Source organism: Nelusetta ayraudi, unplaced genomic scaffold, assembly GCF_046127955.1.
Source record: "Nelusetta ayraudi isolate G7.1 ecotype Tasmania unplaced genomic scaffold, CSIRO-AGI_Nayr_v1 ptg000135l, whole genome shotgun sequence".
NCBI lineage: Eukaryota > Metazoa > Chordata > Actinopteri > Tetraodontiformes > Monacanthidae > Nelusetta > Nelusetta ayraudi.
Window position 1 is genome coordinate 12,480,732 of NW_027466185.1, and position 66,820 is coordinate 12,547,551.

At 46.1% G+C, this 66,820-nt stretch overlaps 3 protein-coding genes across 17 annotated transcripts in view; 2 read left to right on the forward strand and 1 right to left on the reverse strand.

Moving 5' to 3' along the window:
• The window catches only part of eomesa (eomesodermin homolog a), a 5,330-nt gene extending 4,808 nt beyond the window's left edge, over positions 1-522 (forward strand). For all 3 annotated transcript variants that reach the window (XM_076011821.1, XM_076011820.1, XM_076011822.1), the window contains one exon: positions 1-522. This exon is cut by the window's left edge. The gene's annotated coding sequence lies outside the window, so the exon portion shown is untranslated.
• Positions 523-6,055: 5,533 nt separating this feature from the next.
• Positions 6,056-42,560, forward strand: LOC142877321 (sodium bicarbonate cotransporter 3-like). Of its 12 annotated transcripts, none has more exons than XM_076011811.1 (26): positions 6,056-6,237; positions 19,484-19,565; positions 20,298-20,447; positions 20,535-20,673; positions 21,653-21,813; positions 21,890-22,078; positions 23,149-23,511; positions 26,850-26,965; positions 27,641-27,798; positions 27,891-27,978; positions 28,071-28,217; positions 28,418-28,524; positions 30,653-30,827; positions 32,575-32,708; positions 33,445-33,690; positions 33,870-33,975; positions 34,809-34,970; positions 35,378-35,491; positions 36,437-36,598; positions 36,702-36,953; positions 37,036-37,104; positions 37,279-37,452; positions 38,370-38,507; positions 38,597-38,694; positions 39,041-39,089; positions 40,288-42,560. In XM_076011811.1, exons 1-26 carry the CDS (start codon positions 6,196-6,198, stop codon positions 40,309-40,311), a joined length of 3,645 nt encoding a protein of 1,214 aa, XP_075867926.1. In that variant the 5' UTR covers positions 6,056-6,195; the 3' UTR covers positions 40,312-42,560. The 12 variants fall into 12 exon arrangements, with proteins under 12 accessions (XP_075867926.1, XP_075867924.1, XP_075867932.1 ...); XM_076011804.1 differs by lacking the exon at positions 39,041-39,089 and adding an exon at positions 39,595-39,711 and having other exon boundaries at positions 6,057-6,237; XM_076011806.1 differs by lacking the exon at positions 39,041-39,089 and adding an exon at positions 39,595-39,711 and having other exon boundaries at positions 6,057-6,237; positions 26,850-26,929.
• Positions 42,561-43,324: 764 nt separating this feature from the next.
• LOC142877328 (homocysteine-responsive endoplasmic reticulum-resident ubiquitin-like domain member 2 protein) lies at positions 43,325-48,230 on the reverse strand. Of its 2 annotated transcripts, none has more exons than XM_076011830.1 (9): positions 48,111-48,230; positions 46,486-46,812; positions 46,083-46,160; positions 45,883-45,996; positions 45,587-45,717; positions 44,982-45,098; positions 44,623-44,907; positions 44,359-44,473; positions 43,325-44,027 (listed from the first exon to the last, which is right to left on the reverse strand). In XM_076011830.1, exons 2-9 carry the CDS (start codon positions 46,630-46,632, stop codon positions 43,860-43,862), a joined length of 1,155 nt encoding a protein of 384 aa, XP_075867945.1. In that variant the 5' UTR covers positions 46,633-46,812; positions 48,111-48,230; the 3' UTR covers positions 43,325-43,859. The 2 variants fall into 2 exon arrangements, with proteins under 2 accessions (XP_075867945.1, XP_075867946.1); XM_076011831.1 differs by lacking the exon at positions 48,111-48,230 and adding an exon at positions 47,936-48,095.
• Between the last annotated feature and the right edge of the window lie 18,590 nt (positions 48,231-66,820).

The following is a 66,820-nucleotide window of genomic DNA, read 5'->3' on the forward strand; positions in this document are numbered from 1 at the left end:
TTATTATTATTTCGCCCCCTTCCCTGCATATTTAAGTCATCTTTCATTGTACAGTATTCGTGCACTTTAGAACGTGATGTATCTTGTACAAATTGTCTTCATGGAGGTGTTATTAAATGGATAATAAAACAGCTTTTCACAAAGCACCGTGCAAAGGTCTTTCTCAGGATGTTTTGTTCGCGGCGTTAAGAGAGGCCAGTGTCCGTAAACGCCGAATGCACCGAGCAGAATGTTAATATTATGTTTTTTTGTTTGTTTTTTATAAAATATCTAAAAATGAATTAAAATGTCTGCGTCTTAACAAGTGCTTTAAATGCAAATGTGCAGAATTTGCCCTGTGTTAATAACGTTTACTTAAAAAAAATGGCAAATCATTTAAAGTCTTGTACATATTGTGAGTTTTTTAATGTATTTTTAAATGTTATCAGTGATTGACTGTAAAATGCCTACTGCTGCACTCATTGTTATCCTTCCATCGTAATTAATTAAATATAAAATTGATGTCAGACACGAACAGATAAATCAAGTGCGTGTGGTGTGACGCTGAGGCCGCAGTCAGTGGAAAGGCTGAAAGATGAGCGTACCTAGACCAAACCATTTAAGGACATAAAGTCAAACCTTAACTCAGTAGTTTAACCACAGAAGGAAATACTGTGGTTGAACGTGTGTGTTTCATTTATTAAATTTGTCTTTCACGAGAATATTACAGCTTAAGGCTTCAAGATACAATACATCTAACATGTTTTTTACTAGTATCAAAACTTTGATGGCAGCCAATTTCTCAATTTCCAACGTCACGACTAGAAATGAGCAAAGTGAGACTTAGAATAGATTTATACCCCGTACGCAGCGTAAGTCAAAACAAAGACCCAATTAGGAGACGAGTGCGCAAAAGCACAAAGTCCTGCTAGTCTCGCTGTTGTTGCCATGGTGTTTTCACACATTTTAGCATTTACCTAAGCAATGCAGACGCGTGCGCTTTAGAAAATAAGCAAACGGGCAAAGCTGAAGGAGCAGAAAACGGCCCTTCAAGCCTCCAACCGAGGCCAATGCACAGCTCAACACCTCTATTTATACAACGCATCCACGGCCTCTCCAAAAGAGAGTTAAGAGGAGATGAATTCCATGAAAGAAGTCATGATGTTCTCGCGCACACACACAGACACACACACACTTGGCTTGAGCTCTCAGCACCTGTTTCCCTCTGTGAAAATACTTCAGATCCTCCCCCATCAATTTGAATTGATTTACATACGTGAATTCTAATTAATTCTCTTGTCAGACTCCTTGACGAAGTGAGGAGCCTGACTAAGTCCAATTAACACCTCCCAACTCCTAACAAGGTACAGAGCCTGATTGCTGTGGCCTCTCAGGAAAGCTGCAAGAAAAAAAAAAAAAAACAGCAGCCTCTTGTTGGGTCGCCGTCTGGAGAATAAGGAAATGTTTGCACTCGCGCGTGGCAGCAAATTGTATGTTTAGTGCTTTTGATGAGGTTTGCCTCTTTTTTTTCTAACGGCACATTGAACTCGGCTTAACAGTGACAAGGAGGTGAACAGCTGTGATAGCTCACGACTCGACAACTACAGCAAAAGCAGGAATTCTTGAAAGTAAATAGACGCATCGACAGCTGAAGAGACAAAAATGCTGCTTCAAATCATCCCAATTGCTGAGGGAATATTTTCAGAGGGCGTCTCGATGAAGCAACCAAAAGCACCCACGGCCTTCATAAGATCTCCTGCTTCTCCTCAGCGGGACGCGGGATCGCTTTGTGCAACAAAAAGTGTTTTGCATTTAAAGGTGCTGTATCATGCAAAATTCACTTTACTATTGTTTTGTGAAACAGTAATCTGTGTCTCCAGCCTATCTGGACTATTGTCAGCAATGTAAAAAGTCCATCCTCTAATCCTGTTGCTTTCTGCACCTTTCAGACAGATTGTGCTAAAACACTGTTCTGGGAATCAGCCCTTTGTGATGTCATAAAGGAACTGAAACCCCTCCTCTTTAGGGCCACCATCCACAGCCTTATTTTTTTCTGGGGTGAACGTGTTTTTCAGCTACTTTGCAAACAGAATATACAACAAAACAATAGGCAGTTTAATAGAAAACTAAAACCCAATATTTTGGGGTTTTCCAAAACTTTGTAGAAGCCCATAAACAGAGGGCTAACTGTTCTATTTTCTGAAGATTTATACATTTTCCTTCATCTGTCATCGATCATGTGAGTTTGCAGTCCAGACAGAAACCAAACATCTGAAAATGGGTATGAAAAACATGTGACCTTTAAACAACAAATAACAATATAGGCCAATTCGGTGAGGCTCCAGCTATCTCCGTCAGCCGGGACAGATTGTATCTCCCTCAGCCGTCCATGCATGAAGTACAGTAATCAATAGACACCTGTACAGCATGCTCCCACATATCCCGACCATATTGATGCGAAGGACTTAAGCGCGGTGGGATAAAGCCTGAACAATCAACTCGTTCCCTCTACTGCTGCAGTGTGATGCAGAAACGCGCCGCCTCCAGAGCTCAGACGAGAAATACAAGATGGATTCACAGGTTGTTTTTTGTTGTTTCTTTTCTTTAAGCTTATCCTAGAACTTTGGTTTTTCATGCTCCGCGTGCCCGTGTCCTTGCCTCAGGGCCGCTTCGTCGGTGTCTGTGTTGCGATTTGATGTAAGATCAGCCAAGAAGGCTACAGAGCCACTGTAGCCAAGGAGGGCTGACATCTAAACCCAGATGAAGACCCCGAGGCTGTTTCCTCACCTTCAGTCATACACCATTACTGCTCTCGCCAACTAAAAGCAGCCACAGGCAGGCCTGTGCGTGTGTGTCTGGGTCAAGATTTTCCTCCCTACAAGACGTCCCCTTTAAAAGTAACTTCCAGACAGGCCGAGCCCGAGACGGTGCTGATTACGTTTCCCTCTTCACACTGTGTTTCCCCCGTTAATGCTTGATAAATGTCAGCGCTGCTCAAAGACGATCAAGCCTGTTAGAATTACTGGCGAGCTGCTCCTCGGGGACGCCTCAAGTCTCCTGTGGTCAATCTGCTGTCGTGTGATCCTTTCACTTGCGATCTGGTTTATCTCTTGCGTTTCATTAAGGGGGTTCCAAGTGTTTATCCAGAGTTTAATGTCATCTGTCAGAATGAGTCCAATCCAGCATGTATGTATATGCGATAGATTGCCTTTGTTTGCGGATCCATCTGGCCTCACCTCTGTTGAGTTTGCCCTTATTTAAGATGGCACAAAGGTACAAATGATGCCAACAAAAAACAAGAGCACAGCAAAATAACTGATAAATATAATGGTATAATGGTGATGATTCACCTAGACCAACTCCACTGAACTGTTATAATGGGATATTCTGTTCCAGCATGCAGTCCTCCTTGTTTCAGTTAGTCAATGAAAAGGTAAATGTTTCTGTGATATTAGAGGTACAGAATACTACATTTAACATATGTTTTTGTTTTTTTAGAATTGGACTAAGTCAGTCATATATATGCATTTAGTCACACAAATTAACTAAAATCATGGATGAATAGATCATAACACCACATATCTACAATAGTCCAGAATGTGGATCAGCTCGGAGTTTAGTGACCAAGTGGGACGTTAACATTAGCTCCTTGCCATTAATCTCACATTACAAAATGGGCCTTTATGCGTCGGCCATGGCGGCCGACTACTGATACTGATCATCTTCCTTTTTTTTTTTTTTTTTAGCTCACCCCATGTGTTTTTGTGCACAACACAAGGCTGGCTTTAGTGTTACCTCCCCCTCCATTGAACCTGATTAGTCAGGAGTGTGGCCTGACTGCAGCGCTGGAGTTGCGCTCGAATGAGATCCCCTACACGACACGAGTCTGAAGCTACTGGAGACACACCGCTGTTTGGGGAACGGGCAAGCGGCGGTGGGTGTTGGCAGGGAAGCGCGGAGGTGAGAGGAGCTGCGGGCTTGGCAGGCCCCTGGTGTGTCGCCGTCCTCAGACGGGATGCGTGGCGCTCGGGCTGGGCCCCGGACTCACTGGTGCACGGATAATGTTGGGGAGAGTATCCCGCGGTTAAGCTGCACTTAACAGCACATTGATTTCAAACCTCAGCGCTCCCCCTGGAGGGCGGTGGGACGCACCTCAACAGGGCCGGAACCCCCACACCCACCTCCAGAACCCCCTCAGCCCCTCCTCTTCCTTCCTCCTCCCCTTCTGACCATTTACCATTCCCGCGAACAACCCCCTCCTCCGGTTCACCCGTCCCCGAGTCGATTTTGGTTACACCATGCTGGTCACTGGCCTCTGCACCCCACTCGTCTGAAGTGTCCCAGAGGAGGTGAACAGGATTCGGGGGGCACTAAGGCCCTCCTGCAAGACCCCCCCGGGTCCTGAGAGCAATGTCGAGCAGGCATGATGGGGCAGCCATGCGGAAAAGATCCATGGTCAAAATCAATGCATTGGCACTTTGATGGAGCGCTCCGACAGATTTGGGAATTTCTCAATGTCCGTCTTCATCCAAGGGCTTCGACGCCGGGGGGGGGGGGGGGGGGGAACAGCTTCCTCAAAACCTCTTGGGAGAGGGGCACTGAAGATTTTTCTGCAGCTTCTGAGACATAACATGACGCAATCAATATGCATTCATGTGGTGGCTTTTGTCTGACATGTTGCAATAATTAGCCGTCTCTCACGTCACAGCTTGCAGTTCAGATATGTACCTGTTCAGCATGTCAACAGATCTTCTAAACTGCCTAAAAAGTTGACACAACGAGAAAGAGCTTTTTTAAAGAGAGAACTTTCACTTGTCATCCTCACTACTACTACTGGTGGTTCTTCCACCTGCCTTAACTTCTGACTCATGTCCCAGCTGCATTCTGCAGATGCATGTTTCAGCAGAGGTACGCTTGGTTGGTGTGCTAATGGGCTCTCAGCATCTTTAAGACTCGGTGCACAATTAAGAGGTGATAGTTTGATCTCCCACCTCATACTTCTATTTCTGGGGTGCCGCGTGATTATGCGGGAAGATGATGGGCAGGTGAGGAACAGGCTCTATTAATAGGAACCCACCAATGAAGTCGACTGGAAGAACAGACTGGATGTTTGTGTTTGCAGTGTTAGTATAGGACATGATCACAAGACACTGATTTTAATGAAGCAAATTACTTTATGTTTTTCCCCACCTTCTCTTATCTCACATGTGCAAAATCTCAAATAGGTTTTAGAGTTGCCTATTAGACATCCTTTACTGGTCACGGCTTGAACACGGACCACGTTGTTTTCACAAAACTACGCAGGTCTGGGTGAGCAGAAAATCAAAATAAATGGAAGTGCGAGTATTGACTAACAAAACACGTTTACATCCGGCAGCCTTGCGCCCTGTCCCCGCCTGATCGTTGAGACTATATTGCCATCTGCTGTTCACACATGCTTATTACACAGTTCTGTCCGTATAATAGACTTGAACTACCGACGCAAGAAATTAGGTTAAATGAACAATGGAAAAATGGTGAATAAATTGTGGACATTTAAATGATGCGTTTTCTTGGGATGTTTCTCTTACTTCTTAAAGATTAGATACATTGGTGAGTCTGTCCTGACAGACAATTTGTTTTTAATCATGTTGTTTAACTGAAGGAGACATTTTTTCATAGACAAGACATAATTGTGTGTGTGTGTGTGTGTGTGTGTGTGTGTGTGTACAATGTACATTATTGTTGGATTTTCTTTAGAATCTACAGTATTGAAGTTCCTCAAGTGTCAATTCATCTCCATTTGGGCTTAAAATTCTATTTTAATTCGTGTGCTTTTTTTTTTTTTTTTTTTTTTTAATAAACTTACATTTCGCGGAAACAAAGTCTGTGTTTCAATATCCAAATGATTAATTGCCAGCAGGGTTCAAGAGGTTAAGACAACGTCAAAAAAAAGCCCGCTGCGGGACTTTAAGACGACAAAGACCAGGCGCCCGCCCTCATTATTACGTAATTAACTATGATTGGCTTAGAGTTCGTGGGGAAACAAGCGAATTGGTAATCAATCACTGTCAGTCATGTTAGGGGCGTGCCCACAAGCCCGTCGTTATGGGGAAGCGCTGCTAGTCCCTAAGCTGTTCACACAAGTGTCACCGAACCCGGCAAGTCCCACTCAGCAACTGAAGAAGAAAAACAGAACGCGGGCCGAAGCTGTGAAGTGGACCGGCGGCAGGTGAAATGGACGAACCGTCGGATCAAATGCGGCCCCTCTTGAGAACAGTAAGTACCCGCCCAGCGGTGCTGACACAGCCGGGCCCCACCATTACATTTGAGCGGCTCTTTGTCCGCGTCTGGCTCGCCGAGCAGCAGCAGCAGCAGCAGCAGCAGTGGTGGAAGTGATGCTCGGGAGTCACACTCGCCGGGGCTCCATCCGGCGCCGGCTATTGTTAGCCGGCTCCCACTTCTAACTGACACGTGGCAGGAGTGCGGCTTCTTGTTTAGGTGCTCCTCCGACACTTTGGCTCAATTGTCTCCGCGAATGCACGCTCAGCCCCAGAGTTAGTTGTTTCCCCGGCGCGGTTTTTTTTTCTCAGTGTTTGTTCCGTCCACATCTCTTTTCCGGACGGCGCTCCTCGTTGCTAACGCTGATGAATTAGCCGGACACGAACGCGACGTTATCTCTCTGAATAAGAGTGACGTCGCCGCCGCCGTCACTAAGTTTAATGAATTTGCGGACCGTTAGCTTGGGGGGGGGGGGGGAATCTGGACTATATACTTTGCGTTAGCCGCGAAAGTAAGCGCAAGTGTGCTAGAATAGGTAGCCGGGGTCGCCCGAGTTAGTCTGGCACTTCATGACCGCCCTATAGCTCCGTTTTTACAACGCTGTTAGTACTTCCCCCTCCATCACGCTCCCCATTTCAACCATCATTTACTCGGGTCGAGAAGTTTCGGCACTCGTCGTCGAAGTCAGAGACTGTGTGCTAGAATACATCTGCTTTGTGAGTGAGTAAGCGTGCGTGTATGAGAGAGACAGTCTCCAGCCAGGAAGCGCGACTTGCTGTAAGAAGCGTATGTAAACGAAACAAAGAGCAGACACGGGAAACGTGGAGGGAGCGGGGGGGGGTGGCACTCGTCGTTGGTTTACATGCACAGATGTATACATTTGTCAGCTGTCACGCATGTGAGTTTGACGCGTCTTTGACGTCTATTACACGAGCGCTGTGGCGTTTTCGTGTGCGTTTTATTTTAGGCAGAAGTTGTTGAGTGTGTGAAGTGGGATCCTGTCTGGACCGGAGGGTGTAACACAACCGTCAAGCGAGGAGACGACAAACATCACACACACTACACATAGCGGTGCTGGCAGGCACCTAAAATAAGTAACTGGCCGCCGGGCTAAGTTTAAAACACAAGACGACTGTCTGACTCGGTGCTGGTGTTGGGTTGTGTGTCCACTACTATGTTTGTGCATGGACGGTGTGTTCCAGGTATGGAAACTGGAACCCCGGGCAACCCGGTGCGAAGAAGTTGTGAGCTGAAACGCAAACGTGTTGCTTGGCAGCGGCAGCATCGCCTTTGGACAGCAATCAATGCGTTTGATGATTGATAGTTTTGCAAAATGAATAGTTAATGGCCTTCATGAATTAACTGTGGTAATTTCCCTTGAGGGCAAATTGACTTTTGCTCCAGTCTGGATCAACAAGAAAGTTTTATGGGGCTTGTTTATTGACTGCTGCCTTTGTCAGTGTCAAACTTCTTCTGCAGCATCAATATTTTTTCTGCAAAAAAATATTGATGCTTCACTGTCAAAAGTGTTTTAACGTTATGATGATGATGAAATAAATGATTTATAACATAGGATTAATCTCTTATCAACGCTTCAGAAATATTGGCTAGGAGCCATACAGCCCCTGAGCTGTAAACATTCCTGGTACTGCTGGTAAGTTAACATGGTTTTGTGAGCAGCTTCATGTTCCGTTTTAACCAACTTGATTTTTATTTATTTATTACATGATCGTACAGGATTATTATGAGTAATCAGATACCAAACACAAGGCATCTTTTCAGCGACGTCTTAAAACCGGATGTCCATAAACATCACCTGTCTCTGAAAAAATATACTTTTATATATCGTAAATACCAAATGATTAAATAGTAGATGTTCAGTTTGTAATTGTTTAGGGATTGAAATCATTCCCAATGACAGTAGGATCACATACAGCAAGTTCATCTCTTAATGGGTGAATCCAGTTGGCAGGTGAACACTAAGTCAGGTTTTTGTGTGAAATACACCTGTGACATTGACCAGCTTGCCAGAGGAGGGATTCACTCCTGTCCTGCTATTAAAAGAGGGTTTAGTCCATTCAGTGCAGCCTCTGTGTCTTCCAGCTTGTACAAGCTCAGCACCTAATCATGGCTCACAGAGTGTTCAATGTGTCAGTTTATGGCATTTCTTAAATGGGTAGTTGTTTAGAATGAGCTGCTTTGCTGGTCTGATAGTGCTCTGTTCTCTTATCATAATGCGGTAAAACCAATGAATTCCTAACATGACCTGCAGTAGGATAATTGGCTACACAGAGAGCCTGTTAGTTCAAATTGTATCTAATCTACTTTCTGCAATAATGAAATGTGCTTTCAGAGAGAAAGACGCTATAAAGTGATACAGTACACTTTCAGATTGTAAGAGCTTGATTAGGACGGGCTAAGCAATGAATTTGATTCAATTATGAGTAGTTGACGTAGTTTGTGTTTGGTAAAATGGTTTACCATAACTTTACGAGCTGTCTTGTATACCCATGGGAACATGTTGTTTCCAGGATTTCTATGCATGCGAGGAGTCTGTCATCCTCTTTATTGAGCTAATCACTTTTCTCTGTCTAGTTGACCTCTCCTGACTAGAGTTGACTGCTCTTTCACAGGCTTGTTTTCCTTGCCACAAATAGTTTCTCTGGGAGAATTTTAATTTTGTCTCTCTGTGACATTGACCTTTTAAAGCTTGCGTTAGGGTAAAAAGAATGCTCTTGGGTCACATTTTGAATATACAAGACTGAAAGTGGATGAAAGGGTCCTGACCGAAGTGGCATTGTACACAGCTTTATCTGGGAGGCTTTCAGCACGTGCAGTTGCAGATCCTGTGACAATACTGACAGAAGAGTAATCCTCGCAAAGCCCTGTTCTTCTGTGCTAACAGTTGTGCTAGCAGTTGTGCAAACAGTCGGAAGTGCACATGCGGGCTTTCCTGATGCTCATGCAATCTTGGTTTATCCTTAGGGGGCGGAGCTTCTTGCCGCAGTACATCCATTTCAATATTTCAATTTCAAACTAAATTAATCACTAGTTTTGTGGCGTTTGTCTTATTAAATCCATTTCAAAAAAGTATGTGCGGTTCTAAGAAAGCGTCCTTGATGATCTACAGTTCACCGAGACCTTTGTTGCCTATAAGCTTGTCAACTGTGTGATTCACTGTCATCACACAGCAACAAAGCTTGTGTGTGCCGCTGCCTATCAAAGGTGACATTTCAGAAAGTGTGTTACAACATGTGAAAAACCTACGTTGGCAAATTGCTGGGCTCAGAGCACACACACATACAGGAAGTGTGGTGTCTGATGTGTACCCTGCAGCCAGAATTTGCATGGTACACTGTGGCAGAAAGGCAGAGGAAAAAACTATTTGTGACCGTTGATAATCTATCTCTGGTGGGCTGCCGAAAATAAATGAATGGATGGGAAACACTGGACTCTTTCAAATCCATTGGCCAGATTCGTTTTTTGGGTTTTTGTTTAAATACTCGAAGGCCAGAATTGTCATCCACTTGAAACACCAAAATAGCGGCGTCTCTGTAAACATTTGCACAACGTTCCTCATCAGTAATTCAGTAAGACAAGCAAATTTTCAAGTTGGTATTTTGTTTAAATACTGTCTTTGTACTGACACTTTCCCGAAATTGCTTTGTTTCAAGATAAATAAGCTTGACGTGTGTTTATATCCAGCAGCTTGAAATCAGGCAATGGATTTTGATTAGCTTAATGCAAAATGAGGTCAACGTCTGATAGCCAACAAGTGTCTAATCTGTATTTCTCAGATTTCAGACCCAAACTGGAACATTAGTTTGCTTTGGTCCCGCCCATTCATAACCTGGGTCCGCACTCGCGACCATAAATCGTCTGGAACAAATTACAGGCAACAATTACCACTCTGTTAGCCAACAACAGAGGGCCAGTACACTCTCATAATGCACTGCCCTTATCTTAGTCCCCTGCTCCGCATCTCACATGGCTCTAACAGCTGGGACCTACAGGCTATGTGAGCATCAGTTTGTCACCGAACCTCTTGGTTTTCAGCTTGGCAGTGGCACCCATGTGAGCAGGTCACACTTCCATCAGCTCCTCATGGAAAAGGCTCTTTATTGTCCACGAGTACAGGGTAAAAAAGATTGAAGTGTGAATGAGTGTGTGAGGTCCAAGAGGTCAACCAGATAGTGGCTCAGTTGACTGAGTGGGCTGATTCTTGGCATTTTGACATAATTGATACTATGAACTGATGGCTGCATTTACAAGGTGGGTTTAAAAAAACAAACAAACATGCCCCCACACCTCAACCCCCAAACATGAATAGTGGGTTTTTTGTGTTTTTTTAAAAAATAAAATAAAATAAATGTCTCTATACTTTTATAGTCTGTAATCAAGTATCTGTAGTTGGTCTGTTGCCTGTTAGTCTCTTGTTAATTATTATCATTAATATTAAATATTTGCCTTTTAGTGATATCACTATTGTGTGCTCGCCATGACCTGACATGCTCTCTCCTAATATCATCAGCATTAGCCGTTGTTAAACAAGTATTGGTCAACCACTGGTGTGGAAAAGCAATGTGGTGTCAGTAATGTAGATTTACGAGCTGCTGATGCCTCATGTGGGTTCCTGGCCAAGTCATGAATAGTACCTGGGCCGCAGAACCAGTCCCTGTAACGTTTATCTCTTAAAATCCCCTTACATCTGCGTCAAGATTTGTTCCTTTCAGAACAACACAGGACCCCTGCTACCCCCCCCCCCCCCACCCCCCACACTCGCCTCCCTTTGACAAACGGTCAGCCCAGATGTTTTTAATAGCGAGACAGTTTCAAAGAATACACACATCTTGTCCTTTTGCATTTCGTCGCAACCTCTAAGGAATGCTAAGCCTACACATCGGCCTGTTTCTATTTATCTGTGTGTGGGGTGGGGTTTCGGTTGGGGGGGTTGCCTCATTTGTGACTCGCATACCTTAGCGGGTAAGCATTTGAATGTCCTCCAAGTGTGCGTGCGTGTGTGTTTGTATGTGTGTGTGCCCTCTGTGTGGCGGTGCGTATGTTTTTTTTTTAGGGTCTTGGCTGGGCAGATGAAATATTCATGGCGGCATGGAGGGACTGGCTGCCGAGCAAAGAGCAGGCTGACAGGCTTGAGCGGAGCACGGTGCCTTCCGAAGCATCTCTCCCTCCCTCTCTCTCTCTCTCACTCCCCCCCCCCCCCCCACTCTCCCTGTGTATAAAGAGATGTGCTTAGGAAACGGGAACAGACAAGTGCTCCAGAGTCTCTGTTAGCACATAGATCTCACACACACACACACACACACACACACACACACACACAAGAGATAACGGTGGAAAAAGAAGGAACTGGGCAAACGTCTCCGCTGCTTTAGCTTTCATGGTTTGTGCTCAATGGATGGACAGAGTGAAGAGGAGCCTGCGCTCACGGTATCTGTCTTCCTGTATACGTGCATGTGGTTTGATGCGTCGGCTGGTCGCGGTGCACCTAAACAGGATTAGCTGGCTGGCTTTTGTTTTTTTCTTTCCTTCGCTGCTTTGTTTGTGTGTGCGTGTGCACCGTCCTGCTGTGCTCCTCCAACTGCAGAGTGAAGTGGTGGTCTTTGCTAATAGCCAAGCAGGTGGTGCAGCCCGAGACATTCAACGTCTGAGGGTGAACTCAGGGCTAACGTGGTGCTTGCCCTGTCGAATACGACGAAGTGCAACAAGATTCCCCCTCAGCCTCACTGTGTCTTCTCCAAGAAGCGGAGCTCAGTCCCGGCAGTTATGGCTGCTTCAAGGAGTGAAGCGAGGACAACAGGAGAGAGGCAAGCAGTGTCAGAGAGGAGCTGCAGACAAATGGTCGGCCGGAGTCCCTGAATCCAAACAAAGTGCAAGCATGTAGACCGACTACGTGCTTGCAAATTGATTTTTTCTCCATTGCATTGACTGAAAGGTGTTGTACACAGTGTTTGCTTGTGTTCAGTCGAGCTAAAGGCACATGATGCCAGAGTTGCTGCACAGAGGAGGAGCAAAAGGTAATGAGTGACAGCCGGAGTGCACAGGAAAGCTGTAATAAACATAAGACAAAAAGTAAGGAAATTTGTGTTTGGTAGATTATTTCTTTGTTGTAACAATGCTTCTTGGAAATAAATCTTGTCTCGTTGGAAAGCCTGTTTATTCCCATTTGAAACGCTGCCACACTTGTAAGGAACATGCGTTTGTAGGGTGAGCAGCAGAGCTCAATGAAAAATGTGACAAATCTTCTCTGCCGAGTCAAACAGCTTATTCTACCGTTGACTCTTGTTTGGTGGATTGGATGATTGGAATTTGAAGAAACGAAACATATTGGCAATTTAACAATTTAATCATTTAACAAACGGGAGCCTCAGTAGCATGTGAAAGAACCATACGCAGCCACAACAGCCTGGCATCTGCTTCTCATGCTTTCCAACAAAATAAGACTTATTTCCAGGAAACATTGTGACAACAAAGAAATAATCTACCAAACACAAATTCCCTTACTTTTTGTGTGATGTTTATTTGTGAGGCTTAAAGGGGCAGTTTTTTTTTTTTTTTTTTTAGTTTTAGACAGTTTTGCTCTCTATCTACTGGAAATGTCAGGTTTTTTCCAGGCCAAAGGCTTCCTGTTCTCTGTACTTTTCCTACTACTGTAAGATTGAACTTTAGAAGCTTTGGTTGATGATAATGTTAAGTTGGACAGGCCACTCACACGTTGTTTTGATCTTTATTTCCCATTGGCGGCTGTGATAACAACCAACAGTTTCTGTTTTCACTGAACAAATGATTTGGTACTTCCACATACAATGTATTCAGTTCAGTTTTCATGGTCATCTGCCTACATTGTCCATGTCATCTTTCAGACACAAGTTTGTTGCACGATTTTACCAAAATAAAAGTACCCTCATCCATTTGATATAATTGGGAATTTGGTACATGTGACGGAGACAGATAGCGCAGATAGATTTAGTCATCTCAAGGGACATGTTACTCTCTGTGTAACCTAAATCTTACGTCAGCTTGTGTATTGGACCCGAGCCCAGGGAAGCAAGGCAGCACAGCTGAGATTAGAAGGCAATCCGGCTGTATTGGTTGCTTCATTTATCCATCTGGTTGCTTGAAAAGGTGTGTGTGTGTGTGTGTGTGTGTGTGTGTGTGTGTGTGTGTGTGTGTGTGTGTGTGTGTGTGTGTGTGTGTGTGTGTGTGTGTGTGTGTGTGTGTGTGTGTGTGTGTGTGTGTGTGTGTGTGTGGTTTAAACGTGCATCAAGCAAGTTAGGTTGACCTACATGCTTTCATCAACAGGGAAACAACAGCAGCAACCTGTCAAAATATGAAGATGGAAAACTCACTAAATTATTTGCAAACATTTTCTTTTCGTTTAGTGTTTGATCATTTGAAGTCCAGTGCGCTGCAGCTTCTGTCTCAGGTCAGGTCAAATCTCTCAGTTTCAGGCCTTAATGCTCTTGTTCCTGTGAACGCGCCATCACAGGAATGTCACTTTTTGCAGCCTGTGCGCTATTCGTCCGCTCGACGGAGACTTTTTTACTGGATTAGAGTTTTTAAACCAGGTTATCATCTCACTGCCGGGAGGTTCTCTCTATCGCCAGCGCTAAGACTCCAAAAGACTGTCTGCCCGTCTGTGTTATTTCATCTCGGGTTCACTGCGGTGAACAGTCCCTCATCCTGTCTGCCGCATTGTTAGCGGGGAAGGAAGAAAAAAAAAAGATCTCCTGCTTATTCTGTTTGAGAGCGGCTGTTTCATGTCGTGTGAAGTCAGCTGTGTGCTCCAGTTTCAGCCAGGCCAATACATACCTTCCACAGGAGAGGGGAGCCACCATATAGGCCATAATTAATTGGTCTTAATAAGGTGATCTTTGATCTCCCCTTGTAATGTCAAATACCATGTGAGAAGTCAAGGATATCCCTTTCACGTGACACCCAGCGGATCTGTTTGACTGCCCAGCGAGGCTGTTATAAACATTTACAATCCGTTCTACAGCGAGCTCACCGCCAGTGTTTTCCTCACCCTTGGATGAACACATGTTCGCATTGTGTTGACTCTTAAAGGTTCATGTGAACTGGAAATCCTCGACCTTTGCATTAAGCTGAACGCACAGCATTGTTTACTTCCAAGGCTGCTGTAAAGCCTTGGGGATGAAATCTGGGAAAATTGCTGCGCGGGTTCTTAAGAAAGAAATAGTTCCATTCGAGCCGAGCTCCAGGCCATGTATCGCAACGAGTCCATTTAGTTTTTGCCTCTGTCGCAATGATACGACGTCGCACATTGCACGCTACGCTGGACAACGCCTCCGCTCCGACGTCGTTGCTACAGCAACCTGTCAGATGGGTCAATAATGTGGCCCAGTCGGAAACTGCCAGATCCCATTTGGACACTTGCTAAAAACAGTGTGGACAGTCAGCCCTGAAGATCGGATTTGAGAAGGAATCTGATTTGAATCGGATTCGCTTGCAGTCGGAATGCAGCCTAACTGTCAATGGTGATTGTAACGTCAAGCTACTTAAGGGAAATATCTCAGAGGGTTTCTGACGCTCTACCTGAAAGCCCAACCATTTTTAAGACTGGATTCATGGGCGGCATACCCCACACCCCCACCCCTATCCTATTTTTGGAATAATTACATGTGCATGGCCATCGCAGGAAAGACCATCGCTAGCAGTGTCCAAGAGCTTTGGCACAACTCAGTGGCGAGGTTTCAAGGTCGCTGTACGCACAGCGGGTAGAGATTCACCCCAGTTAGCGGAAGACCCCGTTCGAGTGTAAGTTACAGTTGGTGATGACGTGATGTCATCAGCCACCCCACAGCAAGACGCTTCCCCACTGCAGGAGCTTCAGCGCGGTCTAAATTTAGTCCACGATGTCTTCTTGTCAGCCTTAAAAAATGTTTTCCCTTGCTCCAGGCATAATATTTTTCCATGGACCCAGGGAATGAGGATTGCCATTGGCTGATGTTTGCAAGCGTTTGATTCCACTCCACCAAGTCACATCAGTAGTATTCTAGCTGTTGTCAACACACAGACGGTATTGTAAGGAGACACATGGCGAATGTTTAACCTTAGACGCAGCCTCTACTCAGGATATTAAGCAGTAATATGGATCGGCAGAATCTACTGTCCACAATGATCATGTTGATGCAGTATGAGTGAGCTGAAATCTCTCTCCTATGTTTCGTGTTAGTTGTGTTATTGCAAAAAATACTATTTTGCGGTTGTCTTTGAATACTGTACAACCGATAAAAGAATTAAAAACCCTGACATATGGCTTATTTAAAGTATTACAAGTTATTGTAGCAATACTCAGTTTCTTCAGTCACTACAACATGTTGATTTAAAAACCAAATACTGGATCAGAGCTGTATGTGTATTTGAAACCCCCTCAGTCGCAGGCCAGTATCACCAGGCAGTCCTAACGGTGGAAACAAGGCTCTGGTTAAGTTTAGATGCAGCCAGGGAAGCCAGACAAGCCCTCTGTCATCAGCACCCCATTGGTTGACAGTATAGAAGTCTCTCTCACCCTGCACAGTATAGAAGTCTCTCTCACCCTGCTGACAATCCTGCACTCAGACCCCCTCGACTCACGCTGCTCCTGTGCTCCCACCACAGCCGGGCCTTTGTGCGGCACGGCGGCGGGGCTGGCCTTCTTTGCTCGGGCACTGTATGGGCAACATGCTGGGAGTTTATTTTGGAGCGAAGCTATGTGGTCGATTGCGTCGTGTGTTCTTAAAGTGCACCAAGCAGTCAGTGAGGTCGAGGTCACATCGGACTCCCGACATACTTTGTCGGAGGAAAAAAAGCAGGTATAATGGGGCACGGCGCGGGTGGCTGTTGTTTACATAGTCAAATGAACAGATTTGCAAAAGTGGTATTTTAAGAAGCTTACTAATAAGACGATACTCATAACACTATTCTTCCTGCTCGGTAGGAAACTGGAGCAGTGACCCTGCATTTATGAAAACTCCTTTCGAAAACTGCTTTAATCTTGTTTTGACCCGAATCAACATTTTGCAGATTAACTTTGTTAAGAATTAAGTTCAGATGGTTTTTGCCATCAGCTGAACATGTTTTCCAACCACACCCTCAGCGAATACACGCGGTGCAGTTTCGTTCGGCCTTGGTTTGTGTTAATTGTGCATGATTTGATCAAACCTCACTGGGGAGACATTTGTTTACTGGTCTTCTCCTTCTGTCTGCAGCTGAATTGTTTCCGCCCCCTCATCACAGCTCTGGATAGAACACCATGCCTTATTATCATGCACGTACCCTCAACAAGGAACACACAGACTCACCACAAGCGCACTGTCTGTTGGCTTCAAACAAGGGATGCAAATTATCCATTAATTCATTAATCGTTTGTTGATTGATCTCATCGATCGATTAACGATTAATTGATGAGCGGCGATTTTTCCTGAGAACCTAAATTTCTCAATGAAGAATGTGTGAGGAAAACATTATTTAACCCTTAAATAATGTTGAGGCTCCAGTGTGACCCATTTTTACACTAGAGAATAGAAAAAACACCCTCAACATTTATCCTCTGACTTTAAGTTGACTTCTAATGGGTCACATTTTGTTTAAAAGTAACTTGTTCTAGGTATATATATTATGACCATCACAGTATCTACAAGTGAATTGCTCTTTCCTGCCACTGCACTGTTGATATTAACTACCTGCGTAAAAAATGTTCTATTAATTGCGATTAATTTAATTTAATCAATTAAATTCTTAATCGACAATTAATCAATAATCAATTGCTAACATCCCTACTTCAAAGAGTAGAAAAGTTGTGCTAATGCTTGCGGGAATCAGAACGTTGCGCTCTTTTTCAACTGTAAAAGAAAAAAAAGAAGACATGGGCATAAGGGTGCGCTTTCCATTAGAGTGAGACATCAGGGTGGTTAGTGGGGACAATGTTCCAGCAGCAGCAACACACGACCTCCAGACCGTCAGGCCGATATCACCGCCTCCCGTCTGCATTCTCTTCTGCTTGGCACCAGTCACTCTCTGTGATTGGTTTAAAGAGACTAAGAGGATCATCCATTTCGGGATTGTGTTGCTTGCCTCAAAGTATTTTGTATCTCGATCGATTGCGTACAGTCGCAACAACCTGGCAACATGGCAGCGTAGAAAATATAAAATAGAAACTGTCATTTTTGTACGCGTCAGGTACAACTAAGCATCACTTTTGGCTGGAAGCTAAAACCCAGAATTTTTGGTGGAGGCTGTAAACAGAAGGTTTCTCTGGATAAATAATCCCTCGTCAAATACTCCTGGAGTCCGGAATGAAACAGCTGTAATTCAGGTCCTAAAAGTAAGCTAAAGGTAATTATTACTGCGCATAAGTTTTAAAGAGTGTGTGCGCTCTGAGGACGGTGGTTAACCTGGCAGTAATGCCGGTGTCTGGCTCCTATTTGCTACTTGTAAGATCTATTTTAGCCACACGCCCATTATGGCCGCTTCCCCCGCTGACACTCACAGACCGCTAATAGCGGGCCGGGTAATTAGAGCAATTGGCCTTTGGGCGCGCTGTGTGTGTTTTTGTGTAACCTGTGGTTGAGTTCTGAGGCTTTCTGCACATGTCTGATGGTTAAGATGAAGATTTAAAGCTCAGGCCTGGCTTTCCTAGTCCTGACCGTGTGTGTGTGTGGTAGGCTTTACACTGATCATATCGGCTATATCGGACCGGCCGATATTTGGGATTTTTTTTAAATGTTCGTGATCGGGCGTCATGTCATAAATCACCGAGCCGATCAATGACGTCATGGTCATGTTGAAACTTTTTCAATCTGTGTCATTTACTCCAAAGTAGTTTCACAGCATCGACATGTTTATTTGTTTGTATCCGAGAGCTAATGATTCATGATTCAAAAAACTTCATTTTCATCTTCGTGCCTCTTCCTGTTTTGAGTACTGTCGCTATGTGACGGACAATAAAGTTTCTTTGAATCTTCACGACAGCAACATCCATGGGCGACACAAACAAACATGTCGGAGGTGTGGAAGTTTTTCAAAGTGAGAGAAACAGACATAGCACACGCTATCTGCAACATATGCAACGCTACAGTACCTCGCGGGGGAACATCGGCAAAAAATTTCAACACGACAAATTCAATCAGGCACTTGGAAAAGATACACACGGAGGAGCATGTCGTTCAAGAAACGCAGCGCGGAGAAAGAAAAAGAAAATCAAACTCCGAAACGGATGCTATAGCAAAGAACTTTCGGGAAAGTGAGAAGGCAAGGGGTGTACATAAACAAGTCATTTAAATATTGCTCCTCACGTGATCGGATCGGTGATCGGTGATCGGTTTATTTAAACTCACTGATCGGTGATCGGCACAAAAATCGTGATGGTGTAAAGCCTAGTGTTTGGGTCCTGTGAAAGTGATTTTAAGGCACAATAACTTTGTAACTCTGAATATTAGCACTGCATCTCTCAGCTTCTAAAGACTCTGGATCTGGAACTCTCAGTCATTTTACACTTCCATAACCAGACATACAAATTCTAATCAGCTCATGTTCCCTTTTTAAAAGACCGTAACCAGCCTCATGATGCAGCTGTGAAACTGGCCTGTTTAATACTGATACTAGCCACAGTTTTGAGGATGTTCCGACTTATCAGCTGATGGAAAAATAAACCCTAGAAATGGATCCTTTTTTTTTTTTTTAAGTATAAGATTGCCAAAAAAAAAAACCAACATCCTCCACGATCCTTCTTCTTCTTCTTTGGCTCACTGGCCGGTTGCAACCATACCTTTTGAGGCACACACTGCCACCTACAAGCTTTTATGTTGTGCTTCCTGTGCCGTGTGTGTCTTTGAACTGCATTTCAAAGCACATTCAGTGTTATCCAGCACACTCTACCACAGCTGCATTTTGTCCAGAATACTATCAGTGCTTGTTTTGAAATGCAGCGTTTTAATGAAGTCCATTGAATTAAGATAGAGAGGAGATGGATCCCACATCTTCTGCTGCAGCGGATAAAAAGGTGAACACGTTTCCATCAAAGACTCACTTTGACACTTTCACAAACACAAAAAGCAAGTCTGTCGTCCCTGTTTTGATCTCCCTGCAGTAGTCTCTGTTCAAACTTGATGAAATGTATGTGAATGTGTGAACATGCTGCACGTGCTGACTATTACTTCTGTTGAAGTCCTGACAATTGTCATTGACTCACCCTGATTTGTGTTCATTCTTGTTTATTTCTCAGGGTCTGGACGAAGAGGCAATAGTTGACTATGGGAAGACCAGCTTCACAACTCAGACCAACTATGAGAAAGAAGATTTGGAAAGTAAGCTGAACGCTAACACCTCCCATTGGCCTGTTTGTTTTAATTCATTCAAGAGAGTAAAAGTCACATTAACAATCTGTACCAAACAGCCGCTAATTCAAGAAATGTCAAGAATCTGCTCGGTATGAACATTTAACATTGCCGTGTGTCATGTTACTTGAAAGCACAGTTGAATTAACCATCATTTATCTGGAAAAAGTCATTCATTTAATTTCTATATCACCGTCCTTATGTTGCCTGCACAAGTATTTTGTGCCTCTCTGCAACATTCAAATCTTTAATTGCCCCTTCAATAAAATGACATCTGTCGTATTTGAGACATCCTTGAGCTTCCATCCTTTCATCCAGCCAAGATTTTTTTCTCTCCTTTTATCTTTTGTGTCATTTTTCTTTTTATCAACCCTCTTTCTCCATTACATCTGTAGCTCTTTTGTGTCTAATGCCTGTCTCACTGGCTGCACTGCTTCTGGGTTCCCTTTCATCTCAGAGAGCAATGAATCACCTGTGGGGTGGGGGTGGGGTTGGCTTGAGGGTGCAGCGTGGAGGGCGACTCCTGGGTGCTCATATTTCAGAAAAGAGCCTGCGTGGCAGTAAGAGTAAGAAGGGAAAGAGGTTAAAGTGTCAGACGTTAGACGGTGGATGAAAGTGTTGGGACGCTGCCCCTTGGTTCACTTTTTCTCTGCCCAAGTCGCTCGGCTTCCGTCTCAGCCGTCACTACCGTTGCGTCCTCAGGCCACAGGGCCGTGTACGTAGGCGTCCACGTCCCGCTGGGCAGGGAGAGCAAGCGACGACACCGCCACCGAGGACACAGGCACCACCGCAAGAAGAAGGAGAGGGGCTCCGACGAGGCCAAGGATGATGGCAGGGAATCCCCCACTTACGGTTGGAAGCACACTCACTCTTTTTTTCGCTGACTCGTCGCCTTCTTCTTCTTCTCCTCCTAACTTTCTCTGACCACTCTGTGTGCAGACACACCATCCCAACGTGTCCAGTTCATCCTGGGCACAGAGGACGACGACCTTGAGCACGTCCCCCACGACCTCTTCACCGAGCTAGACGAGCTCTCCTTCCGGGATGGCAGCGCCACCGAGTGGAGGGAGACTGCCAGGTTTGGCTTTTTTGTCCATCAGATTGTCATCATGTTTTCTCAGCCTATTTCATATTAGTTCTACTTTACTGTCTTAGGTGAACATGTTAAAGCAACGTGAGGTTACGCTAGTTATGTGTCAGTGGGATAGAATGAAAATATTGCTTCACATTCAAGTTGAGCTTTTTAAAAGACACTGACTTCACAGTCCCACCCTCACTAGGCTCATCTGAGTGACTCACTGAGTGAAGTTTTTCCACTGATAAGATGTTTTTTCTACAGTAATGGGACAAAATGTGGAGTGTGAGTCCCAGAGATTGTAGTTTCCATGTGTAATCACAGTAATCTAGCAAGGCAGATTGTTTAAAGTGGTAATGGCAGTGGGAATTAGGCTTCTGCAGCGATCGGCACCATGGATATGTTATAAAAACTGGATACCGGACTGGCGACATGGCGTCACGCCTATTTTTCCAAGTGGCCACTCGAGGTACTGCAGCAAAAAAATCCCATTGACCTAAGAAGTTTTTTCCCGTCGGCCGCAATACAAAAGTGACAGGACGACTGTGACCTGAAACGCGATTCATAGCAAATCTTCCTATTGTAGATTTTTCACAAAACGATAAAGGCCAGAAAATCACCAGAAGAGTTTATTACCAGCTGGACATCACAACATTGTACGTGCTGCTGTGTCTCAGCTTGTTCTGATTGGCTGCGTCCTGACGTGTTTGTCAGTGACCTCCTCCAGGACCCTTCTGATTGGCCAAATAGATCATGCGAGTTACAGAGGCCTGATGGGAATTGACACTAATGTGGAAGTCAAAAACTTTTTCGTCATATGTGCTGTGGGAACAACTTCACTGAAATGAGTGGGCCACCATCTGGCACTCTGGGGGCCTGATGGGCACCCCTGCCTTTAGATCCACTTTTGTTAGCAACTTGATCTCGCTCTGAACTCTAGGAACCCCTCCTGGGGTGTGTGTGTGTCTGTGTGTCCGATCAGGTGGCTGAAGTTCGAAGAGGACGTGGAAGACGGCGGGGAGAGGTGGAGTAAACCCTACGTGGCCACCCTGTCTCTGCACAGCCTGTTCGAGCTCCGCAGCTGCATACTCAACGGCACGGTGCTGCTCGACATGAGGGCCAACAGCATCGAGGAAATCGCCGGTCAGTTCTGCGCGAAACTGACCTCATCTCCCGAGCTGCTGGAAGCTCTTAAACCAAATGTTTCCGTTTGGCTCAGACATGGTGATAGACAGCATGGTGGCCTCGGGCCAGCTGAGGGAGGAGCTGCGCTCCAAGGTGCGGGAGGCCATGCTGAAGAAGCACCACCACCAGAACGAGAGGAAGCTCAGCAATCGCATCCCGCTGGTCCGCTCCATCGCTGACATAGGCAAGAAACATTCCGACCCGCTCTTACTGGAAAGGAATGGTGAGATTCCACTTGCACTCCTATTTCTTTTTCCTCCGCGCTTATTTCAATTCTGGGGGAAACGAGACGTTTCCTTTGAAAATAAATCTACTATTCAAAGCCCTCCATGCCGGCGGCCCAGAGGGCGGACGGTACCAGTGAGTAGCACTGGAGAGGAAGTACCGCGTCAGGAAGCCGGTCAGTCCCATCCTGGAGAAAAAGAAATCTGGGTGCTAACGACTGCGCTAACCTGTATGGCTGGCCTGGCTTGTCTGAGGGTGGACGTTTCCTTTTACCCGCAACCTGTGTTTTTCTTTCTGTTTGACTTTTTTTTTTTTTTTCCGTTTTACTGGAATTGGGCATGTCCACATTGGCACCGGTGTGCAGTGTCGCATTGTGTGTGCCCGCAAAGTCTTGTCTGATCTTTTAGACGTCGAATGTGAAAGGTCAAAGGTCGCGGCTGGTTACCCCAGTCGCGTGAAATGTCTTTGTCGTGTGCTCACTGGATTTACGAGTGGTATGCGGTGGCCCAGCACGCCTGCTCGTGCCGTGCGCTCCAGCGTTCACTCGTCCTGCCGCTGCATGCCGGCCTCCTGGAGGCTCTGGCTTCTCCTCGCTGCCATTGGTTGGTTGGTTGTGTTTGGTTGGGTGTGGGATCAGCTGAGTGGCGTTGACACACGTGCAGACCCTCCCACACTGCCGCACTGCTTCCTTTTGAGTGTTTTTCTTTTTTTGTGTGTGTGCGTCTGTGCGTGTGCGCGTGTGTGTGTGTGTGTGCGTACGCGACTCTGTTTCCTGTTGTTTCCAGCAGCTCTAACGACACCTCTGCCACCACCACCACCACGCTGCTCCTGAACGCCCCACCCTGTCCTGTCCCGTCCTGGCTGCACCCCCCCCTGCCCCCCCACCCCTCCTCTGTAGAAACCATCCCTGTGACATTCTCCTACTTTACATGTTGTTTCCTCTTTGCTCCATCCCTTATTCCTTTTCTTCCTCCGTCTCCTTCTCCTCTTTCCTTTTTTCTCCCCCCCCCCCCACCCCCCCCTATTTTTTTTTTTCCTTTTGGTTTTGCCTTGTGTCTCCTCTACTAGGAGAGGGCCTGTCCTCTTCGCGTCTCTCGCTCCACAAGCCGGGGCCGTCCTCCTCCTCTCCCTCCAGCCTCCCCCAGAGACGGGAGTCCAGAGTCTCGGTTCTGCTCAGCCACCTCCTGCCCTCCTCCAACACCGGCCACGCCCCGGGCTCCTCCGGTCACGCCACGCCCCAAAATAGCCCCGCCCCCAGCCGCCACTCCTCCCAGAACGCCGGCCTTGGCCCCCACGGCATCCCCGAGGTGGTGGTCTCGCCGCCCGAGGACGAAGAGCCGCCCAACTCCACGGAGGACGAGGCAGCGACACCGCAGCTCAGCCGGCGAGCGTCCTCGGCGTCCCAGGGCCTCGAGATGCAGGCCTTAGAAGGCAAATATCTGTGTAGCCTGCCAGTGTGAGTCACGGCTTGAACAGAGAACACCAGCACCAGCATGAAAGCTCTGCTCTCTGTTAACGTCCAGACTTCCAACCCCTATGGCCATCTCATTAATAACCCACAGCAAGGCTGGCTGGCTGGCTGGCTGGCTGCCTGGCTAAGATGCTTCACCCACTTTCACCCGTTTTCTATCAACAAAGTTTCTTACTCTCTCCCTCTCTCTCTCTGCCTCCTCACGATTCTCACTCCTCCTTTTTTCTCACTTTCTGCCTATTCCCATGACTTATTATTATTTTATTAACTAATTCTGCCTTTTGTTTGCCCCCGTGGAGTCAAACCTCCATGTCTGCGTCTGCTTGGCCTCGTCACTTCCTAACACCATTGTTTTCCCTGCATGGCTCACCACCGAGAAAACCGTTTCGACCGGACTTTCTTCCTTTCCGCATCCCGTGTGAGTTTTGTGATGTTTTTGTCACCCCCTCCCCCTTGAAATCGCTCCCACTGAGGTGAGCCTTCCACCAAAGACGACACCTCAGTCGTGTCTGGTTTTACTTCTTTTTATATCTGGCCAAACAGCCACTGTACACAGAATCCAAGTGACACAATCTGGGCCTAGTGCATTCCAGTATTGGTCAGGTTTTCAAAAGGCGCTGACTTTCTCTGTTACTTTCTTGGTGTGCGTGCTCCATTACATCAGCGATTGCGGGCCACGTGCACCTGCTGCATGTCTAAATATGAGCGCGAGGCCTGGCAGGGTGGGTTCGTACTGTATGTACTGCCGTGTTGGCACTTAGCATGACTTTTTGTTCCTCCCCAACCAGCCCTATCAGTTTATTCTTAGACCACACGTGGACGTGTGTGTGTGTGTGTGCGTGTGTGCGTGCGTGCGTGTGTATGAGTGAGTGTGTGTGTGGTTGTGTTTGTGTTGTCTCTTTCTGGGAATCGTTCCATTTCAAAGTATTGGTCATAAAAACAAGAGATCACGAGTCTTGGTGGGAAGCCACGTCTTATTGGTTCCGGCGGTCTTTTTTTAGTTGCCAAGCGTTTGCAATTGTATACCTCCCCTCTCCCACTGGGAGAATTCAATCATTCTCTCAGAAGAAGGCCAGAAGGTTATTATTCGTAAGGGGGGGTTCAACACTGCTGTTTATTAATACTGCAGGTTCTTAAAACTGCACTTTGGCACCTCAGCGACTTAAAGCAGCTCAACTCACTGTGTGTGTCAAACAAGGTTCAGGCTTCATTAAGTTCACTTTCTGTACAGGTGCAGTAACTGACATGTTTCAGTTTTAGTCAAGACTTTTCCCCATGCACTTCACATTTCATCTGCATTTCAATAAAACAAGAGCTGTTAAACATGATCGACTATTACATTACCACAATTATATAATTATTTTATTACAGCGTTATATTACCGATTTTACATATCATACCTAGGCACTGCGGGTATTATGCACATACACTATATTAGGACTATATATAGACACTATAAATAATATACAACAGTTACCATATTCCAGATACTCTATATTAGCATTAAGTATTATACACACTAATACTTTGTATTACAATATATTGGAGTACAATATTGCAGTATCCATATTAACACCAAAAATATACACCATTTGACCATTACCACGTTATTTCAAGTGTAATAAACTATGTATAAACTGAACCGAAGGGGGCCTGTCAATTCAGTGGGAAAGTTGTCGCACCATCACATTCGTGTGCAGTTGATGTTATTTTAGATCATTAATTTTTAGGGATTTTTTTTCTTGTGTGTTCAGTGTGTTGTCATTTTGCATCAATTTTAGAAAACTCGTTGGGAACAGAAGCGGTTGCCTTCAAAGTCAGAGCCGTCCTCGCCACACACAGAGGAACCAGGAGATCAGTGCTGCTGCGTTTTTATACATGTTTCTTTTCCTTTTTTTTTTTGCATATGAATGCGGCGGAGCTGTGATGCCGCTGCTTTAGAAAGGCTGCCATAGCAAAGCATTCCGGGGCTTAGTCGTCGTCAATGAAGCGCGTTGGCGGATGCAAACCTAAGCTAATCCTTCTCTTATTACAAGAGGCTTTTGTCGGGTATGTCAGCAATCATGCTGCCGTTCAGCAATCGCAGCTCCCCCCCCCCCCCCCCCCCCCCCCCCCCCGGGGTGGTTCCAGGCTACAGTTCAAGGTTATTGGACTGCAGCCCGAAAGCCACAGGCTGGTCCAAAAAGAACTCTTTCAAAATTCAAGTGGGTGGGGGCTGTGGGGTCAACCACGATATAAACCTTGATGAACACTGGCCACTGGCTGGAAACCACAGAAATGTGTTAACGTGAATGAGTCGGAAGGGGAAATAAAGGAAACAGGATGAAGGAAGTCTGTTTTTTCCATAACTTCACAGCATAGTATGAGTAATGCTGCCCTCCGATTCAGACGCGCCACTCGCCACCTTGTTTCATCTCCTCTGCTGTCACCTCAAGAGCCGGCGCTTCCTGCGCCTGCTACGGCTCAGGTCACATGAGCGATGCCGAAGTGCGGAGCCAATTATGCCCCGAAATACTGGAGCCTGAATGCTCAAGAGGTGCTGAAAGTCTGAGCAAAGCGAACTGACAGGCATGTTGACATTAATTTAATCCCAGGCAGTGCTGACTAAAGTGCCCGAGTAATGAGCTGAGCCGGCGTGGGAGGGGTCAAAGAGGTGGGGGTTCAGGGTGGGGGGGTGCCGCAACCAGTGTGGGCGCTTGGTAAATTGTGTTGGGATTAGAGATGTTTATCGATTAATTGTCGATTAAGAATTTAATCGATTAAATTAAATTAGTTGCAATTAATTGAACATTTTTCACACGGGTAGTTAATATCATTGTAACAGTGTAGTGGCAGGAAAAAGCAATTCACCTGTAGATACTGTGATGGTCACAATATACCAACAAGTTACTTTAAACAACTTTTAAAAAAAGAAAGTCAACTTGAAGTCAGGATAAATGTTGAAGGTGTTTTCACTGTTCTCTAATGTAAAAATGGGTGACATTGGACCCTCAACATTATTTAAGGGTTAAATAATGTGTTCCGTACACATTTTTGCATTGTTGAATTTAGGTTCTCAGAAAAAAATTGCCGCTTATCAATTAATCGTTAATTGATCGATGAGGTCAATTAACTAACGACTAATGAATTAATGGATAACTTGCATCGCCAGTTGGGATGCTACAGTAATGGAGCTCCGAAGCCCAAAATACACATGTCCAGTGGAGAAATACTTAAAAAGGAACATGTGGGAAAACTAGTGCTTACATGTGTCCCTCCCCGACTCTCCTCTCAACTCCTCCCTCCCTTCCCCACCAAGGTTCAATGGTGTCCCCCAACTCGGTTCCGACCAACCTGGATGGCAACAAGGCAGTGGAGCGGAGGCCGTCAAAAGCTGGGGTCAGTAGAGAAAGCAGCAGTGTCGACTTCAGCAAGGTAACCCAATCAAAGCGCTGAGCACAGAAACTGTCCATCATGGTGGAAGGGCTCATGGCTTCATCACTGTCTTTTCCTTCAGTTTCTGGACTCGCCCCAGACACTACCTTTGGGTCTGGGCTGAAAGCTGCTTATGCCAAAGCCACCATCTCATTGCCACACCAAGCGCTTTTCTCAGAGGCGTCTTGGGCGTTTAGCTCCCTCTGGATAGGCTGCCGAGTAGCCGGTCAGCAGAGGAGAATTTCACCATTACGTAACTGTCTAGCTTTATAAACCCTTCATGTGGCTTCCGTTCAGTACAGCCCTCTTGTAATTTCTCATTCCTTAAAAGTGTGCCAGGAGATTTTACGTTGCTGCTGAAAGAGAAGTGAAGTTTTATTCTGCGCAAACTAAGTGCAATACTGAATTGCTAAATTTCTCTGTTTTAAAAAATGTATAACATCGCGGACAGTCTTTGCTCAGCACCTTGTAGTGTTTCATTCACCAACTAACTTTCCATGAGTTCTGCCTTAGTCATTAAGCCAAGCAGCTCGCTGCCATCTCACACATGCTTTTACCCTTTTTTTTCATTTGCCTTTGCTCAACACTTATGCTCCAAGTACTACAGCCTCACTCATCTGTTGAGCCCCGGCACCTGTAGCCGTGTTTGATTCCTCCTTTCTGTCATTCTTTTAGGTAGACATGAATTTCATGAAAAAGATACCTCCGGGCGCCGAAGCTTCCAACGTGCTGGTGGGCGAGGTGGACTTCCTGGAGAAGCCCATTATCGCCTTCGTGCGGCTGTCCCCTGCCGTCCTTATCACAGGCCTCACGGAGGTGCCCGTGCCCACCAGGTAAAAGAGCCGCATGAAGGCGGACGTCAGTGATGTGACGCTGCTGTTTATTTCACAGTGTCATTTACCTTATCTTTTTTTTTTTATTCAAGGTTTCTTTTCCTGCTTTTGGGCCCACACGGGAAAGGTCCCCAATACCATGAGATTGGCAGATCCATGGCCACACTAATGACAGATGAGGTAAGAGGAGGAAAAAAGTAGTTTGATTTCTTTTCTTCTTCTTTTTTCCATTTTAACTCTGGTTTACATTGAATCTCTACTCTCCTCCGTAGATATTTCACGACGTGGCATACAAGGCCAAAGACAGAATAGATCTCCTCTCTGGGATAGACGAGTTCCTTGACCAGGTAACTGTGCTGCCACCTGGAGAGTGGGATCCCACCATCCGGATCGAGCCTCCCAAGAATGTCCCGTCTCAGGTCAGTCATTCATTGCAGAGAGAGAAGAAAGCTTTATTTCCATAAACCTTTAACTTTTCCTCAATTTCCCTCATTTTCCTCACTTTTTGCTCATCTATAATCTCATGGAGGGCACCCCCTCTTGGTGATAAAGCGTAATGACACCATAGGGTATTGAAACGCGAGTGATGGATTCCTATTTAAACGTCCTTGACCTGCAGATGAAGAGGAAGAGGCCGCCTCAGCCAAACGGCAATGCGTCTCCATCAGGGGACCCGGACAAAGGTGAGGAGCATGAAGTGGGTCCGGAGCTGCAGAGGACGGGGAGGTGAGTCACAACACTGTGTCTGGTGGAGTTTGAAGCCTGGTTGAATAAAAATGCCAATTTTGCCAAGTTAAAGCAGCTTATACAGTGCGCAGTGTAAATTCTAAATAAATAAAGAAATAAAATATACACACAAATTATTTAAATATCTAAATAAGTGTTAAAATGTAAGCGTTGGACATGAGTTACTATGTCAAACTTTTTTCACGTGATCACGTGATGCTGAGTTTAATTAAATTTGCGAATCTAATTTGGTAACATACCAGGGTGTAATTTTTGTCGAGTTGATTATGCTGAGACAAATACCTCAGGAGCCAGAAAGACTGAATTGATTTCATAATAAAATAATAAGGAATAACGAAATCTGTCATTCTCTCAACAGCATTCAAATGCAGATTTCTTGTATTTTTTTATTTTTTTGCTTTAATGTGTCATATAAACATTTCCCAGCTGCACTCTGCAAAGCCCTCAGTGCTGACATTTGCAGACGGCCCCCGCTGGTTCTCTAGAGCCTGGGCAGCACAGCCAGGAGATAATGTTTATTTAAAATCTAATACACACTCACACGCGCACATACACACGCAAATACATATCCGTCGGCTGCCACTGTATTATTTACAGGTTCACTTTCCTTTTCACTGCCACTATAAAAGGCTCATGCTATGAGGGAGAGACGGGGTAAAGAATAGCGTACACACTGGGGCGAAGGAGGAAAAAAAGCCATCAGGAGCATCGATGGAAGGGATTGTGAAGGCAGGAAATGGAGGTTATTCAGAGGTGTTGCGAACAGAAATTGGAAAAGAACCTCACAGCAGCGCACAGGGTTTGGGCAGATGTCAGGGGAAAGGAGGGGGAAGAAAAGCGTTGTTAGGTGAGAAGTGAAAACCCTCAGAGAGATGGGCAAAAAGCATAAATGATGACAGAGCGTCCTCCTTTTGATGTTTGCACAAAGACAGGTTATTCAGCCCTTTGTGGTTTGAAATAACTTTTTATTAGCTCTAAAGGTTCTTACACACCGGCAGTGGATTTGCGAGGCGAATAATTCGCTTTTTTTTTAAGACCTCTTGTATCGAATTTTGCAGAGGCGAAAAGGCGAACGGCTGGACCTCTGACCAATCACACTGATGTTGGCATGTCGATGACGTCACATCAAAACCTCGGTAATTTGTCCTCTCCCTCTGCGAACGTGGAGCCAGTTGACGCAGCAGTCCTTCAAATTGTCAGACGGACATTCTAAAGCAATGGTGAAATTTCACTGGGTCAAATTTGAGTTCCTGGATGGTCGTGTTGAACTCACCCATCTCCTTCTATCGGGTTTAAAAAATCTGATATTTTATTCTTTCGTTTAAATCCGAAAAGCTGTCTAAATGATAAGCACATTCGACGGAAAACCAAAAAATATTTTATGGCAACAGGAAATTAATTACGTGGTTTGTAACCGCTGCTTCTTAACCAAACATTTAGTATCTTCTAGCTGCGTTATCACCTGACCTATATTTCCACCTGACGCACTTAACACACCCTCTCAAGACAGGAAAGACAAAAAAATAATAACAAACATTTTAGCAATACAACAAGCAGAATAGACATGTCCACTATAACCAGAGGTAGTGGGCGTACGGAAGTCAGTGCTTTAATTTAACGGCTGCAACACCTCAAGAACAACATTGGGTGAACCCAAAGACTTCTATTCTTTTTCTTTTTCTTTTTCTTTTTTAATTCGACCATCACCTGAACATCATCACTTGAGGAGCTCCATTGTTTCTCCTTCGGCGCCAAAGAAAGAGCCCCAAACTTTATTTGCTTGGCGTCATGCTTGCCGTGTACAGAAAAACTTTGCCGGTGAAAAACTTGCATTTTCGAGTTGCTTTTTTGCGTCGCTTATATGCGTCGCTTCTCCTATTTGCTGGTGTGTAAGGACCTTAAGAGTTTCAGCTGGGTTGAGGCTGAGGACGCCGAGCCTGCCAGAACTGTGAACAGGGAAGCAGACGAGTGTAAACCATGAGGAGGTTCCGGTATCTATTTAATATGATGATGATGATGATTATTATAATAGGATGATGATGATGATGATGATGATTATAATAGTATGATGATGATGACGCTGATTGTCATTGGTTTGTTTTCGCAGGCTGTTTGGAGGTCTCATCCTGGATATCAAGCGGAGGCTTCCGTTTTACTGGAGTGACATCAGGGACTCCTTCAGTCTGCAGTGTTTAGCCTCCATCCTGTTTCTCTACTGTGCCTGCATGTCCCCCGTCATCACGTTCGGAGGTCTGCTCGGGGAGGCAACAAAAAACAACATAGTGAGTCTCCAAAAAAATAATAGAAAGGCAAGAAAAAGCTCAACTCTTTGGATCTCTCAAAGCTTGCGTCGGTCAAAGCATCACCCCTTGGTTGGAGCACAGGGACGAGCACACACTACCAGTCCAAAGTTTGGACACTCCTTCTCATGCAGTTTTTTTTTTTTTATCTTTCCAACTTTCTACACTGCAGATAGATACTGAAGACATCAAATATGAACAGGATATTTGCAGTTATGCAGCAAAGAAAAACACGTTCAATAACTCAAAACATGCTTTTCATGAAAGGCGGCTGTTTTGAAGAATCTAAATATAAAACGTGGTTGAGTTATTTTACACTTTGATTGTTTCCTACATAATTCCATGTGTGTTCATATGTAGTTTTGATGCCTTCAGTGAGAAACTGCAATGTTAATAGTCATGAGAACGCAAGAAAAGACTAATTAAAGTCGTTGGGTGTGTTGTGGTAGTGTAGTCACACTAAGGGCGTGTTTTCATTGCCTCGCCTCGCCACAGTACGGTGTTAGGGTGTTTGTACTGGCCGCTACACGGTTGTAGGGGGTGCTGTTTTAGTACATCTATCGTTGAGGGGCCAAGCGAGACAAAGCGAGTTTAGTGGTGACGTAGCGACGAGCAGGGCTCTGGATTGGCTCATAACACAGCCGACACCTCCACACTAATGATTGGCTCTGATTTTCTGACGAAAGGTGAGAGCAACTCTCCGCCAAAACAGCGCGAAAAGCCAACCGCCATTTCTTTTTTGTAACAGTTCTAGTAGGTGGCGTGCGTTCTTAGTTGTGAAGATGGCTGAGCGATTTTTGCCGTGGACAAACTCCGAGGTCCACACTTTTTTGTCAGTAGTGGCGGAAGACAGAACTCAGCGGGAACTGGACGGGGCAGTCCGTAATGTTAAGGTTTACACAGAAATGACGCTGACGAAAACATTGTCCCGCTTTACCGCGTCGACTCCGCCCACGGTCACAGAGCCAATGAAAACGCAATCGTACAGAGGCGTGGCGTACCGTGGCGAGTCGAAGCAATGAAAACACGCCATAAGTGTGATCAGTGTGTATCAGAACAATGGATATGATTTGGAACTTGGGTGTATTTGTGCTCCACCAAATCCACGACTTGCTGGATTTAGTTAGGTTGTTTTTGCAAAAGATCTACACTCTCCTCCTTCATTATTAAACTGAGAATTGCGCAACTGAAAAAATCTTGTAAATTAAAATCTTATAACGCCACTGTTGTGTAGCCGTGTTATCGGCAGGTTGTTTTTTCGGATTTGCAGTTCACTGGCAGAGAATCAATTCTTCTGCTCTGTCGTCTTACCGCTGCCCTCTTTGTCCTTACTAGGACTAGGACCGTCGTCACGGCGCAGACTGTGTGTGTGTGTGTGTGTGTGTGTGTGTGTGTGTGTGTGTGTGTGTGTGTGTGTGTGTGTGTGTGTGTGTGTGTGTGTGTGTGTGTGTGTGTGTGTGTGTGTGTGTGTGTGTGTGTGTGTGTGGCTAGATTGAAGAGAATTGTTATGTGATACCTGCAGGCTGACTGTCTCTCCGGGTGTCTGTGGTCTCCGTGCTGAATGCCACACTGTTTAATTGCAGCTCTGTCTTCTGGCCCGTCCTCTCTCACCTCTGTTTTGCTCCCTCTGCCTCCCTCCTCCCCCCTAACCCGGTCTCCCTCCTCACCTGTGTGCTCTGCGACCTCCTCCGTCAGCCCCTCACTCCCTCCCTCTCGTCCGTGTCCGCAGAGTGCCATCGAGTCTCTGTTTGGGGCGTCGCTGACAGGAGTGGCGTACTCACTGTTTGCCGGCCAGCCGCTCACCATCCTCGGCAGCACAGGGCCCGTCCTGGTGTTTGAGAAGATCCTCTTCAAGTTCTGCACGTAAGTTGTGGGAATGTTTTAAGGAGCTGTGCTCTGTCCACTTTAATCCAAAGATTCCTTCTCAAATCCGAAACACTGTTTTTAGCAAGTGTCCCAATAGGATCTGTCTCTGTTCAGACTGGGCCACATTATTGACCCATCTGACAGGTTGCTGTAGCAAACTGTAGCAGACTGAGACGCATCAGTCCAAATGCCTTTTCAAACGACCTCCCAAAGGTGGTTTCAACCCGTTTTGCAAAGATTGGATTTACGTGATTTGTGACTGTTCAGACTACAAAAAAGCCATCTCGTTTCAATCTGGACGGGCTGAAAATCGGACTTTGGCTGGCAGTCTGAACGAGGCTTTAGAAGTTGGATGAAGAAGTTTGTTTTTAATTGTTCCGTATTATACATGCACAGCTTGCATATCAGTTATTCATCCCAAACGAGCTCACTTAGCCCGCTGTTGACAGCCTCATGCAAAACATGCTCAGCGGCTTCATACTGCTCTCATGCTGTCCATGCCATTTGTGACATCACAAAGGGCCACTTTCCACATTTGTGTTTTTCAGCTCCACTCTTAAAATTGTCACAACCCAAAGAAGTAAAGGGAAAACCTTTTTCTTATTTCTATAGCGATAACTGACATCAAGAAAAACATGTTGCTGTGAGACCATCCAGTGAATTCTGCCTGATCTGGCACATTTAAAAGTCTTTTGTCGTTTGTTTCACAAACTCCCGATGCTTTCCGTTTCAGTGACTACCACCTGTCGTACCTGTCGCTGCGCACCAGCATCGGCCTGTGGACGGCCTTCCTGTGCTTGGTGCTGGTGGCCACGGACGCCAGCTCCCTGGTCTGCTACATCACGCGGTTCACAGAGGAGGCCTTCGCCTCGCTCATCTGCATCATCTTCATCTACGAGGCTCTGGAGAAGCTCTTCCACCTGGGCGAGTCCTACCCTGTCAACATGAACAGCAACCTGGACAACCTCACCTTGTATTCGTAAGTGCCAAGACGTTGCTATTACGGAGTGGCGGCGTTTCTTTTTGCAGTATTTTCGTACATGATTCGTCTTTTCTCTGCTAGTTTTCATTCTGAATCATCACCGGCGCAACCTGAAATGCTCTCCCCTCCCTCCCAATACTTTCTGACCTCACATAAACAACCTTCTCTGTGCTCAGGTGTCAGTGCACTCCGCCCGCTAATGTCACAGGTGAACACTTGCGGAAGTGGAACGAGTCGGGGTACAGCCAGGACTCCATCAAGTGGGACAGCCTGGACCTTTCGGTGAGACCTGGATACAGTCATCTCCATCCAGTGTGACAAAACATCACAGCCACACTCAAGTGTGGAGGTTGGTCTAAACCAGCCTTTCTCAGCTGGTGGCTCGCAACCCAAATAGGGGTTGTTAAGCTGTTTTGATTGGGTTGTGACTTTATTTATTACGGAAGCGTATTGCATTCACTTGGAAAAACAAAAGCTCTGTTTTTCTGGGTAATTTTTTCTGTTTTTTAGGGTGATTTATTTTTATGGTTGGTTTTTCGGGGGGGGTTTTCAGAATAATTTTCTTTTCTGTTTTTTGGACTAATCTTTTTTCCCGAGTTTAGAGAGCATCTGAAACAATCACATCCATTCCATGAAAAACAGGGAAAGATTAGTCAGAAAAACAGAAACAATAAAACACTCCAAAAATGGGGAGGGGGGGGGGGGATAATCACCCCCAGAAAAACAGAGATTTTTTCCAAAGGAATGCAATATGCTTCCGTAGTTTATAGAGAAAATGATGAGCATTTATTTTGCAGGACACATGATTTAATTCAATAATGTAAATCATTTATTTCCTAGACATAGACATTTCCTAGAGATAGAAAATGGGCAGGCGTTTTTATTTTTGTGAAATAAATTTGGGTCACAACTTCATTATGACGAATAAAATGTGTCTCCTGAGACTCCACCAGTCGAAACCGCTGGTCTAAACAAGCAGTCCTCAGTCTGCTGAGCTGCAAATTAAATCAACTGCTTCCTGAACCAAGGTTTTCTAGCCGATTTCTTCCCCCCCCAAAAAAAGTATATAATAAAAAAGAAAACTCTAATTCGAACCTACATTTCTGTTTCTCCAGACGTGTAAGCAGCTCGATGGGGAGTTCCAGGGCCTCGCCTGTGGCCAACACGGGCCCTACATCCCAGATGTTCTCTTCTGGTCCATCATCCTCTTCTTTACCACCTTCTTCCTGTCCTCCTTCCTCAAGCAGTTCAAGACGGAACGATACTTCCCCACCAAGGTGCGACGTCCTATATCATTACTTGACATTCGACTCACTGGAGCACATTCACGACACTGTAATCCTAATATTGACAAACCGGAAACCAAACAGGTTGTTGCTTTAACCTTCTCTTTGCACGAATGTTTACATGCTGTCAGTCACCTGTAATCAGGCACACGTGTGGCAGAAAGAGATCTTGCCGCCTGTCCGCAGGTCACCCCGCTCTCTGTCAGCGCTCGGCGTGCTGCGGAGGCAGGTGCTGCCTTTGTTTGATTCGTTCCGCTCGCCCTCCACTCAAACGGGGTCATTAATCTCCAGCCGGCGCAGCCTGAATAAAGGCAGGCTGCCGTTCTCTGTGTAAAGGTCCCGGCGTGAGGATGCCGAATGCATGAGCCCCGCACTCATAGCTGCTCTGTGTTTTTCAGGTGCGATCAACCATCAGCGACTTTGCCGTGTTCATCACCATCATGATCATGGTGCTGGTGGATTATCTGATGGGGATCCCCTCCCCGAAACTCGACGTCCCCGATCGCTTCGAGGTAAGGCCGCAGGACTGGGGTTCAGCGCTCGAAGTGTCTCGCTGCTTTTCTGAACGTCTTCCGATTTGTTGTCTGTGGTTTCGAACGCGAGCGGACTAATCTTGATGTTTTGAGGAAAAAGCAGCAGTACATGAGGGCGGAACCGTGTCCAATTTGCGCCCTTTGCATTGTGAAAGAAGACTAGACAAGACAAGTTTTTGTCTGGGATGTTTTTAAGATGGACAAGTAAAATATGCAGGGCTGCAACAATTCCTCCAGTATTTTCGACAAACTGGATTACAAAAAAAGATTTCATCTGCCTCGAGGTGTCGTTTAATTAAATTTAAAGCTCACATTTTGCACAGACTCTTTTTAGTGTGACACAACGTGCTTCCATCACAAGCCATGCACCCAATGCAAATTGGGAGAAGACGGAAGCGGTGTTTTGGCAACGGTGCCAGGGTGGCGTGGTTTCACGCTTCTGGGAAGCTTCTGAAACACGCTCGCGCCACGTCAGAGTTGCACACTGAAGTTAATGGTCGCGTTCTGCTGCGGAGCGGGCTGTAATTAAGCAAACATGTTTTATCCGATCATTCACTGAATCGATGGAATAATCGATAGAATAATCTGTTGCCAAAATATTCGAAGGCTGCAGCCCTAACAATATGTACATTACGTAGGTCTAACTTTAAACTTGGCACTCAGGTCATGTGCCCAGGGTGTATCTCCGCCTCCTCCTCCCAAGTATTCTGGGATTGGTTTAAATCATTCCTGCTGGGACCATGAGTGCGGGATAAGCAGAGAATGGATGAATGGATGTAGTTCCATCATTCTCGCTTCATGCTGAATCATTAAATGCGTTTTGCGTCGTTTTGTAAACACATCGTCCGCATGTTGTAATTAAAAGGTCATTTTTTATTCAGTCTCACCTCAAACCATCCCTTTCTTCCCCCCCCCCCCCCGTAGCCGACCATAAGAGACAGAGGCTGGATAATGGACCCGCTCGGTCCCAACCCGTGGTGGACGCTGCTGGTGTCGGCGCTCCCTGCCCTGCTCTGCACCATCCTCATCTTCATGGACCAGCAGATCACCGCTGTCATCGTCAACCGAAAGGAGCACAAGCTGAAGGTCAGACCTGCGTGTCTCATGGAGGCCTCTCAGTGGACAGCAGTGTGTACTGCAGCTGGATCCTTCCAAACTGATTGGCTTGTTTTACTGCGTCGCCCAACAGAAAGGCTGCGGCTACCACCTGGACCTGCTGGTCGTGGCCATCATGCTGGGCGTGTGCTCCATCATGGGCCTGCCGTGGTTCGTGGCGGCCACCGTCCTCTCCATCTCCCACGTCAACAGCCTGAAGGTGGAGTCCGGCTGCTCCGCTCCGGGCGAGCAGCCCAAGTTCCTGGGCATCCGGGAGCAGCGGGTCACCGGCTTCATGATCTTCGTTCTCATGGGCTGCTCGGTCTTCATGACCTCGGTGCTCAAGGTGAGGGAGGGGAAATCTCATCTGCTGCTCATCTTTGACTTTTTCTTGATGTTGATTGGCTCTCACGCTGTCTGCTCTGCAGTTCATCCCGATGCCAGTCCTGTACGGAGTCTTCCTCTACATGGGCGTCTCCTCGCTCAAAGGCATTCAAGTAGGCGACTCTGCTGCTCCAAGATAATAATTCTCATTCCAAAATCAAACCAAACTTGATAATATTAAAAACAAGGAAATGCTCTCATAGATCCCTGTCTTTGCAGTTTCTTTCAGTTTTCTGCATTCCGTGTGCTGGATTTGCGCTCAGTCCTTCCTCTGTTTTTCTCCGCAGCTCTTTGACAGAATCAAACTGTTTGGCATGCCCTCCAAGCACCAGCCCGACCTGATTTACCTGCGCTACGTGCCACTGTGGAAGGTGCACATCTTCACGCTGGTGCAGCTGACGTGTCTGGTGCTGCTGTGGGTCATCAAGGCCTCTGCGGCAGCTGTCGTCTTTCCCATGATGGTAACGAGCCGCCCGTCAACCACCGCACAGTTTTAAGTCTTAAGGTCGTTGCACACCTGGAGTGAATTTGTTAGGCGAATAATTTTCTCTTTTTTTTTAAAAAAAAAAAACCTCTTGAAGTTTTTAAAAGTTATTTTTTTCGCTCTTGTGTCGAAATTTTGCGGCGGCGAAAAGGTGAACGGCTGGACCTCTGACCAATCAAAATGATGTCGGCATATCGATGACATCCTGGACCACAAATTTGACCCAGTGAAATTTCGTCAGTGCTTTAGAATGTCTGTCTGACAATTTGATGGACTGCTCCGTCAAAGGGCTCCATGTTTGAAGAGGAGAACACATTACCGAGAGCCTATTAGCCTCATATTAATACCTTACCTCAGACATGTAACTAGCCGCTGTGCCGGATTGATCGGCTCTCTGTAATTTGTTCTCTCCCTCTGCGAACGTGGAGCCAGTTGACGGAGCAGTCCTTCAGATTGTCAGACGGACATTCTAAAGCACTGGTGAAATTTCACCGGGTCAAATTTGAGCTCCTGGATGGTTGTGTTGAACTCCCCCGTCTCCTCTCTCAAGAACAATATTGGGTGTCCCCAAAGACTTCTATTCTTTGTCTTTTTAATTCAACCACGAGGACATCATCACTTGAGGATGTAGTCGACTCCATCGTTTCTCCTTTGGCACGAGTGCAAAACTTTATTTGCGTATTCACCTCACGCTAGAAATGTGCATTTCTGTGTTGTTTTGTTTGCGTTGCTTCACCTCTTGCCCAGTGTTTAAGGACCTTTACGCTCTCTGGAGCCGTCACGACATAGAATGTGTTTTAACTTTTCATATACCGCATGTTGTAAGAACAAAGTAATACATGCTGTGTTAACACAATGAAAATGTTTTGGGTTGGTTTCTTTTGCACATGGCAGGTTTTGGCGCTCGTCTTTGTCCGCAAGCTCCTCGACTTTTTCTTCTCCAAGAGAGAGCTGAGCTACCTGGACGACATCATGCCCGAGAGCAAGAGAAAGAAAGAGGACGACAAGAAGAAGAAAGCTCGGGAGAAGCTGGTAAGTTAAAGGCGCAGACCGTGACGTGTAACTATGTGTAGGGATGCAGTGTCTGACCAGCAGCGGTGACCGGCGGCTGTTTTCAGGAGGAGGACGCCATGTTACAGGAGGAAGAGGAACTGGGACTGAAGGTCGATTACGATTGTTCCAATCGGCTCAACATTCCGGTGAAAACGCTCTCAGGGAGGTGAGTGGTGTCCTCACTAAAGCACAAAGCACTCTTGATTTAAAAATGTGTTGGAGTAGGTTCTGCTTTCAATCATACATCAGTCCCGCCATGCAGAAATCTACTTCTTTATGGTAATTAGAGAAACCCAATAGCAAATTTCACTCCAAATTATTAGCAAATTAATCTCACAACCGCAATAAAAAACTCAAAGGATGACGTTTACTGGCAGAAAAACTACTCTTAACGTTGTAGCAGTGGCCTCGTAGACCCAATCCCTCCACTTGAACTTTGTCACTCACAACCTGTTGTGGTGTCGTTCCGTCGCTGTTGGTCAGCAGTGTGTTGTCATGTCCACCTTGAACAGATCGTACACACTAGGACTATTGGCCGACTCGCTCCCAGTGGAAACAGAGGTAGCAAGGGCTGCTGTGTGTGACGACCCACCCCACCCCTCTGCTCACTGACGCTTATAGACGGTTAGCGCATGGCCAACGCTGTCACTACCTTGACGACGAAAAAAAAACAAAAAACCTGGAAAACGCACTCACACCGAGTGGTGCGTGTCGATCTCGCTGTTTCGGTGGCAGCGAGTCTGTGATCCAGAGTGTTTGGAAGAGTCGTGCTCGTGTCCGACTAACTCCGGCGCTCGCAATCAAGTAATGCTGACTTTCGCCACCTCGGCAGCGAAAAGCCCAGCGTTTCTTGACCCCCCCCCCGATAACTGTGGCTTGTCTGATGTCGGTTTGAATCTCTGATTTATCTGCATGCTGGTGTCTGTTTCTACTGTCCAGCACATGACCTCTGTCCGCTGATTTGATGTCTGCATTCCTGTCTTCTCTTTTCTCCTCATGTTTCTGTGTGTGTGTGTGTGTGCGTGTGTGTGTGTGTGTGTGTGTTTTTGCATTTTTTGGCATGTAGTCCCGTGTGTGACCCCTTGGTTGTAAATATCTCTGATGAAATGGCCAAAACCGCAGCGTGGAAAGCGGTGAACTCGAGTGCAGAGTCATGTGGCCAGCCTGTGAAGCATAGCGGAAGGTAGCTATGTCCTCTGCAGAGGTTTTCCAGAGCCCCTCCACCTCTGAACTGCACCCACTGATATCATGTTCCAGACTGTGTGTTCTGAAATGTTATGACAGGCATTTGTTGGTATTTTTACACTGTAGGGAAGCAGCAGAAAAGGTAGTGCAGCCAAGAAGGTATCATATAGATTGTACACTTGCAAAAGTAGGCATGAGTCTTCACCTGGAGATGAAAATGTGGTCGCTAATGTAGATGTTAAATTCAGAGTATTAACAGGAATGTTTTTATTATATTAAAGGTCCCATGTTACGAAAAAAAAATCTTTCCTGCAATTCTAATCAGCCCTTTGTGATGTCACAAGCCAGGTGTTGAGACCTTCTCATATTTGTCCTCTGCCAGATGTGGAGGGTGCAAAATTCAAATCAAATTTTCTTTCAAATTTGCAGTCCAGGATCAAAAATCAAGTTCTGGCGTAGGTGTAGTGTGGGACCTTTAAGTGCCTGACAAAGTCTTCCGCCCTCCAGAGAGTTTGCTTGACTGCCACCATTGATCTTCACCCAGCGGTTGACTTTCTGTCTCCCCCCCCCGCAGCCAGGAGAAGGTAGCCTGTGTTAGAGTGGACGTCAGCTCGGAATCACCAGAAGGGGGCTCCACCTCTGAGACCTTCCTCTGATGGAGGCGAGCCCCTTGGCTTCCCTCCTGGCAACACTTCCTCTGCACACACCCTACCACCACCCCGCCGCCAGCAGCAGCAGCAGCAGCAGCAGCAGCAGCAGTCAGTGGGAGGAAACCCTGACGCTCCTGCCTGCCTGCCTGCCGACGCTCTCTGTTTAGGAACGCTTCTCCAATCTAGCAACCTGGCAACCAACAAAAGCACAGATGCCAAAGGAAAAAAAAAGAAAATGGGCCTCGCCGCTGGGGCGTCCGGGACTGGACTGTGTTTGTGTGTGTTCTGTTGAGACCCACTGTGTGTGTTTGTGGTCTCATTTTGACTTTTTCGACGGTTTTTGTCGCGTAAAACGCTGTCCCGAGTCCTCGTGTCCCCGCGCCGCGTATTTTCAGAAGGTGGGATTAGGACTTTTCACCCGACGACACCAGCTTCACACACTCATTGGATGAGTAAAAAGAAAAAAACACACAAACGTGCGTTCAGGTACTGTCAGCTGGTGGCGTCAGTTTCGGTTTGTCAGCCCGGCACAGTGAAGGACTGAAACAAACAAAAACAGAAAACAGAGGTACACTCAATCCAACCCCGGCAGAGTTTGCTGCCCAGTGTTGATACTTGCTGCTCAATTTTTTTTCACTGTAAACTTAACCGTGTTTCACTCTTGTGTGGTGTTTTAGAAATGTCCTCGCTCCTGGTGTGTGTGTGTGTGTGTGTGTGTGTGTGTGTGTGTGTGTGTGTGTGTGTGTGTGTGTGTGTGTGTGTGTGTGTGTGTGTGTGTGTGTGTGTGTGCACTGCGTTCAAGTCTCCGCGTGAGACCTCATGAGTCGTTATTTCAGCCAACTGTGTTTTCAAGAGGAGGCCATATGAAGTCTGTACTTAACAGGAAGCACTTTGCCAGTGTAGTTTCTTACCGGCTGCGATAGTTGTAGTGCAGCGTTACTCTGACGTCACACCCGCAGTGCTGTTTTTCTGTCCAATCGGGGGGCCGTTCAGCACTCCCGTCTGTCGTCTCTTGATTGTTTGTTTTTGTCCACGAGGCGGTAATAATTAACTATCCGTCGTGTTCCCGTCATCGCAGCTGTTTTAATAAAATGCTGTAAAGTATAAGTTATAGTAAGGTGCAACATAAAGTGAGTATAGCTAGCACCGGTTTTTATACTGTGTTTAGTGGTGTGCGTGTGTGTGCGTGCGTGCGTGAGCGTGTGGTAATTAAAGAAAATTTGGTAAATTAAGCAGCGCAAAGTCGATTTATGCAAATAATATTTCTTACGAGTACACGTCGATAATCTGCGATATTGTTCTTACTCCCGCTAAGCGCAGCCCCGTTTTAGCAATAAGTGTCAACCGACATCCAGGCCTAGAGTCCACTGTGAGGACTTTGCGTTGGTTTGTTTTAAACAAACCTCGCGTCTCATCTCCTCCGTCTGCATGTTGTCGCTACGGTGAGCACATTAATATAAAAATAAATAAATAAGAATATATAGCTTACGTGCCTTGTCAAAGCCTCTATGTGCAAGTGTCGTACAAACAGAGAATCCATCTGTACTTTACAAGGTTGTTGGGGCTCATTTTTTTTTTTTTTAATATTAATTATGTCTTCTTTATTTTCTTACGTCAGTCCCCGTGTCTGTGTTTCGGTCATTGCCAACTTCAAGTGATGTAAACGTGTTTACCTTGGCTTGTGTTTTCACCTGTCACAGCTCCAGCATTTAATGTCTTTGTTGTTGTCGTTGTTGTTGTTGTGTCGGCGACGATGTGTTGTGTAGCGATGTCGTCTTTTTTTTGTTGTTTCTCTCTTTCTGCCAAACGTGTGCTTTTTAAAAGCAAGATTTTTTTTTTGTTTATTTTTTTTAAATGACTCAGTCGTTACACACGCTCGCGCGCGCGTATTTTGATGTGTATATGTTGAGGTCTGTTCGGATGTTATCAAGACTACAAATGATGTTTATTTTGATGAGAAACAGGAATATTTTTCACATGATACTCGTTTGGACATATAGACAGATATATAGAGAGATATATGTAGATATATAGATATATATATCGGTGCATAGCGGCGCAGCCGTCATCACTATGTCACAGAGTCAGCATGTGTTTTGTCCTGATGTTCAGATCTTTGTCAGTGAAACACACGGCATCCTGTCAGTCATCCTGTCATTGCCCATTGGTGCAAAGCAATAAAGGTGAATACATGGTGGCCGGCTGTGCTCCTGTGCTTTTTCTGGGCTGGAGTCTACGCTTCGTTGTTGCGAACGTAGGAGATGGCTTAAAGCACAAACCCAGGTCCCTCCTATTGTTGCTTACTGTGAATAATGTAATAATGCCTTTTTTCCCTTTAATACAAAAATGAACTTCCCAAAAACTAATTCTAGACTAATGTCAAAGTTCCCATTGAAGAATTGTTGCTAGCTAATGGTATATCGGGCAGTGTCTAGTCAGTATACTCATTTTGGAAATTTTTATTTTTTACCTTTTTACACAAATGGGTGCGTCTCCCCAATGCTAATAATTAGCAATTTTATAGTTTACTTTCCAGGCCTAAAAGCATACTAAAGCTGATTGTGGCTATTATGGGGTTCATAAATACAAGGCATGTACATCGAGGGACCAGTCTTGGAAGAAGTAAGTTTTTTTTTTTTTTTCTGGTTGAGCCGTAGGGTGGCAGCAGAGAGCCGTCTACAGCTGAGCTTTCTTCGTTGGTGCCAACTGTTTTACGGCGAGGCACGCCTGACACTCATCAGCCAGCCACAGTGCTTGAGGAAGCGGTTCGTTTTTCACCACTTCACAGTTCAGTTAGTGAAGTGGTGGAGGCTCTTTGGCTTGTTTTACTGTCATTTATTCCACCTGTTACCCTCAACGTTTGAAGAAAACATCGGTCCACTAAGTTTAGCATAATGTAGCCCATCTCTTGTTTTATTTGTAGCACAGTTACGGTGTTGAAGAAAAAACAATCAGACTTCATTCACTCCACACACATTTATCTCAACTTTAACCCTCAGACAAAATCAAACATGTTATGTTACAGCATCCTTACAGCATCTTTTTTTTTTTAAAAGTGTGCGTGTGTGTGTTAAATCTGGCTCTAACAGCATTTGCAAAGAACCGATGCTTGAGTTAAACCATCCCAAGAAATATTGCAGGTTTTTACAAGGGAAAATGACAAATTCAGAAGAGAGAAAGTGCTTCAACTGAGCACTCTTTAAAAAGGTGCAGACTGACTCTACTTTATAAATTAAACAAACATCCTCACTAATAGTATTGTGACTATGGTTACAAGGCAACACTAGCGGCCAGACTCAGGTCTTGTCTGACAATTTTCAAACATATTTTTTTCTCTTTGCAGACAAACACAAAATCCATTATGACGAGACAATCATCCTTTCCAGCTTGGACCAGTCCGTTAGGTTTTGGCTCAGAGTCTTAGATATGTAGTGACGCAACCCAGTGGGAACCAGCGCCAGTTTCCTCCACCGGGTGGCACCTTCCTCCGCATGGTTCAGTTAGCAGCGTTTGGCGGCCCCTCGGGTATGAGCGACATGAAGAAGGTGATTATGAACGACCACGTGGAGGACAGGAAGCCGGCCTGGGGGGCGCTGTTCGGATCTTCTGGCCCTTCCTCCCCACTTTCCCCTTCGTCGTCTGAGCCGTCGTCCATCGCCCCGTCCTGTCAGGTGTCGGGGAGAGTTCACTTCACATCGCCGCCTCGCCATGTTGCACAACAGCGAGTGGCATAGTTCACATTTGACTCTAAAAGAGATGCAAATCAGCTGCAGCGACAATATTCTGATGAAGCTCTCCCCTGGTGCAACGATGCTTTGATAAGATAAATTTCATCTTGCTGTATCAATGAGTCAGATCGGTTATTGTTACTTTAAACATAAAAAACTATCTAGGGTTATTGGGTTGTACAGTGTGTTTTCCATTAAAGCAATAAGCCGGTTCCACCCTGTCTCTACTGCAGATAAAATGCTTTGTTTGAGATAAAAACCACTTGCCATTTCTTGCAAGTCCTCATTTCGTGGTTCTCCGTCTGGATCATCCGGGTTGGCTCGCTCTCCAGGGAGCTGCATCTCATTGTCCAGGTTGAAGGGGAACCAGCCGGCCTGATGCCTGCACATCAAACAACAAAAGCAGCATCTTTCAGATCACAACACAGGAAAAAATGAAATCAAACGACCAAAACAGCTCTCAATTAATATGAGGCCGGTTGTGCGGTGTACGGACTGGAGTGCAGTGTGCATCAGCACGAGACCACTCACAGGTAGAGCACCAGCATGGCCATCATCACCATGACGAAGCGGCTGAAGGACGAGTAGAAGTACACAATGCTGAGCAGGATCCCCGCCCGCGACAGCGTGTACACCCAGTCCAGCCAATCCCGGTTCAGCTCCTCCTCGTTCAGGACCTCCCCTCCCTGAGCATTCATCTGCACCTCCGGGTTGGCTCTGCCCGCCTCCGGCCGCTGGCTCTGCGGGCCGGGCTGGTTGGCCGAGCTGGCGAGCTGCTCTGGGCTCAGGTGCTGGGAAGCCGCAGCCAGAAAGTGGCTGCGGAGAAAGAAGAGGCCCCTGTCATTCATCGGCTCTCTGATCATCCGGTCAAGAAGCGGGCGCAGACTCACTAGTGCATGTAGTACTGCCGGGCGTACAGCTGCTGCCACCACATCACACTCATGGGACTGCGGTACGCTGGGGTGATGTTGGCGGGCTGGGCCGACGCTGACGAGTACTGCGTCCAGCTGGAAACAGAGACGCTGCATCAAAAACGTGTTGTATTCAGGTACACACACCTCCACACACCACTAATCTGTTTATTATTTGAATTAGTTCATTAATGGATAATTAACTATGCAAATTAATATCTGGGGGGGTTATTTGCTGCCAGTTGCTCTCTCCATCCCTCTCATCCCCTTTCTACTCTCTTTTTCACTCCCTATCCCTCCCTCAGTCTGGTCACGGCCAGAATATCACTCATCCACAAAAATATAATAACAGCACTCAACAGGGAGAATAAAATCTGTCAGCCACCATAAAGACATTCAGGCACGTTTCTGCTCGTCATGATGGCCGGACAGGACAAGTGAGAGAGAAGGAAATAAACCAAGAAGACCAATAAAGGTCCCTGTATCTCGTTAACAGACGCACAAGGTCTGAAAAGTGGAGAAAGGAAAAGTGGTAAAATTAAATTAGATTTTTTTTTTTTTTTTTACCAATTACAAAATCTTACTTTTGCATATACTGTAGATACATATTGTGGTCAACGAAAGGTCCACTTCTGTTTCTGAGTCCATCACTGCTTCCCGCTGAAGACGACTGGCTGTGCTGCCCCGTAGGAGGACTGTTAGAGTTTTGAAGCGGCTGCAAAAAAAAAAAAAAAAAATTCAAGTTTTGAGCGCTGTTCATAGAAGCTTTCAGACCACAAAGTTCAGGCAGGTGTGCATGTGTGTGTATAAGCAGGGACGTGGGTGATGAAAGGAGTGGCGCCACTGATGAAATGAGGAGCAAAGCAAGCGAAGGACTCACCGCGGGACCCGCCGACGTCTCCTGAGGCTTGTTACCGAGGCTGCGGGGGGGTTTGGGGGAGCTGGGAGGGGTCCGCGAGGCACACACCAGATGGAGCATATGGTACTCGTCCTGCTGCAGGTGCCCAAACAAGTGGTCGTTACACGGTGTGTCACAGTGTTGAAAAGAGAGATATGAAGGATGCAAAGAACAGGGCCAACCTTTCTGAGCACGTCTTTCAAGGTGAAGTGATCCAGAAGCAGCTTCCCAGAATACACCAGCCTTTGGTCTTTGGAGCTCTAAATAATCAAAACAATACATAATAACAATGATATTTTGATGTCATATTTTATTTAATCTTATGGTTACCATTTACAAGCCTGCTTAGAGAAGAGGAAAAGAGAAACTGGAAATAGAGAGCACCAGACCAAAGATTAACGAGGATGAGATTACGCAAACCACCACTGGGATGAATACGTCTTAGCAGTGGATTAAGTGGCGGTACAACTAGTTCAGTGTGCCTGTGGACAGCCAGCATTAGCAGTTTGGTCTGGGCCAACCTAAGTGAGAACGTTGGCCCAGACCAAACTACTTGGGTCTGGATCCCAACGTGGGGAGACTCACCGGTTTGCTTGGGTAGACGTCCGACAGGTGAGCTTTGAGCTTCTCCACCGTCCAGTTCTGGAAACAGTTGATGGTCTGGTCATCGTACTTCTGGTTGGGTGCCCTGATGACGAGGGTAACAGGATTGTCCACGACACCTTGATCCATGGCTCAAAAGCATTTGTCTCCGTGGGAAGACAAATGCGATCTCGGCTCCCGTCCCCCCCCCCACCCCTCGACTGCCAGGCCACTGGCTACAGTCCAGCAGAGAGTGTCGGAGGTTTTTCAGGCACCATCAGACAGCTTCAACTGGCAAACACGTCCCTGTAATTAATTTACACACAGGGGCTGCGAGGGGGAGAAGCAGAGGAACACAAAGGTTGCCATTGAGTTACATCTTGGAGTGCAGGGAAGTTATTTTTAGGCCTTACCAGCAGCTTCTTCCAGCCAAGTTACAAAACCTGTTGGCAGCCAACTCTCTTTCTCTTTAGTGGAGACAGATATGAATCACATGCAAAAAAGGATATTTCAAAACTAACATCATTGACATGTCATATGCTCTGGAAACATGTTTTTTGAATACTGCACCAAAAAAGAATTTGCTTTAATTTGAAATTAATTGGAGGGAAGTCTGCTAATCAAGGCAACAGGTTTGTCAATTTAAACCCAAGCAGGCTGACACCTATGTGGCAAGGTTGTTTCTTCACGCCCAAGGATCTAAAAATGCAACTATTTGATTGAGATGTTATTTTTTTATACATATATTTTTGTAAGAATCCAGATTTTTGCCCAAGATGTGCAAAGAGAACAAGGTATGGATGCAATTGTGTGTTTGTTTGTTTTTTGGTAAAAACGTAAATTCATGAGACATCAGTGAAGTCGGCAATCCGCCTTCTGGGGACGCTACAGTATCAATTTATTGATTGATAGAGATATAATTATGCTGACTGGCAAAAAATAAATAAATACATTTCTCCTTCCACTATTGAAAAAGACAAAAACCTACAGTTGCTTGTTTTCTGAGCTGGCTCAATGTTTCGTAAAACAGACTCCGACACCAAAGCTAAAATGTACTTTTGGAATAGAGAAACTAAGTTCATTTTGCTTTTATGAACTCTATCCAGATGCTAATTTGACATTTTCAAGGATTAGCAGCGACAAATAGAGAGCATCATGACTTTGGGTGTCGAATGTTGTTGATCCAAAGTATCAGGAGTGAAACAGCCCAAAACAACGACGCTCAACGGCAGCAGCTCGGAAAACAAACAACCTGCGCTACAGTCATTACCACAGACAAAACATGTCGTCCCTCTGACAACACTTGGCTGAAATACGTTCAGTGACACTTTGCGTTCCGCTGTCAAAACGCCACCACAGCAGCATAGCACTGATGAGCAGATACGCAGTGACCTGTGTACACGGTCATAAACACAACATTGGCGAGCAACGAGCCTCGGGCGATGTCATTTACCTCAACGAGGCTAAGCTAGCGTTAGCTTCAGTACTTTTCAGCTCTCGAAATCGCTCAAGCCGAGAAGAAAACCCGTCGTGAGCGGCCACACCGGGCAATCTAAATCCAAAATGACCAGATTCATCTCCATCCGTCCCAATCGAACGGTGTCGGTGTCATGTGTTATTTAAATCACCTTGTTTACAGCCAGCAGCCAGAGAAGAAAGGCAGCCACCCTCTAACTCCAGTCCTGTACCTGTGGGTGTTGGTCCTCTTCTTCATTGGACGTCACCACATCGACGACGCGTCATGTTTACATTTCATTACCGCCATCTAGTGGTGAAATGTCACAGCTGCCTAAATAAAGCACATTTTCTTATTTTCTCTATAAAAACGAAATTAAACTTACTAAAATAAAATGCGTGTGTGTGAAGCAGTCTTATGAACTCACCCCCACACACTCAAATTTGACTTCCTAAGCATTTCATTAAATTAACATACAAAAAGAAGAAAATGTACGTGATGTAGGCAGCTACAACTAGTGACAGCGGAGTGCCCGCTTGCTGAATATTTTTTATTCTTTATTCTTCTATAACCGTATACAAGCTTCCTGCATACCGGGCTAAAATAAATGAATAAATAAACAAACATAAAAACAAAAAAACAAAACACCTCTCCACAGGAGGGTGATGCACTCTCTTAGCGACAGCACCATGTTTGTTTTGCTACATTAACACCTCTGCAAATGGGAGGATGCATCATGTGAGATAATGACATGCGGCGGCGTCCCTTAATGGAGCTGCAGCATCTTTCAGTTCTCACTTCCTGTGAGTAATTTCTCTGATCTCTCACTGGACAAAAGGGCAGGTTTTTGTTTTTTTTTCTCCCCACAAACATTTTCCCGTATTATGGAGCAGTGGGCAATGCTGTGCTCATGGATTACGTCTTATCTGCTTCCACTGAGAGATTCTTTTGAAAGAGGAAGGAGCTGACGAAAGGTCAGCGCTTCAAAGAGACAGGGATATAATTTTCCCTTTTGTTTGTTGTTTTGTTTGATTTTAGGTTTGGAACAATCCGACAAGTCAGATTCATTTGGGTGCTGTCAGAGGACATCAGAGGAGAGAGTTTTGTTGCTCTTTTTCCGCCTCCACGCTTATTCTCTTCATAAGCTTTTGATGCATACATTCTGATCATACATTTTAATGAAACCTGCATTAAACAGATTCAGAATTATGCAGTGTACACAAGTAAAGTTGGTGTAAATGATGTGGGGTGGATGAAATGTTTCATTGCTGATTCACTGTTATTTAATGCTGACTTTTAAGTGCTAATTTAGAAAATATACATTTATCGCAAATTTAGCCAACATGACATTAATACATATATATAATTAATATTATATTCTATTGTGGTAATGAATAGAGTAGATATGAATCTGGTTTTAACACATTCCCACACTTGTTCAGATGCAGACCCTTGAATGATCCCCAGTCCTTTTAGGTTTCGTCATGACTGCTGGCTTTTAACATGCCAGGCAGGGATGCGATGATGATGATGATGATGATGATGATGATGATGATGATGATTCAGATTTCAGATTTCAGATTTCAGATTTCTTTATTTGCCATTGTGTAAACACGTAGGAATTTGTTTTGGCAATGCATGTGTGCATTTCAGTTCTTTTCACATATATATCAACTAACAAACATACAACACAGTGCAATGCGGAAGTAAACAAAGACCATATATATAATAATATATACATATATATATATATAGATAAAGTGCATGTTGGCATTAGTTAGTGCAAGGTATTTATGTACTGCTGGTGGTGAGTGCTGGTGTCACTGGTGTCACTGGAGGGGCAGAGGGAGGGAAGCCAGAGTCATTGAGCAGCCTGGCGGCTGAGGGGAAGAAGCTCAGTTTATGGCGAGTTGTAGTGGCCTTCAGCAGCCGCATCCTTCTCCCAGAGGGGAGCAAGGTGAGGAGTCCGTGACCAGGGTGGGAGGGGTCGGCCATGATCTTCCTCGCCCTCCTCAGTGCCCTGGAGTCGTGCAGGGACTTTAGGGAGGGCAGGGGACGGCCAATCACCCTCTCTGCAGAGCGAATCACCCGCTGCAGCTTGACAAGATCCTTAGCAGCTGCAGCGGGGAACCAGGTGATGATGGAGTGGGTGATGATGGACTCGATGATGGCCGTGTAGAACTGGGTCATCATATCCCTAGACAGTCTGAATTCCTCAGCTGCCGAAGGAAGAACAGCCTCTGCTGGGCCTTTTTCAGGAGGGCCGTGATGTTACGTTCCCACTTTAGGTCCTGGGAGATGGTTATACCCAGGAACCTGTAGGACTCTACGGCCTTCACCTGGGTGCCTTCCAGCATGATGGGAGGGGGTGGGGCTGCGCTCCTCCGGAAGTCCACCACCATCTCCACTGTCTTTCGTGTATTTAGCTCCAAGTTGTTGTGGTTGCACCACCTCCGCAGCCGCTCGATCTCCCTCCTGTAGTCTGACTCGTCCCCCTTGGAGATGAGGCCGACCAGGGTGGTGTCGTCAGCAAACTTCAGGAGCTTGACCGAGGGGTGGATGGAAACACAGGTGTTGGTATACAGGGAGAACAGGAGGGGGGACAGGACGCAGCCCTGCGGGGAACCGGTGCTGGTGGACCTGGAGCTGGAGATGCTCTTCCCTAGCTTCACACGCTGAGACCTGTTGGTCAGAAAGTCCGTAATCCACCTGCAGGTGGAGGCAGGTACTTGCAGCAGGGACAGCTGGTGCTCCAGGGTGGATGGTAGGATGGTGTTGAAGGCCGAACTGAAGTCGACAAACAAGATCCTGGCATAGTTGCCGGCAGTGTCCAGATGGTTTAGGGTGTGGTGCAGAGCCATGTTCACGGCGTCCTCCGTGGATCTATTTGTTCTGTACGCAAACTGCAACGGGTCCAGCTCAGGATCAGTGATGCGCTTCAGGTGAGCCAGGACAAGGCGCTCCAGGACCTTCATGACCACCGAGGTCAGGGCAACGGGTCTGTAGTCATTCAGGCCTGTGACCTTGGCCTTCTTGGGGACGGGGATGATGGTTGAAGCCTTGAAGCATGCTGGGACACGACACAGCTCCAGTGAGGTGTTGAAGATGTTGGTAAACACCGGGGCGAGCTGTTCAGCGCAGTGCTTCAAGACAGAGGGGGAGACAGAATCCGGGCCAGACGCCTTCCAGGGGTTCTGACTCCTGAGCAGCAGTTTCACCTCTCTCTCCGTAACAGAGAGGGAGGATGTGGGGTGGGAGGAGAGGGGCACCCTAGTGTATGGGGGTAGTGGTTGTGGTTGTAGCTGGGGGGGTTGGAGGGAGAGGGCGGGTGGGGAACTCTCTTTCTCAAACCTGCAGTAAAAGTCATTGAGCTCGTTCGCGAGGAGGAGGTTGTCAGCCGCCTGCGGGGACCTTGGCTTGTAGTTGGTGATGGTCTTCAGGCCTTTCCAGACCGAGGAGGAGTTCCCCTCAGAGAGCTGCTGGCGCAGTCTCTCGGAGAAGCGATGTTTTGCCTCCCTCACTGCTTTGGCAAACCTGTACTTGGCCTGCCTAAACAAAACCACGTCACCGCTACGCCTGGCCCCCTCCTTCTCCGACCTCAGCCTCCTGAGATGAGCTGAAAACCAGGGCTTGTCGTTGTTGTAGATCTTCCTGGAGCGGATAGGGACACACATCCTCGCCGAGGCTGATGAATGATGTCACAGTGTCCGTGTATTCATCCAGGTCGTTTCCAGCCTCAGGCCCCGCCCACCCGACAAAGTCCTGGTCACAGCCCGCATTTTCCAACCATGCACAGAGTCTCTCACTCGCTTCACTGGACCACACTCTGAAGCACCGCACCACAGGTTTTGATATTTTTAATCTCTGCCTGTAGCGAGGGATCAGATGGATGAGATGGTGATCTCCATTGCCCAGTGCAGCACGGGGGACAGAGTGGTATGCCTGGCGGATAGTGCAGTAGCAGTGATCCAGAATATTCGTACCCCTAGTGGCACAAGTGACCTGCTGTCTGTATTTGGGGAGAGCCCTGCTCAGATGAGCCTGGTTAAAGTCCCCGAGCACCACAGCCAAACTGTCCGGGTAAGTACGCTCCGCCCCCGACAGCTGTTCGGTCAGTGTGTCCACTGCTGCGGTGACGTCAGCATCCGGAGGAACGTAAACACACACGAGGATGAACGCGTTAAACTCACGGGGGGAATAGAATGGGCGACAGAGTATGAAGAGAGTTTCAATGTCAATGGAACAGTGTTGTTGCAGCACTGTCACGTCGGAACACCAGCGATCGTTCACGAAGAACATTAATCCACCTCCACGCGACTTCGCCACTGCCTCGAAGTCTCTGTCGGCACGAAACGCGGAAAAACCCTCCAGCCGTACAGCCTCATCTGGGTCTGCCGGTTTCAGATGCGTCTCCACGAACGCAAAAACAGCCGTGGATTTGAAGTCGTTGTCCCGCGAAACCAGCAGCTGGAGTTCATGATGATGATGATGATGATGATGATGATGATTTGTGCTCTACGCTGTTGAAATGTCAACCTGCTTTGGATTCATGTGGCCTAAACAGACAGGATGTTATGCAACCAGTCACGCGTCTCGGCTTCCCCACAGAGCAACAAGTGTCACAAAGCTGGAGGCGGAAGGTCAATCTGACGGTGTCAGAAAATTTAACATCTTCCTTAGTGGATGTTGGAAGGCAGCTGATGGCTCAGACTTTGCTTCTGAAATCTTCCTTAGTCGTACTTTTTTCTTTTTAAAGTTAAAAAAACAAGTGACCTTTATTGACTGGTGCATCATTATGTTCAACATACTAGCAATGCATGCAAAACGTTTGTTTTGAATACCGAGAGCATTTTTGTAAGACACCAGTAGGGGGCGGTCAGGGACCAGACGTTTTGACCAGCGATGAAATTTAACATTGTGAAAATTTTTAGGCGTCATTGTAATTGTTGATCTGTTTTCTTGATCCTTTACCCTTTTCACGGCAGTTAGTCACTAGCGATGCGTTTGTCAGTGCCAGCACTCGCTTTCCTTTGCCGAATCTATGAAGCACTTGTGCCCCCACAGTGCAGTCGATGGCAGATGGCGACAATTAGTGAGTCACTGCTGTGGGAGAGGCTACAGGCTGACACCGGGAGGACCGAGGCCTTGACATGAACTCTGGATTTAAAGGTTGAATGATGTTGGTTGTTAGCACCACTTCATGCCGCCTGAGCCATTTTGCATCATGGCACCACGTCGTCATACGTGAAGTGGGGTGGTGTTGGCACACTTTAGGTTCACTGGGTGTATAATCAGAGGCGGTGCTAGGGTCTCTTGGGGCTCCAAGCAAGAAGTTACCTTGGGGCCCCACCTTACCAGTGCACGCTGAAAATAGAGATTTTTACACAACTAAACGCACAATTTCTGGGAAATTTGGGGTTAAATTTCTCATATTTCCCAGAAATAAGTGTCAATTGAACACTCTAAATTGTCCGTAGGTGTGCATGTGAGTGTGAATGGCTGTTTGTCTCTGTGTGGCCCTGCGATGAACTGGCTACTTGTCCGGGGTGTAACCCTACCTTCACCCTATGACAGCTGGGATAGGCTCCAGCAGACCCCCGTGACCCTGAGCTCGGGAATAAGCGGTTATAGAAAATGAATGAATGAATGAATACATTAGTGGTTCTCAAAGTGAGATTCAAGGACCACCAGAGGTCACAGAAAGCCCAAAAGCCTATGCCTATTGTTGTTGTAATATATATAAATATATAAAATATAAACTGTTCATTATTACAAAAGTGCAATGCAAATTACCTGAACTTTAAATACAAAAAAATGCAAACCTGAGTAAATAGAATAGTTAAGGCCAAATCATAAATCACAATAAATATTGTAAAAAAAAAAAAAAGGCTATTATTATTATTATCATTATTATTATTATTATTATTATTATTATTATTATTATTATTATTATTATTATTATTATTATTATTCTTTGACTGTCAGTCTGCCTGCCTTCACAGGATTCATCATGGCTTAATTGTTACCTTAGTTAGCTGTGTTAGCCCCTACAGCAGACCTGGACTAAATTTTAATGGAGCGCTAGAAGTGAATCTGTGGCGTCAACCGACTATAGCTTTTCTAAACACTGGGTGGCAGTGTGCCTTCATCTTTAGAGCCGAGTGAGGAGCGCTTTCATCCGGTAACAGTAACTTTTTTATTCTGAATGTAAACTTCCGCCGTAATCAACACTTTCACTTTTCTTTTTTTTTTTTCTTTTTTTTAAATCAACTGCTTGGTACATCTGAGCACAACACATTCTTGACAAAATCCACCTCAAATGTGAACCGTCCATTAGTTCTGTGTCACCACTTCTCCTGCGCTCAGGGTCGGGGAGGCGCAGGAGTCTATCCCAGCTGTGCCTGGGTGAATGTGGGGGTGACACCCTGGACTAGTCACCTGTTGATTGCAGGGACAAAACCACCATCCACGCTCACATTCGCACACACATTGGCAACTTAGACATGGAGAGCAGCCTATTGTGCTTGTTTTGGGAAGTGCCAGAGTGCCTGGAGAGAATCTGCAAACTCCACCACAGAAAGTTGGAATCCAACTTGCAGCGTTCTTGCTTTGAGGTGACAGTGCAAACCATTGCAACCAACACACTGTTGAACTAATCAACCAGTGCTCAAAACGTGTCTATGCAAACATGCATGCACAAATTAAAGCTTGGTCCAGCTGAAAGACGGCCTTTTTTTTAAGGAGAAGTGCTAAATGCCCAGTTACGCAATGGCTCTTTTTTTGTTTTCTGACCACTTTCAGGTATGTCTTACATAAATGCTGGCCTGACAATAAGCACTTTGATTCTCCCTGCGTCCCCTCCCAGCCCAACGCAGATCATGTATTTCCATTCTTCTGCAAGTGCCACTCTTTGGTTAAACGACAGGCCAAGTGTTAATTGAGGAGGAATCTCAAGATAATCCTCGACAATTTGTCTTGCGTCAGCCTGCCTAATTGCATCAATGTGAAAATGTCTTTTTCTCTTTCTTTCTTTTTTTTTTGAAGGGCTCTGCAGTCTTACGCACGAGTATGGTGAGTCTGAAAGGCTGCAGTCCCCATAGAAACAGGTTCCCTATCAACGGGAGCTCCATAAACAGATTTCCTGATTTAAAAAAAAAAAAAAAAAGAAGAAAAAAATAGAGTCAAAAAAGACAGGGGAGAGGGAGAGAAAGGGAGAGGGTGGGAGCAGCCGGTGGTCAAACTTTGCGAACAACTCATGCCTGTGGTGAAACACCACAGGCAGCGCCTTCTCATCTCACCTGGCTGTGTTGCTGTCAAGTGCTGATGACTCAGCAAGTGACGTGACGCAACCGAGGTATTTTCTAGTGTTTGCACGTCGCTGGCCTCGACGTATTTTTTTTTCCTTGTTCCTCCTCCCCACCTTTTTACCTACGGCATGAATGGAAGCGAGCCGTGCAGCCATCAGGTTGGCATGACTCAAGCCTCCCCGGTAAAACGACGGCGTCCCTGCCCACCGGAAGGTGCGTGTACAAATTAGGAATGGGAAGATTGTTGAGTGACGCTGGGGCGCGAGGTTCACTCACAACAAGCTGCGTTTGTCATGACAGGAAGTGAGAGTTGGGGAAAATGCCCGGCTGTCACCACCGGTGCCACCTGGGGGCACTTTGTGAGGCTGTCCCAGGTCAGGGCTATTCTTGGCTACGGCTAATGGTCGGATGTGGACCATCAATAGTGCACCAGGCGGGGTCCTGCTGGAGGAGATGCGTCTTGGAGGAGAGAGTGTAATCAAGGGTTCCCCATGCAAGTGAATTAACAGCTGTGTCACCTAAAAAGAGTCCGCTGAGTCCAAACCTCCCACCATCACCACCACCACCACCACCCGCTGTGCATGAGATAATTGTCACTGGTGTGCAACAGGGCTCATTGTGTGGAAGTGAAACTGCTCTAAATTGGGGCCTGCTGCAGCTGGAAATAGGCAGAGCCTGGTTTCTAATAAGAGCTGCTTCTTGCGTCATGAGATTACATGGTGGGAAAAATGGACTGCACTGTTTGTATCTTATCTAAATTTAGCAAGCGGGAGGGAAGTGATGGCCATCTTTATTCATAGCCACCAATAAAGAACTGGAGCCAAGTGGTTGTAGCGGCTTAAAGGAATTGTGAGGTGACTGGCACCCAAGAGTCTGTGGCAGCCAGGTCTCCATCTCGTTGAAAAGTGATTTTTATTTTTTCAAATGGAAGGAGAGACGCAAGATTTGTTCAGGTAGTTTCTTTTAGTCGGGCTAGTGTTTTTGGTCATAGTGCCACTGCCACATTATGAAGAAAATGACTCAAAGAGCCGCTAAGTCGCTTCAACGTTCACTTCTTCACCATTTATTCAGCAAATATGTTTTGAATGGCCAGTGTTCTGTACTCAATTTTTGTACTCATTTTGTCTGAATAAATCCATTGAAAAAAAAATTAGACAAATAATTAGAGGCAATTATCCAAATTGTGCAAAAAACCGGGTGATGGACACCAAATAAAAAACACTGTCAGAGGTTAAAAAAAATATATTATTTTTTTCTTTAATTGGAGCAATCCGGCTGCTGTGTAACCTTACACAGCAGCCGGATTGCTCCAATTAAAAAATAATAATAATCATTTTCAATTACGGCCTGCAGGACGTAGATCTCTTTTATTTCTTTTAGTCCTTTTTTTCAAGTGACCCAAGTCTGAGTTGAACTTAAAAATAAAAGAACTGTATGCAAAACTGTTTATTTAAAGTTGCCTTTGGCTCAGTCACGGCAAATGGGGCCTGTGCGTGGTTGTATTCATGACGCCTTTGAACAGCCAATCTGAATTTTTCCCCTGTCGACACACATCATACCTCAACAGGACGGAGACTCAGGGCAGCTCAGACAAGTGCGCGTGCACACACACAGGCACACAGGAGGAACTTGATAGAACTTTCAAACTTGGCTCACATTTTTCATCTTCCTTTCTTTAAAAGCGCCAGAGGGATCAAACCTTAAAAGAACAATAGTTCACGATGAGAAGCAAGAGCAGTGCGTCATGGCCTGAATAACAAAGATCTGTCAATTTTCTCCTCCTCCGACATTTTCTTTTAAAATCAACCTTAATCTGCTAAAAATATTAGCCACCATGCATCCTACCCCAAAGGGCGGAAAATAGACGTAAGCTTGTTGGCATTGTCAAGCATGACAAGCCATAAATCCTTCCCCTCCCACCAGTCAAGAAGAAAGCATGAATGGATGCGCCGGTCGGGCATGCCAGCACTTTCCTCCTTCATAGAGAGCCAATATCTGCTCAGGAAGCGCAGGAATCCGTCCTCGTCTGGAGCTATCAGTCGCGTAATGGGGTGCGAGGATTCGATAATGCAACACTTAAGTGGAAAGTGCTGTGCCATGTGTGAAGTGTGTTGTGCGCTTGGCAAGTTGGATGCGGAGGGCTGTGTTTCCATAGATACGAATGTAGCAACTCCTCTCAAGATGCTGCACAGGTGGAATTGGTGCACTCTGAAAAGTCACAATCTCCACCATTAAGTACAATCAGCCAGCCCCTGTACTGACAATCTCGTGATGCATGTATCGTCATAGGTCTCGGTGCCGCAGAGAGAAATTTACATCCTGTATCGCCGAGGAGGAAGGCGGCGGAGAGTTGTTGTTTTTTTTCATCCCGGCGGTGACGCACCCTCACACTTTCGACCACAGAGTGAGAAAAAAATCTTCCTGCAATATGACTAACAAGGATTTCATCTGGTTGAATTGCCTTACATAAATTTTCAATTTTTTTTATTTTTAATCCGGGATGCACCTGTTCAACCCATGTTTTTGCCACCACCTGCACCAATAGGTTGGTTGCAGCTGCTTGTCCAGTTAAACTTCAACTAAGGCGTATACATGAGGGAGAACAACTCCAATCGAATCGGAATTCTCCAACTTCGATTTTAGTTGGACTAACGCGTTTACTGCACTTCAGTTGTCCAGTCATAGTCGGACGAAGGCAATAATTTGGTTTTCTCAGATGCCATGGAAACGGAGTGACTGTTACTTTGTTCCACCTTTGTGATGTTACAAACTGCTATAGGTGGGAAACAACACCTCCGACCAGATGCTGGCTCCAACCTCAGATAGTTTTTTTGCCCCCCTTCCAAAAACATGCAGGAGCTCCACTTGCATCATTTTTTTTGCAGACGGCTGCAAACAGAGGGCTAAATATGCTGTTTTTTTTTACGGATGATTAAACATGCAAAATCTGCTCCCCTGCAGAAAAAGACACCTGATTGTGCAAAGACGCGTTTCTCTTAATATCATCACACATTTGAACATCCAGACAATTCTTTCTTCTTTTTGTTTTTGCTTTTAACAATGTTGGCTGGGAACTCCAGGCCTCCCGCGGCTCCCCGGCTCGTCTCTCACTCCTTCCCACCTCTGCTCTCCTCCGGTGTCCCACTGTTCCAGTGTTCGTCTTAGGGTTGAGTCGAGAGCCACCTGGCTGCGGCCACAAGGGCCCTTCAGTATCGCGCTGATGTATTCAGCGGCATTCTCCGCCTCCCTCTCCCAGGGCAGCCTACTTCCTGTTGCCGGGTGACACTAATTGCAGCATTAGCATTCGGCGCCGCGGCTGCCACCGGAAGCTCCGCTGGCCACCGCTGGCCACTGCAAGTCCTCCAAAGCGCCGGGCTGACAGTGCAGTTTCCACCTTTCCTGCATCCGTTTGTCTGCTTTAATGTTTCTGATCCTGACCTCTCATCGGCTGGGGTCGCATTTCCTCTGTTTTTCCCTGTATCGCCACATTTTATGTTATTCTTTGCAAGTCATTCAATGAGATCCCCATTTGTTTTGTTTTCCTTTTATCCGCCCCTTCAGTGGCACACTTGGAGGTTGACTTCATTTGAGCAGAACGGTGCGTGCAGCCGCACAGCCTGCAGCACCAACTCAGGTAAAAACTCCCAGCAGCGTCTTTGAATTGTCACTTTAGGCATAATGAGGCCATGCATATGTGCGCTCGCTGCGTAAACCAGCGCATAGCATGACGAGGTGAATTCTTGCTCGGATGTTCATTTTAATTTATTCAGACAGAAGACATCATTACCACAGCAACGCGGCCGGCGCAGGCTCAGGGTTCCTTCATATGTCAGGCTTCGGTTACCGTGACAACGCGTTGCGGCACAAAGGACTTCCCTCCATCCCGAGGAATCTAACGAGAACCAACCGGGAATTAATAATGTTTTCTGCGAGCAAAAAGAGAAATAAAATTCCCTGATGGTGATGCTTGTTGTGCCTCCTGGAGCGACGATGATGATGCCAGCTCGGCCGTGTCAGACGGGGACGCGCGTCCGTGCAGAGTGCACGTTAATGTGTGTTTTGCAAGAGGGGGCGGTGGGCAAGAGGTGTGGGCAGCTGTTGAAAACATGAGGGCCGCCGGAGCTCTTTGGCTGACGCAGGAGACCTCCGCAGCAGCTGACCTGGCCGACGGTGCCGGGGAAGGATTGATGTCATTGTGGAGACGATTCTTCCGTCTTTAAAGTTCCTCCTTTTACAAAAGCGTTGACCCCCTTGGGGCCAGGAAGTGTGTTTTTGAGCTGACGCCGCTGATCCTGCCGTGTGAGATTCTGCATGCACGCAGTGCCTCATGTGTGCGTGTGTGTGTGCGTGTGTGTGTGTGTGTGTGTGTGTGTGTGTGCGCGTGTGTGTGTGCGCGTGTGTGTGTCATCTTGCAGCCGTGAACACTGGAGGAAGTTTCTTTGATCCAGAGCCGATTTCACAGGCCTGCTGTTCACCTGCCTCTCCGCCTCACTGGGCGTGTGCGTCACTCGACCTGCGTGAGGATTTTCTTTCCAGGTTGAGTCCATCTGCTTCTTATGGCTTCAGTCACTTTGCTATTGCTCAAAAGTGTCCCTATGAATCTTGCTTTTTTTTCCCTACGACACCACCTCTGATTTAACTGGCTCACGTCAGATGGAGTCTGATCTGCTCAAATTAGATTTGGTCCACTTTTAGTATGTGGTTCTAAATCGAATCCACGCGACTTTTTCGTCACTCTGTTGTTTAGGTCGGCTGTTGACCAGCTCACACCAGACTCAGGTTTTTTAAAGGACGGCATGGTGGCAACTTCAAATTACAATCTGACTTCCAGAAGTAACTCAACTTGTGCTACGTTGTTGTTATGCTTGTTGTTGCAAAATTTCCAGTGATGTCAGTCTCTGCTTTTCTCCTGATTGGCCAGCCTTTCTTTTACACTTAGAGGTTATATTATCGCCACCTCTTTGTTTCCTGTGAAATTATATGTGGGCGAGATTTTTTTTTTTAAAAACAAAAAAAAAAATTCAAACCGTAGGCCAAAACAAATATGTTTTAAAGATACCCACGTAGGCGTGGACAAGAATTTGTTTCCATATATCTTATGCAACTTTAATTGACTCCAACTATTATTTGTTAACATGACTTCTGCAGTACATCCATTTGAAATTTAACCTCCTCAAAGCATTCAGCTGCAGGAAGCCGTCCCGAGGTACAGCCGACACTTTCAAGCCTGTTCTTGGAAGACTTTTCTGCAGAACACAAATGTTTTCTTTCTCCTTTTACCAAAGGTTGAGTCAATGTGTCGAGCAGGTGTTTACTGTGCAGACAGGCGTTAAAACACACAGAGACGCGAGATTGCTGCGACAAAGACATCTTATTGTTGGACGCCAAATGGGTTTTTTAGTCACAATCGATGAAAATCTTATCAGCCAGCAGAGAGAGAGCGACGCCTCGGAGAAGTGCCGGCGTCGTCAGGGAAGAAGAAGTTGGGACCAAGAGGCAGGAAAAGACCGTTTTTTCTCTCTATTTTCAACAAACCTATACTTTTTCTCATTTGCCCTCCCTCATTGCCATCTACGCTCAATGACGTCTGCCGCCACATCCATTGTGCTCAAAAACGGCAATCAGCCGGCAGTTTTTATTTCCCCCCTATCTGCTGTAAATGTGTCTGATTGTGTAATAAATTTCAGCGATGACTCCACAGGGAAAGGATGTGGGGGTGAAAAAAAAAAAAGATGACATAGCTAGTGCGTTTTGAACATGTGCCCCCTCCCTTTGACGTCAATGATATTTTGGAGGGAGGTGAGTAAAAAATAAATAAATAAACAGGTACGGCAGCAATCATCTTCCTGGAAGTGCATGCACGTCAGGCCAATTAGCAGTGTGAAGTCAGAATACCAGTGAACCTTAGCCCCCACACACACACACGCACACACACACACACACACACACACACACTGGCGGAGAGTCTGGGCAGTTTCCCCTGGGCCCAGGACCCAATAGGCCCTGGCGCAACTGATGTTGGGGGCAGCTGTCTTAAACCATCCCTCCCCTAGCGCAACACATGCACTGTGCTGTTGACGGGACCAAATCACTCTATGCAGATGTGGGGGTGGACAGTCACTCAGCTACCATTGCGGGCCCCTGTAACCTATTGTTTTGGAGCCACTATCAGGCTCGGGCCCTTGGAATCTTCCTAACTTTCCCCCCATTTATGGCATGTCAGGTAAAAACGCCACCACCAGCTGTCCCTCAACACCGTCAGTCTGACAGACCATATTAATGTCATTATTAATCACCTGTCAACAGAACAGGGAACAGCATAAAAATGAGCGGGAGCAGTTACAAACACAAAAGTGGAGCGAAACAATGCAAAGAAAAAGAAAAAAGGGAGCAAGGAAAACCCAATCAGCCAAGCTTGACTCCTGTTTTGTTTGCCCTAATCCTCGTCCCGTAAAAGATGAACCTGACGGTTTTTGCAGCGATTCATTCCCGACCCCGACACCCGGTACGCCGCCAACCACGTTACCTGCATCATGTCATCATGTCAGGTCATAATTAGGTATTAAGCATTGAAGCCTATAATATGTTCTGCTGTTATTTTCACACTCACAGGTAACATTAAAACATGAACATTTGCAAGTGAATCCCTTCTTTTGTCTCAAAATGTATTTGGGGGGCAGAGGGATGGTGGTGGTGGTGGTGGTGGTGGTGCCACTGCGCGCGCACGCAGACACACACACACACACACACACACTTTGACTCAGGGCACTGCAGCACAAACACATTCTTGGAGTTGCTGCAAACTGCACTGAACTTTCTCCACAGAATGAGCCGCCTTCCTGTGACCGACGGTACTGCAGCTCAGCAGAAAAAAAAAAAAAAAAGATCAGTTTCGGCGTCGAGGTCACCGCGGGTATCGCGCTAAACCTGGTTCACATCGCCCCCCCCATTTGCATGGCGTTCCGTCGGTGTTGCATGCAGCTCTTTAGCACGCCATCCATTATCGGCTTTGCAGAAAAGAGCGGCGACCCTTTAAAAATAATAACACCGGGGTGGGATGTTTTCCAAGTGCGTTCTTTATGTTCAACCGCTGTTTGCGTTCTGTTTGATTCAGCCGCTGCGGCAGTAATGCAAATTGGTGAGTTCAGCCCGAGGGGAACGTCGTGCAAATAGCAGGGCACTTTTATGGAGCTTTTCACGCGACATTTCCCGCAAAAGCCCCCCAAACAAAAGCGAACAGAATTAGTCACTAGACACTCTTGCCGCGAGTGCTGGGCGCGCTGGAAATGAGAAAGTCACCCTGCGAAATGGCGGGACATGCCATTTATATTTCAGTTCTGTATATCGAGTCCATTTGTCTGTTGGTACATTCGGCCGACGCAGTGATTAAATCAAACTCCTGTAACAACACAAAAACAGTCGGAAGCAGAACCAAAACACGCTCGCTAACCGAGAAAAGACTTTTATGTCATTTGTGTTTTTTTTTTTAAATGGCATCAACTTCTGGTAAAACTGCCGCTATAGCAACTTTCACACACGGCTCTTTGCTGTTGGCTTCCCCTTGCAGGGTTATCACTTTGCAAGACGGACATCAGGAGATGATAGCTGAGATCAAGAGTGACCCGAACTGATTCATCCCAATGATTCATTTAGATTTCTGACATCCATTCCCTGCTGATCACATGCGATCATTGGTTGTTGATCAGTTTGCGGAAAGCTGCCAACAGTTCCATCAGGTTTTTGTAGCTCTTCTGCTGGACTTGATTGGGACAAATTTCCTAGTCTGAGTGTGCAGCCTGCAGCGACAGCCTTCAGCGTTGAGCCACTTCTCAGCAGCAGAACCTTGTCAACCTGTTTGTTATTTACAACCATTGCTGTCAAAAACAGGAGCTTATTGATTTTCCTCAACGTGTTGCCAAGCACGCGGGAAAACACAATAATTCCCTGGCTGACCTTTTCCTTTGCCCTTTCCTGATTCTCTGCAGCGGATGTGACCAGTGGAGGCCGTGAAGAGCCACCGCTGCCGTCACTGTTTACAAAGGCATCACACACTTTCTGCCTGCAGCGCAGACGGCCGTGAGAGAGGGCGGCGGCGAGATCACGCGACCTGTCTGGATAATTGAAAGTGGCCATAATGGAGCAGGCGGCTCTTTAAAACTGCAGGCTGCAGGCGGGAGCAGCGCCCCCCACTGTAAGGATCTGACAAGACTGAAGCCAACACACTCATTTGCGTCTCGCTCTGGTTCCCAGCGCCTTTCAGCGTTCTTCTGTTGACTTTGTTTAAATGTCAATAAGTAAAGGTTTGTTGTTGTTTTTTCCGCTGAAGTCAGAACTCGTAACTTCTACCTTCTTTTAATATTAAATTTGACTCGTTAGGCTTTATTTGAATGTAGATAAAGGGCATAGGAGCAGAGAGACAATGTTTTGGATGGACAATCTCTGGTGTGTTGCAACAAAAAAGACCTTTTGTGTGTATGTGTGCATATTAAAAAAACAGACCATTTTCAGTGGGCTGGTGTGTTCTTGTCTGGCCTGTGTTGCTGTCTGTCCACACGCAGGTGCCTCTCTTGTTTGTCTCTCCTCAGCTTTCTGTCTAGATGAACTGCCACCATGCAGCCAACTCTGCTTTGTTGTTGGTGTTGTTGTGTTGTGGCTACAAGTATTGCGTTAAGCCATCCTGGCTGTCAGGATAAAGACAGGAGTGGAGAAACACCTGTGCAAAAAAAACAAACGTGTAAAGTAACAGTAAAAGTGACCCTCAACGTTGTCGTTTGGCTGCTTTGTTTCGCATCATTGGTGTCCTGAGAAAATTGTGCACAGAAAATTCCAGATGTGGTGTTATGGCTGAATGGGTGGACGTCTGTGTCAAGGCTTTGACGTGGGCACCTTCTGGATTGGCTGTGGCTTTAAGGGGACCCTGTGTAATAAGTCACTGCCAGCTGTCATCCCGCCTGCCTTCACCGCAGAGTGTCTGAGGAGCCCGGGCAGGTGGCAGAACAGTGTGTGGACGCAGGCAATGTTGACAGACTGGCCTTAAGTGCCAATCTCTCTCTCCAACCATGAAAATGTGATTAGTTTTGATGGTGAAGAAAATTCACAAATATGTCAAGAAACGTAAGAAGTGCCAGTGTGTATTCATCTCGCATTTTAGATTAAAAAAAAATATTGTTTCTTTTTCTTTTTTTGTTTATTTTCTGAAAGAAATATACTAAATTCTGCTGTATTCTGAGGACATGTGAGGCGGCAACCGCTTCCCTCTCTGGACTCCCGTCGCACACGCCTACCTGACACAAATGAACATATGGAAATGAGATAACAGTGACTCATCTTTCAGCTTTGTCATCCTTTAACACAAGCTTCCATCGCAGGCTGTAGCTGCAGTTACGAGACTAGATCAGGAAAGTGGTCAAACAAATGGCAAGTGCTATCGGCCTAATGAGTCACCATGGCGTGAGCGATGAACTCTTTGATTGAAAACTGAAGGAGTTTGAGAGTGGCAGTGGCAGACGTGAGGTGGATTCTGCAAAGCGCTATGCAGTTCCTGGATGTCCTAATAGAGGAGAAGAACCTGAAAGCTGTTTGTGGGCGTCGCTTGAAGTGGCACTCATGTCGTGTTTGGGGCCCGCCCACTTCCTTTTATCACTAATGTACCCCGGGTCATACTCGGAGATGGCCCACTTGACTACCATTTGCAGAAACGGCGCCGCTCCCAGAACCTTGAACCTTGTCGCACTGGATGGAACTGTTTTACCTCTTGTTACGTGGAGCTTTGAGAAGTTTTTACAAATGCATGCAATCACATTTTCAAACACAATCTGAAATCTGCTGGTTGTCTCTTTTAGTGCAAGTTTAATTCTAATGCGTATTTAATGGTTTAATGGAGCCTTTGGGTCCCAGCAGTCAGCTCAAGGACTCTCCAACGTTGCGATGATGGTGCTGCAATTTGTGGATTCATTTATTTCAATTTGTGTTTAGAAATAAAACTATGTACATGAATGAAAATTTAACATACATTTATAATTAAAAAATAATCAATGCATGCAAAACTCAATCTCGCGCCCTGGCCTGCCATTTTTTCTCCTCCACTGAGAAATACATTCAATGCAAAAAAAACTTTGACATTCTGTTGTTGTCATTGGCTGCATCCATGCAAAAATATAGTTTACTTCTGTCATTTGACCACTTCACATGCAGGTTGTTAATTTCAAGTGCAACTTCAACCAGGTTTTTGTCGGTGTGGATGTCCATATTGCATACAGGTCACATCACAAAGGAAAGGACACAGGCCTTATATATGAATTCCACCTGTGGCGTAAATCCAGCCTGATTGGTGCGGCTCAGTCGTGAGTAAAACACTTAATGAGAATCAAGACTTGAAATTGACCTGAATAGATTTATTTTTCTTTTACTATTAGTCAGAGAGTTTGTGTTGTGAATCAGAGTGGCTGCACCTCCGCTGCTGTTGTGCAACATTACTTTTACTCATGTTAAAACCGATCAACGCGGAGGCTGCGGCTCCTGTAGCGCTGACCTCGGCACAGCTCCTTTCATGGCCTTCCTGCCGGTGATTAATTAAGGGCCGACTTATCAAGCCGCAGCTCTTGTTTTACAGACCCTCCGTGTCGGCGGTCAAGAGGGTTAAAAGTCTTCTCCCGCTACGACGGCTGCAGCAGACTCAACCTTTCAGCGGAAGTGAGAGATGAAAAGAGGCTTTGCGGGCATATTAATGAAAACAAGGCGGGCGAGGAGCTTTCAAGCAGCAAATCCCGGCAATAATAACTTCAATATAGAGGGCTTTTAACACTCGGGGGGCCTGGGGATTATTAATTACTCATTCATTTGGCCCCTTCCCTCGATACCACACTTTAGTCGCAGGGACGGTTGCTGAATAAATTACGCTGGTGCCGCGATGGACAGAATACCAAAGCACGACACAGTTTTTGTGTACGTCTTGCAGGGCTGTGGAGATATAAAGGGGGACGAAAACAAGGCAGCAAGAAGTGTCGCTGCCCTTTGTGATATCACAAAGGGCAGGATCCTGACACTGTTTTTAGCATGAAAATAACACAGTGAGGTCACCGCCGACCTGTTCCAGGGCGACCTTTGACCTCCACCAAGCTGAGCAGAGACACATTAGAGGGGGAGAGAGAACACACACAAACACACATGCTGTGTCTCAATTCAGGGCCTGCACCATTCAGACCGAGTGTCCTCCGTCTGAAGGAAGCGTTCTTAGAGTTCCCAGCCTAGAAGGACGGACCAAACCCCGCCTCCCCGGTCACCACTCGGCATATTTCCTCGTTTCGTCACCGCCGTTCCCTCCGGCTGGCCAACCCCGGAAGTGACGTTTTTATAGCGTCAAGCTAACCATTGGTTCGCCATCTAATGATGCCGTTGGATGATCAAATAAATAAAATCCTACGTTAAAAACTGGATACTTTATGTGAAACTTCAATATTTAAATTTATATGTCGTGTCTTAGCCAGTACATGCCGCTAATTTCAGCTGACTTCCCAGGATCCCACGATACTTTGCAGCAGCACGCAAAGCATCATGGGATACCCAAGTGCGCGAA

Excerpts from the sequence above, each read along its gene's own strand:
- LOC142877321 (XM_076011804.1), top strand. The coding sequence starts at position 6,196 with ATGGACGAACCGTCGGATCAAATGCGGCCCCTCTTGAGAACA. Across the intron at positions 26,966-27,640 it reads GCAGTGTCGACTTCAGCAAG|GTAGACATGAATTTCATGAA; the intron begins GTAACCCAATCA and ends TCATTCTTTTAG. Across the intron at positions 36,954-37,035 it reads TCATGACCTCGGTGCTCAAG|TTCATCCCGATGCCAGTCCT; the intron begins GTGAGGGAGGGG and ends TCTGCTCTGCAG.
- LOC142877328 (XM_076011830.1), bottom strand. The coding sequence starts at position 46,632 with ATGGATCAAGGTGTCGTGGACAATCCTGTTACCCTCGTCATCAGGGCA. Across the intron at positions 46,161-46,485 it reads ACGTCTACCCAAGCAAACCG|AGCTCCAAAGACCAAAGGCT; the intron begins GTGAGTCTCCCC and ends TTGATTATTTAG. Across the intron at positions 44,908-44,981 it reads CGGCAGTACTACATGCACTA|CCACTTTCTGGCTGCGGCTT; the intron begins GTGAGTCTGCGC and ends CTTTCTCCGCAG.